Consider the following 72,089-nt stretch of genomic DNA (forward strand, 5'->3'; position numbering starts at 1 on the left):
GTAGTGTATAACGGAATTATCATTTAACAAAGCAGTTTATGAATACAAAATATCTTGACCAATGCCACCCCTTTCAACAGCATTTTTATGGTTCAGTTTTTTGGCAACTATTTCTGTTTTTTTTTCTCTGTCTTTTGTAGACTAAAAGTCATATATTCCATTCCACTAGCTCTATTAAACAAGATCCTCAGGGTCTGTGTTTAGTCTGACGTGATCCTGGTATGTTATGGGCCCATATGGCATATGACTTTTTCCTGATTGGTTTGTTGTTGTTGTTGTTGTTGTTGTTGGTCATGGGCCTGAACTCTGGGCCTGGGCACTGTCCCTCAGCTCCTAAGCTCAAGGCTAGTACCCTACCACTTGAGCCACAGCGCCACTTCTGGCTTTTTTCTGTTGGTGTGGTGCTGAGGAATTGAACCCAGGGCCTCATGCATGGGAGGTGAGCACTCTACCACTGAGCCACCTTCCTAGCCCTCCTGATTGTTTTTGGGCCTAGAGGGATTCTGTTTCTTTGTTTACTTCTGTATATCCTTGTATAGAATATGTATGTAGATATACATACATCACGCATATATCAGTTGGAGGTGGGACAAGGGAAAAGGCTATGTTATATCAGTTTATCATGTTCTGAAAAAAATCTGAATCCTACCATGTATTTTTTAAATATGAAAACATAAAAAACCCATAAAACATTAAGATAAATGACAAATCAGAAAAATGCTTACACTATTACATATGATGTTAATATCTTTAATAAAAAGAGATCTGTAGATTAAAAGAAAGATAATCAACTTATATATTGTATAATTTTGGGGGGAGGGTCCGATCATGGGGCCTGAACTCTGGGCCTGGCGCTGTCCCTCAGCTCTTCAGCTCAAGGCTAGTGCTCTACCACTACAGCCACAGCACCACTTCCGGCTTTTTTCTGCTTATGTGGTGCTGAGGAATTGAACCCAGGGCCTCATGCATGCAAGGCAAGCACTCTACCACTAAGCCACCTTCCCAGCCCCTATATTAGATAATTTTAATAATAAAGAGTTGAAAAATTCAGTCTTTGTGGCAATTAAACAACAGCAAATTCAAATAGTGTAATATTTTATTTTTACCACCAGACTGGAAAAAAATTAAAGGCCATGATCCTATAAGGTCTTATTTAAAGTTTGAAGATCTAAATGGTCTTAAACACTGATGAGAGAAGTTCTGAGATCATTTTTTGTAAGGAAAATTTGGTTTTATTTCAACCTGTGTACTTAATGTATATTATTATAACAATAATTAGCAATACATTAAGTACACAGATAGAGCTATAGAGTATACACAATATAGCTAGAGAATGGAAATTTCTTTGATTACCAAAACCTCTGATTCTAAAGAAAATTTCATAAAATTGGCAAGCCTTAGAAAATAATAGAGTACAAAATACAATTAGCTTTCTATGTAATGTAGTATATAAAACATACATAGGCATATGGAATGTAATATTACCTGTGTTAATAGTAGTTGTCAAATTAAGATTATTATGAATAACGACTAAGGCTTTGCAGATAATATGCTGGTGCTTTGCTTCATTTTTTTTTTCTCTTTCTCTCATGGTACTGGAGTGTGAACTCAGGGCTTGTACTTGCTGAGCAGGAGCCTCCAGTCTTTTTCACGTTGGTTCTTTTAGAGATAATGACTTGCTTTATGCTTAGGCTAGCCAAGAATGAAATTGTCTTATTTATGCTTCCTGCGTAGCAGGGATGACAGGCACACACCACCACACCCAGTCTTTTTTTTTTTTTTTTTAAGGTCCTAACGTTTTTGATAGGGATGGCCTTAAAACTTGATCTTTCCAGTTTTAGCCTCCTGAATAGTTAGGATTATAGGAGAGAGTCACAATACCTGGTTACTTTTTTTTTTTTCCAATTGTATTCCAAGGGAGACAGCAGAGAAGCCTGTGGATGGGGAAGAAGCCTGTGTGAAAGGCTAACATGAAGGAGGCCAATGGAATACGTGTGTCAAGGCAGGTCTTTTTCTGTTTGTCCTCTTAGGTCTGCTTCTTTCTTCTAGGAGTCCTATAAGCTTCAGGGGGTTAAACATTTGTAGGATAACCATTTGAAAGTGAGTGATCTTAGTCTTCACAGGGAAGAAATCAAATGAGACTAGCAATGCTATCCAAAAAGCATAAAAATGCTTTTATTAAATGTCAATTGAAGTCTACTTTGTCCCAAAGGTTTGTGGCACTGTGAAGAAGATGGTCACTTAGATGAAGTGACCCAGGCCATTCCTCAGCATGGATTTGTTTGGACTCTCCCTAAGTGAGTTCAAGGGAACTAGCAGGCCTCTAGATAGAACAGTGGAATTAAATGGGACACACATCTAGATTGTATTTTCCACCTTCAGTTTTTCAGAGCTGGCGCCTTTCCTGAGTGCCAGTTGACAGAGCACAGTGAGGTTGACCAACGTGAGCTTGGATGAGAATTGGATGAGAATGAAGTAGAGAATTTTCTCTACCTCCATGGAGAGTTCACTCACATTTGGTAGCCACATGGAATGAGTAGCTGGGTTCAGAGGGACATGGGAGCATGAGGGTCTACCCAGGGTAATGTTCTATAAAGGTAAATTCCTTCTAACTTGCTATAATGTATAACCAGCCTTCCTGATTTCCTGGGTTGTGCACTCTCTCTCTCTCTCTCTCTCTCTCTCTCTCTCTCTCTCTCTCTCTCTCTCTCTCCTCTCTAGTTCTCTTTCTTTGTCTGCCTATCTGTTTATATATCTACTCTTACCTACTCTTTCAGTAGTTGTACAAAGGGGTCTCAATTCTGCATGTCAATTTATGAGGATCATGCATCTTAATCAATATTACTACTTTCATCATTCTTCCCCATTTCTCTCCTCCCCTCCCATCACTTCAATTTTTCCATCTATACATAGAAAATTATGAATACATTCTCCCACCCCCTCTCCTTGGCCTCAGAGGTTTATTTATTTATTTTTCAGCAGAGTATGTTTCATTTACCTGGCAACCTTGGTGTTTTTTTTTTTAATTGTGAAAATACCATACAGAGGGGTTACAATTACATGGGCAAGGTAATGAGTACATTTCTTATCAAGCATTGTTGCCTCCTCCTTTGTTTCCCCTTCCCATCCCTGCCCTCCCATCCCTCTGCCAAAGGTGTAAAGTTTGTTTTTTTGGCATAATGTCTTGTACATCTCATTGTTGCAGTGGGTCCGAACACTCTTCCTGACTTAGCATAAGTCACAGCACAGGGGAACTTTTAACCTTAGTTAAATTATGAATAGTTTCAGATTAAGGCTACGGGAGGCTGGTAGGCTTAGGCGGAAGTCTGCAGAAAGCTGCCCCCAGCATGGGCCCCTGTGGCTCTGCACGTCTCTGGTGGAATGGTAGGGATGCTGGGGAAGTGGACAAAGCCAGGAGAGTGCAAAAGCTGCCAGGAAAGAGATGTTGAGCAAAAGTACAGGTGGCCACTGAGGCTCTTGGGGATGCTTATCATGGGCTGACCTGTACTGATGGCACTGTCTAGATGTCCTCTCCTGATCTCAAAGCTTCACACATGGAGGGCTGGGGTTTATTCCCTGTGTTACCAAGTTACCTACACACTACAAAAACAGTTGCAATCCTATCATAGGCAAAAAGAAGATTTGTTCAGTATTAAATGGATGCAAATTTATTGAGTGCCTTGCTGTTATCATTTGTATTTCTCCCTCACTGAAATTGTGTCTTGGACAAAGCGTTGGTGGTTATTTAGAACTGAGAAGGGAATACACCCACGTGTTTGGCACATATGAGATTATTTCACAATCTGTTGAATCTTTTTGTTTTTCATATTCCAAGAGAGGTTCACTGTAGGAGGGTATGAGCACCTCTGGTTTGCAGTTGAGTTATTAAAAAAATAACAAAACGAAGTGTAGATTTGGAAGGAGTAGGAACAAAAATAGGAGGAAAATAGGATAACACATGTGTGAGAAAAATGTTTCTTTTGAATTTTCTTGCAAAGTTTGTGGAGTCCGTAAGAAAGAACTCAATGTTCTCCGTGTTCATTGGAAGACGGTAGAGACTGCCAGCATTCCATTTCACATGGACCTTAAGCAGAAATAACTACAGCTATAATATGTATTTATTTCATGACATCTCCCTCATCATAGGCACATAATCTATGATCTACGAAATTGAGGTAAGAATGAAAAAAATTACTCTTAGAAATCATTATCACACACTGGTGTCATTTAAACAGGAGGGAAATCAGAGAATTATTGAATTCTTTGAGAGCAGATTTTGTATCATCTATGTCTCCCATATTCTCTCTCCTCTTTCTCTTTGTACTGATACTCAATGCCTATGCATTGTCTCTTAACTTTTTTGCTCAAGGCTAACACTCTACCACTTCAGCTATAACTTCACTTCTGAATATTTATTTATTTATTTACTTATTGGTCAGTCCTAGGGCCTGAACTCAGGCTGCTGTCCCTGAGCTCTTTCTCTCAAGGCTAGTACACTATCACTTGAGCCACAGTATCACTTCGGGTTTTCTGGTGATTAATTGGAGATAAAAGACTCATGGACTTTCCTGCCCTGGCTGCCTTTGAACTGCAATCCTCAGATCTCAGGCTCCTGAGTAGGTAGGATTACAAGTGTGAGCCACCAGCACTTGTCTATTTCTGAATTTTTGCTGGCTAATTGGAGTTCTAATGGACTTTACCGCCTGGGCTGGGTTTAAAAATATTTTGTTTTTCCTTTTTTATTCCTCTGGTTTGTTCCCTGTGGTAACTGTTTCTGATTTTAGTGCCCTTTGACTTGTATATAAGTTAATCTGATTTGGGGAAAGGAAGGGGAATCACAGAAATGGTGGGACAAAAGGTGGACCAATGCAACATCAATTCTCATTTGACACTATGTTGGAAATGAACTTCACAACTTAGAGTGGGGGGAAGGAAGTTAGGGGTAACACTGTTGAAAAAGAAATGTACTTATTACTGGTCTTGTATACCTGTAACCCCTCTATATGTCACCTTTACAATAAAATAACAAAAAAATTGTGATCCTCAGATATCAACCTAATTAGCTAGGATTTACAGGCATGTGTCACTGATGCCCGACTCTATCTTATTCTCTTTAATTTTAACTTTTTAGATATTGTATTCTTTCTCCTAATCTTGCGTCTGCTACTGTCCCATCTTTCCCTATTGACATTTTTTTGTGACTGGACTTGCAGTTTATGTGATAGAGACTGAGGAATACATCTCAATCTGTCTCTGTTTTTGTTTACTTCCTTTTTAAAAGGACTTTCTATGTTGCGAGCTTCCATTCTCTCCATTGGTACTAATGCCTCATTTTGCTTACCCAGCTCTGTGGCGACCCCTGCCTAAGCTGAATTCACTGCAAAGAATTCTGATCTTACTAATCTTTTACAAAAAATAAAATAAAATCTGTTAACATTTGCCTGTATTTATGGAGTATGATGTGATGATTTGATACATGTAGATAATGTCTAGTGATCAAATCAATCACTGTAATTAGTATTTTCTTTTCCTTAAGCCTTTACTATTTCCATGTGTTGGGAAACATACCTCCTTTTATCTATTTGGAAATATACAATATATCATAAATTGCTGTATAGTTACTCTGTTCAGCCATAGAACACCATAACGAATCCCTCCTATCTGTTTCTTGGTACTCATTATTGAACCTTTCTCTGTGTTCCCAGCTCCTTCTTCCCAACTGTAAAGACCACTATTCTATGCTTGTCTATGATATTAATTTTTAAAATTTCCACCAGAGTCAGAAGGTGAAATGTTTATCTTTCTGTGTTCACCTTATTTCACATTACATGATTTCCTTCAGATAATATGTTAGCAAAAATGACAAGACTTCGTTCTTTTTTACATAATATATATCCTTAATATTTATATAATATATACAAAATAATATTCCACTGTGGGTTTGGGAGTTTTATTTAGAAGGTCTTATCTATCTTAAATGACAATAATAGACAGATATTCTATATGTTTTCTATTAGTTTCATCATTTTTTTTGTCTCACATTTGGATACTTTCCATAGGAACTCATCTTTATGGTGTTAGATAGTCTCAGCTCTATTTTTCAAAATACAATGAATAAGTTTTCCAGTATCATTTCCTGAGGAATCTATTTTTCTCCATGGATTTTTGGTATTACCTTTATATGTTTAATATGTATATATTCTATATATTACATATATATAAATTTACATTATTTAAAAATATATGTTAAAAATATCTTAGTTATATATTTCTATAATTAGCTATATGTATGTATATATATGTTTGTATCTATCTACACACATATCTATCTCTACATCTCCATATCTCTATATCTATATCTTTGATATTCTGTTCCATTTCTTTTAATTTTTAATTTTTGCCAGTTTGAATCATAGCCTGGGCTTGCTGGTTAGGCTGATGTTCTACCACTAGTGTCATGCCTCTGGCTCAGCTTTTTGCTGGTTATTTTAGAGTATAGTCTTTCAGATTTTTCTGTCTGGACTAGCTTTGAACTGTAAACCTTTGGCTCTCAGCCTCTTGAGTAGTTAGGAATACATACATGAGCCATTGATGCTCAGTCTCAATTCCATTTCTGTTTGTTTGCTTTTGCCCTGAAATTAAGCTATGTTTTAAAATTATAACTTTGGTAAATTCCCAATCTATTTTTCTCCTTTTGCAAATGGACTTGCTTTTTTAGGTTGAATTCTGTTCTTTCATAGAGATACTAATAATTAAGTGCTTAAACATCAAGTGAAGGTTTGACTGTGATTGCAGAGATAGTTAGTAAATTATTTGTCAAAGAAATGGCACATTTAACTTATGCTCCTGTATAAGACTATTGGATGCATTCAATCTCTACAGCTCCTTTTCTTTGTCTTTAGTAATATAATAAAACTCTTCCTTATCTTTACTAACCATTACTTCAGCTTTCTAGCTACTTCTTGTGTTTTGTTGCTAATGTGGACATTAGCTCATTTTTTATGATGCTTTCTAGTTGTTCACCAAGTTACGCAGTCATGATTGTTGGGCTTTTCATTTCATGTTTCCTGTCTACCATGAGGGAAGGAGCTCCAGCCAGCATGCAGCTCTGCCTAAGAGCATATTGTATGAAGCTGTAAGTTAAGATAAATAACTTCTCCCTTAACATTGTTGCTCAGTGGCTCACTGCTAAGAGTTTGATTCTTGACTCTCAGAGGAGATTTTAGGCAAACTCTTAGTAGCAAACCCCTGAGAAAACAACTTAAGGGAGAAATGATTTATCCCTTTTAATTCTGTAAGTTCCAGTGTGTATAGAGTAGAATTTAACTGTCTGTTCAATTTCCATATCTTTAATCAGTAAAAATTGCAGCCCTCTTTTCATATATCTATTAGTCACTTGCATATCTTCTTACTCCATTTAGAAATTGTTTTATGTCTTATTGGTTTTTAGGTGTTCTGTACATATGTGGATGCAAACTTTGTAAAAAAATTTTTTCCCTGTCTGTCACTTGCTTATTCATTCACTTAAGGATGGAAACATTTTTAGTTTTAATAAAATCCAATTTACCAATTTTCTTTCATGGTAGAATGGTTGGTGGTGTGTTCATGAATGTGTTGCCTAAGTGGAGGCCATGAAGATTTCCTCTTAGTTTCTCCTCTAGAAGTCTTAAAGCTTTTGTATATGACTTGAGATCAGGGCCTAAGCTTGTTTTTTTTTCTTCACCTTTTATTTTTTTTCTTGCACATATATATATATATATATATATATATATATATATTCAACTGTCTTCATGTCATTTGTTGAAAATCTGCTGTGTCTCCATCGAATTGTTTTGGCATCACTGTGAAGAAAAATCACTCATTCATAAATACAGTGATTTTTTTTTTCTGGAACTTAAGTTCAGTTCCATTAATCATTTGTATATCTTTATACTAATATGACATTTTCTGTATCACTGTAGCTAAATAGAAAAACCTTGAAATTCTGTATTCTAAATCCTTCAACTTTGATCTCATGCAATTACTTTCATTATGCCAGGTGTTTTGAATTTTCCTAAAAGATTTGGAATTGGCCTGAAAATTTCTATTAAAAAGAACTGCTGTAATTTTCATAGAGTTGTGACATACAGATACATGGGAGGAAAATTTTCATCCTAACTAAAGCTTTCCAATCCATGAATGTGAAAGGGTTTTTGTTTATTTTGGTCTATAAATTATGTCAGTGCTATTTTATGGTTTTATCATCTATTTTCCCTCCCTCCCTCCCTCCCTCCCTCCCTCTCTCCTTCCCTCCCTCCCTCCCTCCCTCCCTCCCTCCCTTCCTCCCTCCCTTCCTTCCTTCCTTCCTCCCTTCCTCCCTCCCTTCCTTCCTCCCTCCCTTCCTTCCTTCCTTCCTTCCTTCCTTCCTTCCTTCCTTCCTTCCTTCCTTCCTTCCTTCCTTCCTTCCTTCCTCTCTCTATCTCTCTCTTTTTTATTCCTTTTTTCTTCTTTCCTTCCTTCCTCTTTCTTTTCTTTTCTCTCTCTGGCTGCCTGCCTTCCCTCCCTCCCTCCCTTCCCTTCCCTCCCTTCACTCCCTCCCTCCCTCCCCCCCTCCCTCCCTCCCCCCCTCCCTCCCTCCCTCCCTCCCTCCCTCCCTCCCTCCCTTCCTTCCTCCCTTCCTTCCTCCCTTCCTTCCTTCCTTCCTTCCTTCCTTCCTTCCTTCCTTCCTTCCTTCCTTCCTTCCTTCCTTCCTTCCTTCCTTCCTTCCTTCCTTCCTTTTCTTTTCTTTGTTTCCTTGTGCTGGTCCTAGGGCTTGGACTTGGGGCTTGAGCATTGTTCATGAGCTTTTTTGCTTAAAGTAAGTGATCTTCCACTGGAGCCACAGCTCCCCTTCCAGCTATTTTGGTGCTTAGAGATAAGAAGCTCATAGACTTCCTTGCCTGGATTGGCTTCTAACCCAGATCCTCAGATCTTAGCCTCTTGAGTAGCTAGGATTACAACTATGAGCTACCAGCACTTAGCCTTGAGCTTCTTTTGCTCAAGACTAGCCACTCTCACTTGTGCCACAGCTCCATTTCCAGCTTTTTGGTAGTTCATTGGAGATAAGAGTCTCACAGACTTTCCCACCTGGGCTAGGTTTGAACTTCAATCCTCAGATCTCAGCATTGATGCCTAGCTAGTGTCTATTTCTTTGGTCCATCTCATTCCCATTTAAAAAATAATATTGTAAATGGAGAAAAATTTAATTTTCAGTTTAGTCACTGGTATTATATAGAAATATAATGTAATATATAATTATATAATAATATAATTGATCAGTTGTATAACTGTGATCTTACAACTTCTTTTTTAGTTCTATCAGCGTTTTTTTAAAGTGTGCATTATTTGAAACACACACACACACACACAGAATTAGGCCTATCTTCAATTAAAGCCAGTCTTAATTGTTCTTTTTCAGTTAAGATGACCTTCCTTCCTTCTGTAGGACAGTTCTTCAGCTGGCATTGGACTGACTCAGCCCTCCTCATTTCTTGATTATAGTTCGTTAGAGTCACTGCAGAATATAATATCCTCTTGTAGGAAGGAACTGCTTGGAATAGCTTGGGCCTGTTCCTGTCCCTGTTAGGAAAGTAGCATCTGAATGTAGGGAGAAACTGGCAGGGACAGTATAGACTTTATTCATTCCTTTCCTAGAAACATATTGTCCTTCAAAGTTTTGCCAAGTATGGTGCCTTGTCCCTAAGGTACAGCCTTAGAGTTGAGCTTCTTTCCTAGGTCCCTAGCTGGGATACATGTGGGGCACATACAGTCAAGACTTTGTTTGCCCTGGGCAGCCTTATTGTGACTTGGGAGAGTGGATCATGATATGCTCTAGATATTTTTCTTCTTCTTCTTCTTCTTCTTCTTCTTCTTCTTCTTCTTCTTCTTCTTCTTCTTCTTCTTCTTCTTCTTCTTCTTCTTCTTCTTCTTCTTCTTCTTCTTCTTCTTCTTCTTCTTCTTCTTTTCCTTCTTCTTCCTTCTTCTTCCTTCTTCTTCCTCTTCTTCCTCTTCTTCCTCTTCCTCCTCTTCCTCCTCCTCCTCCTCCTCCTCCTCCTCCTCCTCCTCCTCCTCCTCCTCCTCCTCCTTCTCCTCCTCCTTTCCTTTCTCTCCCTTCTCTTCCTTCTTTTTCTTCTTCTTTGTTGTATTGGGATTTGAACTCAGGGCCTCATGCTTGATAGGCACAGGTTTCTACCATTTATGCCCCAATATCTCTGGATTTCTTTTGTCTCTTGCTACACATCTGTAAGCAACAAAATAAACCCTACTTCATGGACTGTTTGAGTACATGCTCTATCTCATCATACTCAGACATTGTTAACACTAAAGTACAGGCTGCAGAGAATTGAAGTACTGGACTTCTTTTTTTTTTAATTTTAATTTTAATTTTTTGTGAACACACTGTACAGAGGGGTTACAATTACATGGGCAGGTTAATGCGTACATTTCTTATCAAGTATTGCAGCCTCCTCCTTTGTTTACCCTTCATATCCCTTCCCAGTCCCCCCCCCCCACCCAATCCTCCCTGCCTTCCCCCCCTCCACCAACATTGTAAAGCTCGTTTTCAACATGACAACTTGTACTTCTCATTGTTGCAACAGGTCCACCTGTATCCTTAAACGACTTGTTTTTCACCATCTCCTCTACAAGTTATATTGACATCAAATATAGTGAAAGCAGGGGTTTTACTGTGGGGGAGGAACATACAAAGCTACAAAGAGATAATCTTATAAATGCGTTAGAAACAAATGCATGAAAGGAAAAAACATTAAAATACACATCTAAGGGTTCATTTTCCTAACATCACATTATCTGACCTTTTCTGCTTGACTCATACATATACTAGATATTGCAAATAAGGGAAACCATGGGGAAGTACTGGACTTCTATTCATGGGTCTTAGCCTGGGTGATGAGTGCTGCTGTCTTCTGTGAAGTGGAGGTCTGTTCTTGGGTTATTAATGAACTGGTTTCACATTTTGTTGTCTCCCTTCCTCCTTCCCCCCCTCCCTCCCTCCCTTTTTTCTTCTCTTTCTCCTACCAGTCTCTTTCACTCTTTCTCATATTATACTGGGGGCTACCTTTACAAGTGGAATGCTTACCTTGTTCCTCATCTTTGGGCAAACATTCTGATTTTAGTATTGAGCATGTTAACTATGATTTTCATCATGCTTTTTACTACCCTTTCTATCTCTCAGGTTAGTACAGATATTTCTGTCACCTCTTTGGTAACTAGTGCCATCTTTCTTTTCTTCTTCTTTTTAAAAAAAAATATATATATATGTATATATTGTTGGTCGTGGGGATTGAACTCTGGGCCTGGGCGCTGTCCTTGCACTCTTCAATTCAAGGCGAATGCTCTACCACTTGAGCCACAGCCCCACCTCCTCTTTCTTTTCTTCTTTTCCATTTTAGGAAGGATCTTGGTCAAATTTGTTGGCCATTTTAATATTGACATCTACTATTTATTGATTCTTCTTTTCAATTTTGTTAGTTCTTGCTTTATGTATTTCAGTGCTTTGTTGTTAACCATGAAGACACTTAGAAACTTTTATCCCTTCTTAGTGTATTGACCCTTTAGTTATTATAAAATTTCACTTGTCTCTAATAATTGTTTTTGTCTGTCTGATTTTCTTTAATACAGTCACCTGACAGTCTTATGGGGATGGTATGTATGGTACCTACTTCACAACCTTTACTTTCAACCTGCTCTGTCTTTGCATTTAACATATGTCCCTTATACATAGCTTAATTGATCTTGTGATCTTGTTTAGTCACTGAGTTTGATTGTCTCTGTCTTTTGAGTGTGAATTTAGTTGATTCACATTTAATGGCATTGTTGGTAAGGTTAGATTTATTTCTGCCAATTTACTACTGGTGTTGCATATATATCACGTCTCCAGCATCCCTTCTTTACTGCTTTCTTTTGTGTTAATAATTATTTTTAATGTGTTCATTTTTAATTGGTTTGTGTTTCTTTTCTATGGTTTTTGAGTTGTTTTTAGTGGTTTCTCTAAGGATTATAACTATCCTAATTTATTGTAATCTGCCTCAGGTTAATACTCCCATAATTATGATAAATTTTGGAAATTGTTTCAGTATAGCTCCATTTCCTCTTCCCTGCTTTGTGCTATTATTGTCATATCTATTATATCAATAATCTACTTTATTGCTTTATATAATCTATCTTTTAAAGCAGTTAAGAAAAAAGGAAAAAAAGTAATATAATTATAGTCTTTTATACTCACCTACATATTTACCAATTACGGTAGCCTTTATTTCTTCCTGTGGATTTCAGTTTATTGTGTGGTATAATTTCCCCTCAGCCTGAAGCCTCCCTGTAGTGTTTCTTGTAGATCACATCTGGCAGCAATGAATTTTCTTGGTCTTTTCCTTTTTTTTCTTAATTGGTTAGTCTTTATTTATTTATTTGTTTGTTTGAAGAATAATTTTGTTATACATAGAGTTCTTGGCTGACAGCTTAAAGTTTCAGAACTTTAAATTTAAAAGTAGAGTAGTTTTTCTTTTTGGGCTGGTTCTGGGGTTTGAGCTCAGTCAGGGTCTGGGTCCTATCCTTGAGCTTTTTTTTTTTTTTTTTTTTTTTTTTTTTTTTTTGCTGAAGACTAGAGCTCTACCATTCAAGCCACAGCTCCACTTTGGCTTTTTTGTTTTGGTAGTCAATTGGAGATGAGTCTGTGGGATTTCCTGCCACTACTGGTTTCAAACCAAGATCCTCAGATCTTAGCCTCCTCAGTAGCTAGGATTACAGGAACCATTGGTACCAGGCAGGACTGAGTAATTTTGATTGCTTTAATTTCGCTGATTTTCTTCTTCTTTCATGTGAAATCTGTTGTTTACCTCTCTAGTAATTTTTAAACTTTTGTTGTACTTTTGCCTTACGGATTTTTGTTTTGTTTTGTTTTGCTTTTTGGTGTTGGGTTTTGGGCATAAACTCAGAGCCTGACTGCTGTCTCTTGGCCTTTTCACTCAAAGTTGGTGCCATACCTCCACATGTAGCCTTTTTGTAGTTAATTGGAGGTAAGAGTCTCATGGACTTACCTGTCTGGGCTGGCTTCGAACTGTGATTCTCAGATATCAGCCTCCTAAGTAGCTAAAATTACAGCAATAATCCACCAGCATCTGATGCCCTCAAGGTTTTATTTGATTCTTTTTTAATATTTTTGTCTATTTATTGAGATTCTTTATTTCCTGCTCATTGTTGTCTTATTTTCACTAATCATTTAGATATAATTTCCTTTCATTCTTTGAACATACTCATAACTACTTAGCAATTTTTGTTAGCTGAACCACAAATCTATAGACCTTCAGAGCAATGTCTATTGCCTGTCTATGTGAATCATAATTTTCTATTTATAGTCTCAAATGTATTTGGTAACTGGAAATTTTACATAATACATTCTAGCAAACATTGATTATGACTTTTTCTTTCTGGGGATTTTTTTTTTGTTATCTGGGACCTTTCCTATATAATCTGCCTACTTCATGGATGTGTGGTTGCTGAAGTCTGTACCTATTTAAACTTTGTTTCTTGTTTTAATTTTTATTACTTTCACGCTTAGTTTCCTGGTGTTTGTCTTGGTAGTTACATAGTGTAATGGCCAGGTAGTGATTTTTCAGAAGCAGTGTTCATCTACCTTAACCCAATGGCACTTCTATTCAGTGCTGATGGAGCATTCACAGTTTAATCCAGTTCAGCATTTCTCCTGGATTTACTTTTAGTTAGGATCTCTCATGTTTCCTGCACAAGCCTTTCAACTCCAGGTCAGCCAAGCCTGTGGGGAAGGCCATCTTCTCATTGCATTGCTGGCTAGTCATCCAAATGCTTACCTTATCCTAGGATGTTTCTCATAGGAACATCACCTCAGACTATTGAAAAGTCTGAGCTTTCCTGTTTGCTTACCATTGGAATTGTTACTTACCATGCACTGGATATCAGGTTTTGACATTGAGCTGCAAATCAAGTTATCCCTCAGTAATGTGGTTAAGAGGCTGTCTACAACCTGTCCTACCTGGGAAAACTACTGCTCTAATTGGTCTAGAGATGAGGGCAGGTGAATCAGATCCGTCACATGCACATATGGTACAAATTTCTATTATTCTTTCAGTTTGTTGAAAATCTTGGGTCAATTTTCAGGGTCAATTTTCTGGTTGTTTTGATAACGTTGCCTGGGATTTTAATTGCTTTCAGGAAGATTTGATAACTTCCTTTGTCAGTCAAGCCAGAAGCTTTCATATCCATATGATTCTCTTCCTCGTTGTGCAAACAGTTCTCTAGTTTTGCATAGAATCTTTATAAAAATTTATTTTTCTTTCAAGGTCAATTCTAGGCAAATTTAGGTTGAAAGCGGAAAGAAAGAAAGAGAGAGAAAGAGAGTGTGATGATAGAGATAGAGAGTTGAGTTTGAACTTCCGTTAACTTGTCAACTTAGACCAATTCACTGGATTAACTGATGTAATTGTGCAATTTAATTATATGCTACGTAAACCAACAAACACTAAGCCTGAAAAGAGAGCAGAAGCTGGGAAAACAAAATTACATGCTTTGAGAAGATTCAATAAGTGTGAGTTGCCAAAAATTGCTGTTGAATTAAATGTGGGTGAGGCATCAATAAACGATTGTTGAAAAAATAGAATATGGGAGAACTTTACTGTTTTCACATTTTTACTCTTCTGTAAGAAAATTGGAAGCTGGAATTCACAGATGATGAATTATGAAAATGACTTGAAAAAAGATGATGGAGAATTTTTATTATTGTTACCATGTTCAAAGAAAACATACTGGCCTTAATGTAAAAAATCAGCAGAAAAAATATATTTAAGTTTTTAAAAATAATTTTTTTGGGGGTCCGGTTGTGGGGCCTGAACTCTGGGCCTGGGCACTGTCCCTCAGCTCTCCAGCTCAAGGCTGGTGCTCTACCACTTGAGCCACAGCACCACTTCCGGCTTTTTTTCTGCTTATGTGGTGCTGAGGAATCGAACCGAGGGCCTCATGTATGCAAGGCAACACTCTACCACTGAGCCACCTTCCCAGCCCTAAAAATAATTTTTTATTGAGATTAACTGATTACATAAATTTCACAGTATTGTGGGATAGTGATACTTGGTTAAAGTCACAAACACATTTTAATCATCACAGGGAAAATTGTCATTATTTTGGTCTATAAAGTTTGTGAAATCGATAAGCTTTGACAATAGAACTATTTCTTCTGCATTGGGTGATATGTACATTTCTTTCCTTTTGCTTAGCGTTAGCTGTTCCCTCTTTCCCTCTCATTCCCTCCCTCCCATCACTGCCCTGGAGTTGCTTAGTTCATTTTATACTTAAGTTTTAAGTTACAATAAACTCAGGTAACATTTCACTAAATTGTTTGATTTTGGTTGGTTTGATTCTTGGAGACTCCTTGCAAAATATGTTTGTTTCTTAGCACTGTGTATTGTGCTTATTTAAAAATCTTAAATATCCATATACAGCTGTCCTTTGCATATCAAATAATCTCGTTATCAGTTGCAAAATAAAAAAAGAGCCATCTAGCTAACATTATGAAATTGAGAATGTTATATTGAAGTCGAGCTGACTGTTATGATGCAATCACTGCCCAGGCCCAAGGTTTTAAGCAATCTCTGAAAGATAAGGGGAAGAGAAAAAGAGAAGGAATTGTTAAACAGAAGTAAATTGTCCTAAATCTGCCTCCATACTTCAACAATGAAAGTTGGTCCAAAGTGGCCTCCATGTAATGAACTACAATCTTGCTTGAATTACAAGCACTTTCTAACCTAAGCTAAGAATAAACCCTGGTAACAATGCAATTGATCTTATCTAATCTGAGGCTAAAAGTTGTCAAATTATGCTAGAAGAAGGCAAATATCCAGCCAGATACCAATCAGATATTCTTTGTTCATCATTTCTTGTTTTTCTTGTCATGAATATAGCTTGTTACATTATAGGTGGGACATCCTGAACTATTTTTGGCCTAGAGTGCTGTTTGGGTATTAAGCATCATATTTACTTTTTTATGATTTTATTGTATTATCTAAGTATTTGGTTAACAGAGTGGTTATTAGTCCCAATCAGAAAAGTGTTTTATCTACTTTTTTTTATTACTTCAGGTACCTAGAGAGATCTGGCCCTCTGCCTGGAACCCTGTCTCTAACACTGCAGTGGACGTGTTGAGTTAACTCAAGGTTCACTTCTCCATTTCCTACTCCACAGCTGAGGAAGAAATGCAGTTAGGACTGCAGGTGATCTGGAACCATTGACCTCCATTAGGGAATCTTCAGAGGTGAACAGAAAGGGTCAGGTTCTTTGATCTGCCTGGAAATACCTAGAACTAACTGCCATGTGGACAGTACTATGTAGGGAGTCAAAGGCTACTCCTCAATAAGCAGGCCCCGCATTGAGCTTCATACCACAAGGAGAAATGCCATCATTCCCTTGAATTTGCCTTTGTTGAGTCAAGCTAATTTGATGGTTGAAGATTAAAAGGTAGACCAGCTGTGAGTCTGGGTCTAGGGCCTGGAGACAGTTCTTGGAATAATCTAGGGCCATATGACCTATCCCAATTTACCAAAGCCATGTTTATAGACAGGAGTTTCAATGTCACCAATCTGTGGCTATGAGAGTGTGCATTCATATAGAGTGTTTTATTCTTTCTTTAAGTATTTGTGGTGACCCTTCAATGACTGGTCGATGAGCCTCCTGTCTAGATTTTATATAAAATATTTTCCTTATCATGGAAACATGTGTTTCATGTCCTCCACTCTACACTTTAGAATTTATTCATTCCAAGTCCTACTTTTTCATCTAACCTGAAAATACATTCATGTTTAAATGTTAAGGTAGCATGCCCTAACATCTTTGCTTTTGATAAGATAGATCTTTTGAGAAACTGAAAGGCACAGTATGCCTGTGGTGTTTTAAGGATGGATGTTAATTGAAGGAGAAGAGATTTTAGGTTGGTACAACTTGTAGTGCTCTTTTCAAACCACATTGCACAAGAAGTTGGTGGACTCCAGGCTAGTGCTGAGCTCTTTGTAGTGGTCACCATAAAAGAAATGAAGCTCTGAGAAAGCATGCAAGACTGTTACAATTTTACATTTTGAAAATAATCATCTTGATAAGTGGATTGGAGGATCACAAGAGCCTTTCAATATGTGGTTCAAGTGCATTGTCCACATTGAATTCTGTACATATAAACCATTTTTAAAAAGCAGCATGAGAAGGGAAAACTTTCAAATTCCTTTCTCTCTATAAAAAAGGTGCATAGCTTAGTAGCAATAGGCTTGGTTCTCTTTATTTGCTTGTGCAGTGTGAATCTGGGTCTAGCATCTTGGGCTTTTATCTATAGAGTGAGGAAACCAATGAGGCTTTGAATGGGAAAAAAATGAGTGTAGGAAGACAATGTGGCCATTTTTCCTCCAGTGGCATTCAATTTGGAAGCAAAATCTTAATATGGGCTCTGAAATCAGCTCCCGTGATCTTGGAGGTCTTATGACATTTTAGAAGGGTGGGGATTTCATTAGGAAACTTGTTAAACAGATAGGGAACAAAAGGCTCCCAGTTTTCTGTTGTGCATCAGAATAGGGCCTTTCTGCATTTGCAGGCTTGGCCTGCTTTCTACCCACTGTGTCTTTGGGACCACATTGCAAACCCTAGACCTTCCTCATTAGAGTTTTTTGCACTGTTATTCCAGGAGAAAGAAGAAAAAATGTGGACAAGGGTGTGATGTACAAAGTAGGTTTCTCTTCCTCCCTCTCTGACAACCAAACTCCTTCAAAGAAGACAATACCATTTCTCCTCTTGCTTTCCCCATCTGAAATCTGCTCTTTTCCAAACAGCAATCATATCCCTTTGCATTTCTTTCAGAATCACTATGAGAGACGATATTTTTACTCTCTCTTTTCCTTGGTTCTCTGTCTATCTGCCCTACTCTCTCTTTCTCTGTCTTTTTTTTTTTTTTTTGCCATCCCTAGCTTCTAACTCTCCTCTGATCCTGCTGAGGGAACATAATACTTCCTTATTTGTGGCTCTGCAGTCATTTCCATGGTAACAGACCCATGGCCCATGTATGAGCTCGTGCCTTCGTGCCTTCATGCCTTTGCCATACGACTGTGCAAGATAAAAGGTCTTTATTAAAGCTGAGTACCAGCAGGTCCCCTCCTGCAGCCTGTGCCCAGACAGGATCTTCTGCAGCAGAGTCAGAGGAGGGATAGAGACATCAAATAAATAAGGGCTCCAGCTTCCTCATAAATTCCCCAGTGCAAATGAGATGTCCCTAGTCTGCCACACGTACATGCACACGCAGGCACACCCTGTGCACTTTTCTGTTTTTGGCTCTGTGACTGCAGAGCATTTTTTTCCTTTTGAGAGGACTCTGCTTTAATTCTATGGCCAGGAAAAGGAGCTTATGCTTGAAAGGAGCGGGGGAATCAGCTGTTTAAGCCACCTGTGTATAGGGCCAGGGGAGGGGAAAGAGGGAGGACAAGAGAAAGGACACAATGGAGCCAAGCTTGAGAAGGTGGCAGGTGGGATTAAGGAAGAAATTTTAACTCAATAAAGACAAGATGTGGGGAGAAATGACAAACTTGTAAAATAGGAGTGTTCATTATCTGGTGATGTGACTTGTGTTCCAAATACAATGAGAGGACGATCTCTTTCTTCAGCCATCTTATGGATCTGTTAGTTTCGATACCTTCCAGTTTTGTCCAAGGAAAGCCATTTTGGGGAACTGCTAGAAAATTCAAAGTGAGATTTTTTGTTTAAGAAAGATCTCTTTGCCTCAGAGTACTTGGGTCAGATAAAGAGAAAGACCCCCATCCCTCCTGAGAAGTGTGTGTATGTGTATGGGTGGACCTGTCACATCCTAGCATCAAGAAAAGAACGCGGTTTCTCCTTGGCCAGGCCAAATTCATTTTTATATTTAGCAGGTGGCTAGAAGACCAGCTCGTCTCCATCACATCTCCATGGCCATCCGCTCCTCATTTCTTTTATTGATCTGCCTTGTCTAAATTAGTACTTCTAAACTCGGTGGGAGCTTTCCAATTAGATAAGAGGCAATTCATGTTGCCTGCTGCCTTTGCACTGCACTAACCACCCCGAACCAAGGAAACATATTCAAGACTTCTTTGCAGAACAACCTGCTTTAATCAAGACGACCCCCTTCTGAGTGCCCTCATCTGTGGGATATTTCTCTTAATACAAGCTGTCTTTATTGGGGGTTGAGAAAAATGGGCTGCTTCTCCAGGAGTGGGGTTTTCAGTGTATGCTGTGTGGTTAATGGAGAAGATGCACGGGTGGAACTCCAGTCTAGTGGTTTAGAAAAGGCAGTTTAGTAGGCATTTGGGGGCGCAAAGTGACTTCAGGATTTTTGGCCAGGAGGGCTGGACTTTATCTTCCATAGGCTACCAAGGGTGGTTCTGTTTCTGGATGAATCACAGGATATATAGCATTGTCCAAGAGCAAATGTAAGTGAAGTGGCCCCAATTTTGTATGCCAGCAGGGGTCAGATATGGCCCACTGCAACTGGGCCAACCCATCTTCCTGAAGTTCAAGATCCTTTTTGCAAGATGACTTATTTCTTCTCCTTCTATCTCTCCCTTCCTTGGCATGGCTCATCTTCCACCTAGCCAGACTGGCATATTTTCTGATTTTTGGCTCCCCTCTCTTTTTAAATTAAAAAAATTGTCATTATATAGGTGATGTACAGAGGGTTACAGTTCCATAAGTCAGGTAAACAGTACATTTCTTTTTGGACAATGTCACCCTTTTTCTTGTTCTCTCCCATTTTTCTCCTCCTGCCCCCACCCACAAGTTGTATAGTTCATTTTCAACATAGTGTTTACTGAGTACCACTGCTGCATTTGTTTATCCTTTTTCCTTCATTTCTGTGTCCCCTCCCTCCCTAACCCTCCCAACGTCAGAGAAATAAACAGACAAGACAGAAAGAAAAACAAAAACAGTACCAAAGGAAAAATGTCTTATTTCCATTTCCTGGAGTTCATTTTGATAAATATTATTGTGTATGATCAGATGCACATAGGCATTGTGCCTTTTTGTTCCTCTCCTAAGAATATCCTCCTTTGGTCTCACTCTGTGTGGCGTCCCCTCTCTTAATGCAGGGATTTCCTCTCCCTAATCATCCATGACCCTTCCTCATTGAGATTTCTTTGGCGATGTTTGTATTGTCTTGATTATTATGTATTTACATAAAAACGTGCTCACTGTGGGCCAGGCACTGAGCTGGACATTTGTAAATCTCACAATGTTACTTACCATAAGTAGGTCCATTACTACCCTGCTTTTTAGATGAAGAAATGGCCGCATAGCACAAGTCATGTCAGCACACATAATACTATCAGCAATTGTCTTTGAGTCTGAAGTCTTCCCATGTAGGGTGAGTAGAGTCTCCAGGCCCTTAACGGCAACAGCTGGTGAACAGCAACATTTTCCTATAGCTACTAGGCTGCAGATCTCAATAATAAGGCCTGAATACCCTATTTGGTGGAGACATAGAAGGTCTAAGTTGGCCTATGATTGGCAAATGTTTTGTAGCCCTGTAAAGGTTTGGTAGGAGTTTCCAGAAGGAAATACCTAGATCATTAGGTTTTTCTTTTGGCTTCCCTTGTCTTGAGAAACTTGAGTCAAATTGCCCTGGGATGAGCTTAGGAGACAAATACAAATTCAATTATGAATCTAGGTTCCATGGTGTACATCTATATTCCTGCCTTCTCTGGAGACTGAAGTAGGAGAATCACTTGAGCCTAGGAATTTAAGACCTAGACTACACAGCAAGACCCTGTCTTAAAAACAAAACCAATCAACCAACTAAACAAACAAAAAAACCAAATCAATCAACCAACCAAACAAACAAATAAACAAAATCCAAACACTACCCTCAAAAATGGATGCTGCCAACCTCCAAACCACTGCTTTAGTTTAGACCTCCCTTCTCCTTAAAGAACCTCTCTGTAGTATAGATGCATCTCTCATACATAGGCATATGTCATTTCCTAATTTCTCAATAGGCTTTACTCTATAGTTTTGGGGCTGACTCACCAGTACCTCAAACTATAGTTTTCCCTTCTTTCTAGAGAGCAGATAGATACTTTAAAACTAAGTTTTGGCAGATAATGCTGGCAGATCAGATAATAGATGGAGACCATGTATTTTCCTCCATACTATCTCTTTAAGTTTATGACCTCAGCCAGTACAATAAAGCTTCTAGTATGCTCATAATATTATGAGGATCTGGGAGGTAGCCAAATTCTCCAGGACTGCAGTTATGAGTTTTGGCTATGTGTGGAACTGACTAGCAACTCCTGTCAGTCTTGGTGTATTGTGAACCCAGAGCTAGCCTAGCTCCTGTGACTGCATTGCATTGGGCTTCCACACCTGTTATGGATTGATATGAAGCGACCTCCCCAAAGGCTCTTGTGTTGGGTGCTTGGTTTTCATCTACTATGGCTATTTTGGAAGGTTCTAGAAACTCCAAGGAGGTGAAATGTAGCTGGTGAAAGGAAGTTACTAGGGATAGGTACTTGGGGGTACCTTGGCTTGACCCCTTCTGGCCTCTCTCTATACTTCATGCCCATTGTAAGGCAAGGAATCTTCTCTTCTATATGATCCTGCTTCCATGATGTCCCCACCCAATGTCTCTGGCTAAACAACCACGGCTGAACCATCTGAAACCATGAACAAAACCAAAGAAATACTCCTTCCTTTTAAGTTGTTTGCAGTATTTATTAGGTCACAGTGGCAGGAAGAGGAAGTAAAGAAACACTTCCTTTTGTTTCTGATTCTGGCTCATGCTTGAATGATCCAGGTCCAGCAAAGGAGGTGGGTTATTTCTATTCTATGTCTTCCACTCATAGTATAGTTGCACGAGGAGTGACCCAACTTAATCCCCACTTGCCTGTGTGTGCCTGGGTGGACAAAAGTTGCTCTTTCTCGGATCCATGGTAACCATGTTGTTGGTAGGAGGGTGAGGAGGAGTGAGACCCCTTTGAAGACTGGATGTGTAGGTCTTGACTTCTCTGCAGTGCCATCTTCTTTCCTGGCATTGTCACACTGTCATTTTGGCTGCACCTAAGGAGGCAGAGAATGATGGAGGTGTGCTGTTCAGAAGCCTTCAGCACCTGCCACTCAAGAACCTCCATGAAGTTACCGTGAAGGCTCTGGGAAGAGGCACTTGACCTTCTTTTATATCAGAAAAGAGAAGAGCTGGGGACTAGAATTGGAATTAAAGCCCATTCTCGCTGGAGGGAGGGGGGGTCACCTTTGCTCTCAAGAAGAAAAGGAAGCGTTTGAAGATTCAGTAAAGCCCTGTTCATTATCAAACCCCAGCAGGGCTTTATGATAATTTCTATAACATCTTCACTCAAAACTCTGGGTGCTATGAAGGTTAATAACTTGTGTTTATTGAAACTTCCCTTCAAGGAACTCAGAAAGCTTTGCAGCCATTACCTAATTCAGCAGCACCACAGGACAAGGAAACAGGAAGGAGGGAGAGGATGAACAGATGCGATTATTCCAATTTAGGAGAACTGATCATATTAATAGCCCCAACAGGGAGGTAAGTGAGTTTAGAAAATTGTGAAACACGTTTATGTTATCCAGGAACAGGTTTCTTTTCTTCCCTCTCTAGCACCAGCCACCTCAGACCACCATTTGCTCTACCACTGTGATCTGGAGGGAGAAGACCACATTGGTGCAGTTTCTTGTCTGTCAGTCAGATGATGAGTCCTAGTTCTTTTACTGCTTTGGTGTTTAGTGAGGAGTTAAATATGCACTTGGCTTGTCACATTGATAGCATTCCAGAGAGATGACTTCCCTCTAGATCAGGGAACCAAGAAATATTTTTCTAAATGAATTGAGGAGTTCACTGTATGCCTGGTGCTCCTGAATGTGAGGAAGATGAGGAGGGATGCATGGGAGTTAGTTAGGGAGAGGTAGGAAAAGTGGTCATTTCTATTCTCACACCCTATTACTGTGAGAAGACTAACACTCTGTTCCCCAATTCTTAAACAAAAGCTGGGCATATCCCCTGAGGAGAAGCTGAAATGGCCATCTGAATTATTTTTATAGTTAATTGGAAGTAAAAAATAAAGCCAGGAGGCTGTGTCTGAACTGTGTTTGGCTTGAAGCATTGAATCATTTGTGGATATCTACACTCCGTAGCTTGTTACACTAATCTTCTACTTTACTGGAAAAGAGAAGCTTCACTGAGAAAGTGCTCTGAAAGTGGTTTGGAACATTCTAGAAGGTCAGGAAATTTAAAATTCTAAAGCAGGACCTGGCTTGAGAGATTTTTTTTTTCTATAAGGCTCACTAATAAGGAGGAATGGTACCAGCAACCTTCTTTAGTAGCTGTGACCCCATTGGATCTTAAAGTCTTATGGAAAGGGGAAAGAAAGGACTCAGCCAGACAAAATTGATTCTGGTTTTCACACTGACCATGGCAGTGGGCTGCTAGGAAATGGGCTCCTCCTATCAGGCTCTCCCATTGTACTATCTAACCAAGAGTTGGGTAAAAAAAGAGAAAGGCCCTTCTTTTGTTTCTTTGTGAATGACTTTATGGTTACAAATTTTAGTTCCTTCCCACCCATGCAAATCTGCTGGGGGTATCAGAGGGGAGCAGAAGCATTTAACTAGAACTCACAGAGTGCTTTTTGTTTGTGACACCCTCCAGGCTTCGAGAGCTTGCTGAACATCTTGCAGACAGTGGTTATTCTTGGCTTCATCTGCTCTTTTCTTGTGTCTTCAAGCAAATTTTGGGCTTCCATTGTTTGCTTAAGTCAGTGAAAAGACTCTGGTATACCCTGCCAAAAGATGGTAGAGTCTTGCGAAGCAGTTCCAGCGTGAAGGAGACATGAATAGGAAGTGATGTCATGTGTTTTGACCTGGAGATCCATCTTTAACAGGTTGTGCTGGACAGTCCTCTCAGTTAAACTGAGTTCACTTAACAGCCATACCTCCTCTCTGGTACCACGTTCCAAAGGCAGCGAAGCCACAAAAGCTCAGAATTTTAGTCTACTTAAAAGCAGAACCCTCCTCTCCTCTAGCGATGTAGACTTAATTACTCATGGTTTAGGAGAAAAAGCAACTGTATTTTCTGCATTCTCCAGATTTATCCTGAAGCCATGTCAATTGCTCTAGCGTCTCTTGAGACAAATTTGTTTCCTGAGTATTACCTGGAGAGTGATGGAAACTGTGTTTCTTGGCTCTGAGCTGAGGCTTCAGAGCCACGTTAAAGTTTCTTGGGGCATTTAGCCCTAGATGTTTTAGATCCAAAAGTTCTAAAGTTCAGCCACCATTGTTTCAGAAGTGGATTTTTTTTTTTTTTGCATTGAATGTATACATTCAGCGATTTTATGACTCATCCCATGAACTGGTGGTATTCTTACCAGTGAATATACCATTCTTCACTTGGAAAAGGGCTTTAGTTTTTTATCAGTCTCCTAGGCTTTAATTGTTTCCTGAAATATCATAAAAAACAGGTGTTCAGGGCTCATGCTGAAATTAAGAAGGAATTCTAGGTTATCATCCAACAAAGAGATGCTCTCCAGGGCTGAGAGTTAAGACAAGAGATGGAGTGAGTGCAAAACTTGGCTCCTGTTAAGCTAAGTTTAGTAGACTGAATTGTAAATCTGTAAATGGAGAAAGGCAAAACACATGTGGTTCAAGATCAGTTCTGACAGGTTCCTGGTGATGCTTCTGGCAGAAAGTGTGGCCAGAATTGGTGGTCAGATCTCTCAGGTTCACAGCCTCACTGGCCTTGAAGAATAAACCCAAGTCCCAATCCACTGGGTAAATTAGACTCCACAAGGCAAGATGAGGATGAATTTGCCTTCCTAAATTATATTTTCCCTGGATTAATGGCCACTAACTTGCCCTGAAGGAGGGAGATGAGTCAAGTTCAGAAAGATATGGGATTTCTTCTTTCCCTGCTTTTGTTTCATCATACCCTTGATTGTTTTCCAAGGACTTTTCCTTTTTCCCCTCAAGGAACGACTCTGCAATCATTCACTCACTCATTTATCAAACACTTCCTGAAATCCATTTGTTAGGCAGAATGCTGCCTAACAACTGCCTAACAGTCCTGCTCCAAGAATTTGCTTTCTGGTGGTATGGACAGGTGATCACAGTGCTTCCCATCTACACACGCAATGTGTGTGTGTGTGTGTGTGTGTGTGTGTGTGTGTGTGTGTGTGTGTGTGTGTGTATCTTTTCAGAGAACACACTCCTTGGAGAGAGTTTGCCGTGAAGCATGGACTGTGGCATGGATTCGTGCTCCTGAACTTCTTGTGGGATCAGAAAGTTTTAGTTGGAGCTTTGTCTCAAACTCAGAGGAGACACACTTCCTTCATACCCCAGCCTCTGATCTCCGTATTCTCCATGTGTCTTTCTTGAGAACATCCTCTCAATCACTTCTACTCACCTCTGGATCTTTGTCCTGTTTCTAGGGACCCTAATCTAAAGAGTGAATTTCTTCTAGTTAATAGTGGCCTGGAGGATGTCTCTGCTACATGCCTGTATGTGTCATTCTTCTGGAAATCTTCGCCGGCTGTGTATTATCAGATTTCATGATAAGTCAAGATGGATTTGAGATGCCATGGGCTTTCCAATGCCCTGAGGTTAGCAAGGCAAGGCTTGTAGTCGATGCAGGCAGGAAGATGGCTGGTCCTGGCGGGGAGGCAGGTCATTATTTCCACCCCAGTGCTTTCTAATCATATTTCCTTCTGTCAAGCCAAGCAGTACTTTCAGTCCTTCCAGAATCTCTGCTTTCCTTCCTCTCGGATCAGAAACAAATCAACATGCTAGAGCCTGGCAGTGGATCATTTAGAGCTTTTCATCTCTGTTCATACCCAGGAGCTGGCAATGCCGACTGTATTTGTGCATGAACACACGTGTACATTTGGTTTTAAATTGTACATGGCCCTGCCTTCTGTTTTGGAATGTTGTATATCTTGACTTCAATTTTCAAGCATTCTTGAGGATATAGGGAAAGGGGAATGAGCACAGACTAGAGTTCCTAAATGTGAATCTAACCTGCTTAGGGATTAAGGTTTCTGTCTGAAGTTTTATACTTTTAAGTTGAGGTATTACATATGTTTGCTATGGTGCTTGGGTATTGAGAATATACGTGGTCAGGTGCTGGTGGCTCATGCCTGTAATACTAGCTACTCAGAAAGCTGAGATCTGATAACTGAGGTTAGAACCCAACCTAGGAAAGAGAGTTCATGAGACTCTCATCTCCAGTTAAACATCCAAACAGTCAAAAGTGGAGCTGTAGCTCAGGTGGTAGAGCACTAACCCTAAGTACAAAAGTTCAGGAACAGCACTCAGGCCTGAGTTCAAGCCCCAGGAGCAGCAGAAGAGAGAAACAAAGAAAAGAAAAGAAATAAAAAGAAGGAAGGAAGGAGAGAGAGAGGAAAAGGAAGGGAGGAAGGATGGAAGGAAGGAATGAAGGAAGAAAGGAAGGAAGGAAAGAAGGAAGGAAGGAAGGAAGAGAAAGAAATTGATAAAGTTGGGTGCTGGTGGCTCATGCCTGTAATCCTAGTTACTCAGGAGGCTGAGATCTGAGGATTGTGGTCCAACACCAGCCCAGGCAGGAAAGGCCATGAGACTCTTTTATCTTCAATAAACTACTCAAAAAATTGGAAGTGGTGCTGTGGCTCAAATGGTAGAGTACTAGCCTTGAGCTGAAGAGCTGAAGGACAGCGCCTAGGCCCAGAATTCAAGCCCCATGACTGACAAAAAAAAAAAAAAAAGAAAAGAAAAAGTAAATGATAAAGAAATGGACAAACCAGGCACTGGTGGCTCACACTTGAAATCCTAGCTACTTAGGAGGCTGAGATCTGAGGAGGATCATAGTTCAAAGCCAGCCATGGCAGAAAAGTCTGTGAGACTTTTTATCTCCAATTAACTACCAGAAAACCAGATGTGGCTCTGTGGCTCAAAGTGGTAGAGTGCTAGCCACTAGCAAAAGATCTCAGGGGCAGAGCTAAGGCCCTGAGTTCAAGTCCCACAACTGACAAAAAGAAAAAAAATAGAAATACATAATAAAACCCCAAAATGCCCCTGACATAATTTATAGACCTAAATAAATAAGAGCCCGTTCACATTCATGGATTAGAAAGCTTTTCTTAGGATGGAAATTTTCTCCCATGTATCTGTATGTATGTCACAACTCTATGAAAATTGCAGCAGTTCTTTTTAAGAGAAATTTTCAGGCCAATTCCAAATCTTTTAGGAAAATTCAAAACACCTGGAATAATGAAAGTAACTGCATGAGATCAAAGTTGAAGGATTTAGACTATGGGATTTTGAGGTTTTTCTATTTAGCTACAGTGATACAGAAAATGTCATATTAGTATAAAGATTACAAATGATTAATGGAACCAAACTTAAGGTCCAGAAAAAAAATCATTGTATTTATGAATGAGTGATTTTTCTTCACAGCGATGCCAAAACAATTCGATGGAGACACAGTAGATTTTCAATAAATGATATAAAGACAGTTGAATATGTACACATATAAGAAAAGAAATAAAAGGTGAAGAAAAAACAAGCTTAGGCCTTGATCTCAAGTCATATGCAAAAGCGTATAAGACATTTAGAGGAGAAATTAAGAGGAAATCTTCATGGCCTCCACTTAGGCAACACGTCCATGAACAAAAAACTAACCATTCTACCATAAAACAAAATGGAAAAATTGGACTTTATTAAAACCAGAAATGTTTCCATCCTTACATGAATGAATAAGCAAGTGACAGACTGGAAAAAAAATTTTTTTTTACAAAGTTTGTATCCACCTATCTAGAGAACTCTTAAAAATCAATAAGAAGATTAAAAACAATTTCTAAATGGAGAAAATATCTAAAAACATTTTACTCAAGAAGATATGCAATTGACTAATAACTATGTGAAAAGAGGGCTAGCATTTTTACTGATTAAAGAAATGGAAATTGAACACAGTTAAATTCTACTCTATGCACACTGGAACTTACAGAATTAAAAGGGATAAATCATTTCTCCCTTAAGTTGTTTTCTCAGGGGTTTGCTACTAAGAGTTCGCCTAAAATCTCCTCTGAGAGTCAAGAATCAAACTCTTAGCAGTGAGTCACTGAGCAAACGACATAAGGGAGAAATTATTATCTTAACTCACAGCTTCAAACAGTTCAGTCTGTGGTCACTTGGCCGTCTGCCCTTAGGTAGAACAGCATGGCTGTGGAGCATGTGGTAACGAAGCCTCTTCCCTCATGGTAGACAGGAAACAGAAAAAGAAAAGGCCAAAGTCATGACTGTCCAATAGCAACAAAACAGAACAAGTAGCTAGAAAGCTTAAGTAATGGGTAGGAAAGATAAGGAAGATTTTTTATTATATTACTAAAGACAAAGAAAAGGAGCCATAGAGACGGAGTTCATCCAATAGTTTTGAACAGGAGCATAAGATAAATATGCCATTTCTTTACCAAATAATTTACAAATTATCTCTGCAATCACATCCCCACTTGATTGTACTTAATTATTAGCATCTCTATGAAGGAATGGACGTCAACCAAACAACAACAACAATAACAACAACAAAAAGCCTTAAGTAAATGAGAATCACAGCTCAAAGCCTGCCCAGGCAGGAAGGTCCATGAGATTCTTTTTTTTTTTTTTTTTAGTCTTTATTTTTTAAGAGCAATTTTAAGTCCATCCACACCTAGACGAAGGGGAATATATAAAGATTTCCCATAGACCCTCAACCTGAACTCTTGCACAGCCTTTCCAATCATCAACATCTACAACCTAAGTAGTACATTTGGTACAGATGATGAACCAATATTGATATTCCACTGTCAACCTTCATGTGCATCAGCCTTTGCACTTGGCGTAGTACATCATGGTACCTATCCTTGCAATAGTATGCAGAACAGTTCTTTCTTTCTGTCTTAAAAATGCTGCCTTATCTATTACTACCTATTCCCACGTCCTAGAAACCACGAATCTTTCTTCTCTCTCTACCACTTTGCCTTTTTCAGAGTGTCACATAGTTGATAGCAACCAATGTGCAAATTATTCCAACTGTTTCCTTTCACTTAGTAATATGCGCTTAATGTTTATTATATTTTGTCAGGTCCATGAGATTATCTCCAATTAACTACTGTAAAGTTGGAACTAGATCTGTGGTTTAAAGAGGTAGAGTGCTAGCCTTGAGCAAAAAGAGCTCAGAGATAATACCCAGGTCTGGATTTCAAGCCCCACAACTCACAAAAAGATAATGAGAATAAAAATACACTTGTCTATGGCTTTTCACAGGCATGTGTCCGTGTAGTTAGCACTGAGACCAAGGTACAGAATATTCTAGCATCTCAGAAGTTTCTTTCCTACTCTTCTTCAATTACTCCTACTATGGGTTTCTACTAGTTGGATTTCTGTCACTATAAATTAGCTTTTCTGTTCTAATTTAATTACCTTGAAGTTGTTGTAAAAAAGGGGTTTCAAGTCAACGCATCAGTTTATAAAAGGAAAGCTTCTTGGTCGAAGTCATCCCTTCCACCATAGCGTTCTGTTCTTAAGTCTTCTGTAAGTGGAATTAGACAAGGTGTAGTGTTCTGACCTGTTTGGCCCATTGTGTTGTCTGCAAACATCACCTGTGTGTGACATGAAGCAGTGGTTTGTTCTTTTAAAATCTCTGTGCAGTATTTGATTATATGAATATACCATAATTTATCTTTTTTATTCTTATTGGGTTGCCTCCAATGTTTGGCTACTTAATATTTTCAGAACTCCCTTACTGTGTTTAAACTGATTTTTTCTTATAGCCTCTTCCTTTTAAAAAGTCTACTCAGGAGATAGGAAGGGGACTGGCATGCTTATCTTTATTTATAAATGAGACACCATCACAAAGAACTTTAGTGCCTCAAAAAGGTCATGGTAGACATGTAGGGAACAGAGCCAGGACTGGAACTTGGGCCTCTAGATTTCTGGACTGGTTATTTTCCTCATATCCCTGCTACCATATCTCCAGAAGTTCTTGGCATCCACTGGCTAACTTGGGGTACCTTTCTCACCTGGGGTGATTATAAAACTCTTCTGATTCCCGACACCCTGTTGAGACATCTCACCCAGCTGGACTGTTTCAGAGTGACATAGGACAGTTTTTCTCATTGCCCTTCAACGCAGACAGATGCACTTGACACTTAGGTAGCAGAAAGAAAGTAGCTGAAACTTCCACTTGACAGTCCTGAGTGACTGCAGTTACATCAAAAGCTTCTGCCTGTCAGGCCTGGGCAGGGACCAAGGACTTACAATATGGATGTCACCTGAAGGACACCTGGACTTCAATTTTGTCATCGAAGCATTCCCTGCTTAAGGGAGTTTTTTTTTTTTTTTCCCAAAACATATCATGTGCATCTCCTGTCCTGTTGCCAGCTCTCAAAAATAGGCAGTAGGGACAGGGCAGCATGTCAGTATTTAGGGAGTAGGGTAAAAAGAAGGCCACAGAACAGACAGTGCCTTGAGCATTGCTTCTGGTGATTTCTGAGCCAAGTGTCCAGAGAAAGAACTGTTTTCATTGCCACTCTGCCATGTGCCTTACAAATCACCTGAATGCTCAGGCTGGGTTTCTGCAGGATCCTCAAGGCCTCACAATGGGGCCTGGCTGTGGACATTTCCTCCTCACTGTTTCTCCCCCAAGGTTCCTCTTTTCTTGTATTCTCGGAACTGCTGAATTTCCTTTCCCTTATTATTGTTGACTTTTTCTTTAAATCAAAGGAATACTTTCAGGATGGAGTGATAAGAATTTATAGTGTTTCTGGAACCCAGTTCTCTCTGGTTCCATGTCTATTAGCATTGCTTGTTACCTGTGTAGAGAAGGGATGGTAAAGAGCATATCCTGACTCCTAGGACTTTCCTGCCTCTTGAGAGCCCGCTTCGGTCTGGACAAACAATGGTTGGTCATTGTAAGGTTGTCTTGCCTTTGGTTACAAGCTAGAAGGCACCAGGAGTGAGTTTTGAACTCAGTCCTCCTGGTTCTCAGAGTGGTATTTTCTTGCTCTCTGATTTTGGCTGTTCCTAGGGGTTTCTTCGAAATGAAGTAGAGGGCACTTGGAGGGGTGGGCGTGGCCATTTACAGTACATGGCCTGGGATGCTTTGTGAGACAGGCATGGCTGGCACACTACTGGATGGGAAACAGCCTGGAGCTTTGGGGAGCTCACAATCTTCATGCCCACATGGACCATCTGGCGTAGGTTGAGAGGAAGACTAAGGCCCAGCAGTTTAGGTACTGTCGATGGATGGAAAGGGAATAGTAGTGTACATCCAGTCATTGCCCTTTCTGATTACAAATCTTGACTCAATTTAGGAGTTCCTAGGAATTAAAAGGTACTCTGAGTCATGGGCATGGCACAGAGACTCTTTTGGACTGCAAGCGCTTTCTAAATTTTGGATAGTTTTGGAAAGAGATTATCTGGGTTTATTTGGGCCTCAGCATATTTCTCCTCCTTCCTTCCTTCCTTCCTTCTTTCCTTCTTTCCTTCCTTCCTTCCTTCCTTCCTTCCTTCCTTCCTTCCTTCCTTCCTTCCTTCCTTCCTTCCTTTTTTCATCCCTCCCTCCCATCCTCCCTTCCTCCCTTCCTCCCTTCCTCCCTTCCTCCCTTCCTCCCTTTCTCCCTTTCTTTCTTTCTCTCTCTCTTTCTTCCTTTCCTTGGTTTCTCTCTCCCTTCCTCCTTCCTTTCCTTTCCCTTTCCTTTCCCTTTCCTTTCCCTTTCCTTCCCTGCCCTGCCCTGCCCTGCCCTGCCCTGCCCTGCCCTGCCCTGCCCTGCCCTTCCCTGCCCTTCCCTGCCCTTCCCTTCCCTTCCCTTCCCTTCCCTTCCCTTCGGGCTTTATCCCTTTAACTATACCTCCAGCCTGTATTTTTTGATGGTTCTTTTGGAGATAGTGTCCAATGGGCTTTTCTGCTTAGGCTGGTATAATAGGCATGAGCTTCTGGCCCTTGGAAAAAATTGTTACATTTACTTTTATTTACTCTATTTTCCCTTCCTTCCTTCGTTCCTTCCTTCCTTCGTTCATTCCTTCCTTCCTTGTAATGGAGCTTGGCCACTCACTCTTGCTTGTCTTGACGGCTCTGCTGGCATGCTGGCACTCTATCACTTAAGCCACACCTCCAGCCATCCATTCTCAAAGATTTCTTCATGCCTCAGCTTCATTAGCATGAGACCAGCATTCAGTGCATCACATTTTCCCCTAAGGCTAGTGTACCTCTCCTGAGAACTTTGTTTACTTTGAACTTCATTATATAATTCAGCCAAGGAAGATTTAACCAATTCAAAAATTAAAACTTTATTAGATTTTACTGCTTGGTATAGAAATATGTAATTTGTTTTATACTTCAATACAAACATGTTAATTTCTTGAACTTGGTCTGTAGTATGGCCCCTGGGATTCACAACATTGTCTATAAAAGGAGGCTCCTCCAGCTGGGCACCAGTGACTCATGCCTATAATCTTAGATACTCAGGAGGTTAAGACCTGGAGGATCAAGGTTTGAAGCCAGACCAACCAGAAAAGTTTATGAGACTCCATCTGAATTAGCCAGCAAAAAGCTAGATGAGAGTTATGGCTCAAGTGGTAGAATACCAACCATAAGCAAGAAAGCTGAGAGAATTCTTGAGGCTCTGAGATCAGAGTTCAAGTTCTGGTACTGGCACATACACAGACAAAAACTGGGGAAGAAGAAGAATCTGTTCACCATGCTGACACCTGCTTTTCTGTGAGTCAAGCAAGATTAGGAAACAACTATATAACTTAAGGCAACACTTTGTAGATACACGAAAGCACATAGTGCACCTTCTAGACACACACCACAACTCACGCAGGGACAGACAAGTCATGGTCTTTGTTTGAGGTTTGCTCATGAATGTAGTGACATTATCCAAGATTGGTAGAGTTATGAGGGAGTGAGTGGGAAGGACAGGAAGGAATTAATGGATGTTCTTCATCATCTCCATCAGCAACTCTCTTGACCCCCACTGACATCTGTTATCCCACTGGGGGAGTGGCTGCAGGGGTGGTCTGGAGCAGGCTCCCTGGATGCAAATGAGCAGGTAAACATTCAGCCCCACAGCCTGGGTTCATCATGTCTCCTCTTACAAGCCTTTTGGAGGCTCTCTGGGGTTCTGGCCTGCAAGTTCCATATTCAACTCTCAAGAATAAACCTGTGCCCAGGTAGAGTCTAGGGCAGCCTTGGACACAGTCTCAGGAAGAGCAAGGATGACATTGGGAGAGGCTGTGGCATATGGCCCTAGGCCCTCTCTAGGGTTTCCTTGATCTTTATTCTGCACCCCAACCATCTTGACTGTTTCCAGTTCCTTAATAGTCACTCGTTACCCTTCCAGACGTGCCTTTCATCCTTTCTTGTTAACTCTTTTTAAATAAATATTTTTAATATCTATTTTATTGTAAAGATACCGTACAGAGGGGTTACAGTTACATGAGTGAGGTAATGAGTATATTTCCTTCCGAACATTGTTACCCCCTCCTTTTTCCCCCTATCATCCCTTCCATCCCCACCTCCCAACTCCTCCCTTCCCCACCCAAAGTTGTAAAGTTTGCATCTTGTACATATCAACATAGTGTCTTGTACACCTCAAATTCACATTTTTAAATAAATGAGAATTTTATGAACTTTTTTTATTCCCATGAGTAGAAGGTGCATTATGTTAAATTAAGTACACTATTTGAAATTCAAAAATTATACTCATTTAAAACTCATGACAGGCCAGGTACCCATGGCTAATGCCTATACTCCTAGCTACGCAGGAGGCAGAGATTTAAGGATTGTGATTCAAAGCAAACCCAGGCAGGAAAGACTGTAAGAATTCTTATCTCCAAAAAAAAAAAAAACTACCAAAAAGCTGGAAATGAATCTGTAGCTCAAGTGGTAAAGTGCTAACCTTGGGCCACACTCAGGAAGAGTTCCCAGGCTCTGAGTTCAAAGCCACAAGACACACACACACACATACACACACACACACACACACACACACACACACACACACACACACACACACACACACACACACACACACACACACACACACACACACACACACACACACCTTACTATGTTTTCATTTTTTTACTCATTTCATCACAGTTCAGGAAAATCTTTTTCTTTTCAAGGATTAGCTTTTTATATGTTGATTCTCCCCCCTCTTTCTGTCCATCTGTCTGTCTGTCTGTCTGTCTGTCTCTGTCTCTGTCTCTATTTCTCTGTCTCTGTCTGTCTCTGTCTCTGTCTCTCTGTCTCTGTCTCTGTCTCTCTCTCAATTTCAGGGCTTCACTTTCTTCCTTGGCTTTTTTTTTTAACCTTTCTTGTTAACTCTTAATCATCCTTCACAGCTTACCCTGAGCGCTATGATCCAAGATGCCTTCTGGGCCTTCTCCTGGATCCCTATCTAGGTCAGGTAGGTTGTTTGGGTCTCTTTAGTGCCAGACATCATTTTCTGCTTGGTTGTCCCAACACTGTATTATTGGTGTCTTCTGACTCCACAAAAGGAAGGACTGTAGCCTCTTACCATGAAACCTTCCTTCCTTGCTCTCTGACTCATAACTTTGTTCTGATGGTGTCAACCCACAGACATCCTCTCATTTCTAGTCTACAATGTTAGAAAAGACTCTTGAATAATTTTCTGACTTGGGCATCATGTCTGTTTTCTAAACCAACCCAAGGAATGTTCTTTAAGAGCATAAATCTGACTTAGGTGTTTTTCTTTTCTTTAGGTCCAAGACTGGGACTTGAATTTGGTACCTGCCACTTTCATTCATTGGCTATTGCTCTACCAACTGAGCCATGCTTCCATCCCCTTTCCTGTTCTTTTGTTTGGGTTGTAGCAAAGCAGAAAGTGAAGAGGGTTTATTTGGGAGGTGAAGGGACTATCAGTGGGTGGGTAGAGGAGCTGAGGAAGAACAGGAAGCCATGGTTGTGAGCAGATCACCACCATGCACAGTAGAGGTTCAGTCCTGAACAATGCCACTGCAGACAGTGGAGGTATACCTTAGTCATCTTACCCAAGGGACCGTAATTCCAGGGTTCTCAAAACAACAAAACCAAAACATAAAACACCCCTCCTCTTTCTCATTGGCTAAGTGTGTTCCTAGGGGTGTTAATTAGTTGCTGCTGTGGTCTTCCTGTAAATGACATGGTCAGAGACTGCAGTGAATAGCAGAGTCAGAAAGGAACTTTGAGTTCTGATGGGGATAGAATAGGTGCTGTTTATACATCACAGTCCAGCTCCTCAGGTTGTTCATAGCTCATTCATATATGCCTACTCTCTAGCCCCACTTCTATTGCCCCCAATATCTCTTCCCTGCCTATATGTCCCTGTGTATTTCAAACTTCTTTTTGCCTAAACATCCATGTTCACAGTCCACCTCCTGCCCTGGCTGCTCTTTTGTCCCTCCTCCTTCACTTCTTCCTGCTCCATCCCCTCCTCTTCATTAACACCATGCATTATTCAAGATGGAGCATCACCTCCTCCAGGAGGACTTCCTTGGTTGCCTCCTTAAATGATTTAGATGATCTGCCCACTGCATCTCTAGGAGATTGGTGCTGTGGCCTGTGCACACCATATAATTTCTCTTTGAGGCCCCAGTGATAGGTGTGTGGCTTGGCATCCTAATAAAAATGCATGGGATGAACTGTACATCTGTAGCACATTGTTTAGCACCCAGTTGGGACTTAATATTTGTGTCCTTAATTGAACTAAGTTTGTCCTGGCTTCCTCTTTTTCATTATCTGCAGCAAGAGGTTAAATGTTGAGGCTGCTTCTTCTCTGCGGGATACACTCTTAACTCTTCTTTTACTTAGATGAGATCTGGAAGTGGGAATAAGGGGAGGCATAGGAACCCCAGGAAACTGGTCACTGGGGACACACACATACATGCACACACACACAAACACACACACTCATACATCCATATACAGACAGATTCACAAGCAGAAAGAGCAGAGAGAGAGGGAGAGAGAGGGAGAGAGAGAGAGAGAGAGAGAGAGAGAGAGAGAGAGAGAGAGAGAGAGAGAGAGAGAGAGAGAGAATAAAATAGGCAGCTAGAGGGAAACTGATACCAAAAGAAGAAGGAAGATGAACTGACAGAGAAGGAAAAATGAAAAGATGATCAAAGAGAAGATAGAAAGAGAGACAGGGAAAAACAAGACCAAAAGAATGTGCTAATGGGAAGGTCGGTGTGGTCGGTGGCTCATGCCTGTAGTCAGGAGGCTGAGATCTGAGGATCGTGGTTCAAAGCAGGCCTGGGCAGAAAAGTCCATGAGACTCTTATCTCCAATAAACCACTAGAAAACCAGAAGTGGCGCTGTGGCTCAAGCGGTAGAGCTCTAACCTTGAGCTGAAGAATGCAGGGACAGTGCCCAAGCCCAGAGTTCAAGCCCTATGACTGACAAAAAAAAAAAGAAAAAAGAAAAAAGAATGTGTTGAATGTGTTAACGGGGAAACCAGTGACCGGAACCCCCATCCACTAGAAAATGGTTTTCTATCTGTCAGGGCCACAGAGACAGAGACCAGCTATGAGCAGTTCCTCTCATCCTCCATCACCGGCCTAAACTAGAGGTGTCTGTAGTGGCGATGTTGGATGAGGAGGGCAAGGAGGCTGTTCGGGTGTGCTCAGCCCTGAGAATGGATCACAGACGATTGTTGCCTGGTGGCACCTCTATTGGTAGAGAGTGGTATTTACAGAGCCTTTTCCACATCCTATTTTAGAGGGTCAAGCCTGAGAGGAACAGGCAGAGTGATGTGGGAGCTCCCACGTGCATGCCTTTGGCCTTGCTCTGTCGGATTTCAGTGGCTCATGAAAGAATAATGAGCCCATCAATTTTTAAAGCTGCCTAATGCTCCTCTCAGCTCAGCTGTCTAAAAGTTGGCAAAGCAGGCAGCATGGTTCCCTGGGAGAAGGCCAGGAGACATGACCTAGTGTCAGGTCCGCTGTTGCTGTGACTGCTAGTGCCTTAGAGGGCTTCTGATGGACGCTGCGGTGCTGGAGAGAGGACAGGGGTCAGAGGACAGGAGCTGGGAGTGCAGCATTTTGCACAAATTGTTCTCTTCCTGAGTTGCCTCACTAGACCAGATTTGGGAGTTTAAGAAGAATGACTAAAAAGGTAGATCCTATTAAATCTTGTTCCACTGAGATTTTCTTCCCTCCTATGTTTGATATTCAAATGACCATTTAGTAAGTTATGGTCTCTCAGCTCCAAGTACATCTTGTGTTCTGCTTTTAGTGATGCTCATGTTTTGCCAGTAGGGGGCGCCAGGGAAGACTCTTCGACTCTTCACGTCCTGGCTGTTCCTGTATGTAGGCAGCACCACCGCAGGCCTTTTTCTTTCAAGAAGGGCCAGCTCTCCCCACCTCCCCCATTTCCCTCCCCCAACAGCAGCTGAAAGCAGTTAGGAGTTCTGGGTGCTCACAAAGCCTGTGTCAGCCCATTGCAGAAGGACTGGGTCACATCTCTGAAGGGCTCCTCTCCAAACTTTTAGTTTATTAACTCCAGTATCTTCTCAGTTCTTCCAGCCTTCGGCCTTGCCGAGGGTCACCAAACTCATCCTGGCTTTCCTAGGACTTTCCAAGGTTTAGAAGATTATAAATTTGGTGTCCTAGTGAGTCATTCAGTCCCCAGAAGACAAGGAAGGCTGGTCCACTTAAATAGAATGACAGCTAGTACCTCAGCTCCCCCTTGTGAACTACTTTATATCAGGAGAATATGGATGAATTTTGATACCTTATGGTAATTATTATTTTTTTTTCTGTCCAAAATGGTTGGTATGATTTGTTTTCTGACTGACGCGCAATACATCTTTGCTTCTAGTTATTAGGCAGTGTGTTAAATCAGAGCAAATGTGAAGTGTTCCAGCCAGGAGCCCTGCTTTGCTTAATTGCTGTTGTTTTGATCACTGCTGTATAGCCCAGCTGCTGTTCGGAGTGATCACAACACCTGATGTGTATTTAGCCGCTCACTGTGTACCCCATGGCCAACCACTCTTCTTATAACTTTCACAGCATCTCTGTGAAGTAAGTATTATTTCCACTTATATGACTTTGAGAGAGAGAGAGTGGCTTGCTACTTCACATTGCTAGTCACAGATTGCTGAGTTTCACACTCAAAAAATTATAATTCTCTCTCTCTCTTTCTCCCTCTTTCTTTTAATCTCACAGCCTTTCCTGAATGGAATTGAATTACAGGCAAGCAATAGTTCTTTCATTTTCTTTGATGCCTCTCACTCCACCTTCCTCTACCTCAACCCTCAAGCCTTTGAACTTTGTCTAGTTCTACTGGAATAGAATGGGATGCATGGATTAGGAGAATTAAGCTCTCTGGGCCCTGTGCCGTGTTTTGGTGGACCCCTTCTGAGTGCCGGCAAGTTCCACGTTTCCAGTGGATTTGCATTTCAACTAAAAGCTTTCTAGAACCTTGGCCTTAGCCCTGGTTCTCTTAAAAAGCATTTCCCATAACACTGAGTTTTATTAATGCCATAAAACAATCTATGTCAAATGATTGCATCGTTTCCTATTCAGAAAACACTCCCAATTTGGGTTGCTGTATTTGAATTGTGGCTGATGTATTCCTGTAAATGTGGATGCTAGGTGGCATTGGAGAGATTTGCTGGAAGATGGAGACTGGGGTGTACGAAGAAAGAAGTAGGATAAAGGAGACAGGGAAATTATATTATGTAAAAAAAATGACTTAAAGGGCCAGACTCAGAAGTTGAAATCAGGAAGCAACTGGAAAAGTGGATAAGCTTTTCCCTCACGATTCCTACTCCTGTATGTTGTTACCAGAATAGGAAAGACTATCTTCATTTGCCCTCTCCTTTGAAATGGTAAAAAGCTGGGGACTCTTCATGAATGCGGAGTAGGGATTTCCACACATTCTCTATCCTACCCTTTCAAGTTTCAAAATGTTGGATCCTGTTCATGGAGCTTACCTGCTTAAGAGAGAAGACTTCAGGAGTGCCACTTGCCTTCCTCAGTTCCAAGTGAATGGTAGGAGAGAAGCAAATTGGCTTCAGAGGGTAGACCTGATATAGGAAGCAGGAGGCAAGAGCAGAACTTGGAATTTCACCTTTATGACACAGTAATGAACGGGAGGTATGGGGTGGGCTCTGAGCCATTAGATTAGCAACTCCTCCACAATTGCAGGACTGCCCCTGTGGGGGTTAATAGAGGAGGGAGGAGGGGCTGATCCTGGGTGCCAAGGCTAAGTCAGAGTGTTTATACTACAACACCACATATTAAACATCACCTTAGTGCTTAATTTTGGAATGAGGGTTGCACATAAAATCAGTAGTAAGATAGGAAGAGATCAGGAAAGACCTCATGGATAAAATGTGATATAAGATGCTGATCAACAGAGTCCAAGGAAAGGGAAAAAAAGCTATGATATATTCATTTATTCCTTCAACAGACATGAGTTGAAAATGGACTCTATACTGGATACTTGTGGCTCATGCCTGTAATTGTAGCTACTTGGGAGGCTGAGATCAGGAGGACTGTTGTTTGAAGCCAGCCTAGGCACACACGAGAGGTATCCTCTTAATTAAAAGCTGGGTGCAGGTGTGCTTCTGTTCTTGCAGCTATATACAGCAGGAAGCATGGAACAGGTAGATTGTGGTCCAAGCAGAAGCCTGGATAAAATGTCTCAAACTAGCGAGTATAAAGAAAGGTTGGAAGTGTGGCACAGAGGTAGCGTTTGTGCCCAGTCAGTGTAAAGCCCAAGTTCAAACCTCCAACTGTAAAAATAAAAAAAAAAATCCTACCACAGCACTTAAGCTGAAGATGTAGAGCTCAAAGTAGCAATGTGGACAAATGGAAGTGACAGATGGGTGAACAAACAGAGTATACAATAATCAGAGAAATCACTAAGGAAAGTATGGAGTTCAGAAGAAGTGTGAAGGAGTGGAGGGCTAATTCTAAGGGGAGAGAGTTGTGGTTAGGGAAGAAAAGAGGTGTGGAAAAACAGAAAAATAAGGCACAGGTGGGTGGAAGGTGTTTCTCAAAAGTCATCTACAGCAGGATTATGGAAGCACCTGGTCCAGAGAGGAATGTGTAGTGCATGTTTTCCTTAGTAACAATGGTGATCAGGGTTCTAGTGGTATCTTCCTGTCTGTTAGCCTCTCTGATTAGTTAACTATTGCTGTGTCAAAACATCCCTCAAGGGGCTGGGAAGGTGGCTCAGTGGTAGAGCGCTTGCCTTGCATGCCTGAGGCCCTGGGTTCGATTCCTCAGCACCACATAAGCAAAAAGAAAAAAGCCGGAAGTGGCGCTGTGGCTCAAGTGGTAGAGTGCTAGCCTTGAGCTGAAGAGCTGAGGAACAGTACCCAGGCCCAGAGTTCAGGCCCCACGACCAGACCCCCCCCCAAAAAAAAACCATCCCTAAATTAAGTGGTTCAAATTGCTACCCATTTATTTTCTTCTGATTTTCTGGGTGGACTGCACTAAACCAGGAGAAGCTTCTATTTTATAGGATGCTGTCTGGCATTACTCAGCTCTCTACTGGGGCCTAAGAGCTCAGCTGGGGTCAGAACATTGAAGATGCCTTTACTCATATGTCTGACTGACTACTGACTAGTTCTTACCTTTTCTCAATATGGTGGCACATGATACTTTTAGACACCAATGGAATCCTAAACGACTAAAAATGGAAGCTAGTAGGACTCTTTAATCTTAGACTTCAGAATTAGTAAATTACCTTTTAAAAATATGTTGTTAGTGCTGGAACCAGACATGGGGCCAGTCAATGTTCAGGACTGGGGGAAATTCCCTTCCTGTTGGGCGGTGTGGCATGCAGACCCTGGTGGGCAGTTTGTGAGCTGCCACCTTAGCAAACAGCATATCACGGATGCATGTGTAGCCATGTAACATGCACACTTAACTTGCATGTTACCTGTGCCTTAGTTAAGGTTCCTCCAGCAAATTGAAGCATCCCTGGGTGGGTGGGGGGCATGAAATACTATGAACCTGCCAGTCCCAAGCTCAGGGAAGAGGACAAGAAGGCTACTTGCTTGTTTCTTGTGCTTGATAGCACATTTTGTTTATCCCTCAAGAAGCAAGACAGAATGTTGTCAGGATTTGAAAACATTTATTTAAATTTGATGCGCTTAAAGCTGAAGTCAAGTAACGAATTTTGTTCATCAATCAAGTGTCAATCTCCTTGATGAACATATGCAACAAAAGTTGAAAACAAAACCCACAAAATTACCATGGTGATGACTAATTGTGCTGAATTTGCAGATGTTAGCTCTCAGTAAAACAAGTAAAAACACTTTGGTAGCTAAAGTGCTGAGATACAGATAGTATTGTTCTATGTAAAATGTGAAAAATCACAGCCTTTTCTGATTAAAACAACATTAGAAATATTAACAAAACAAATATTGTCTGATGGTGAATAAAACAGAAAGGCATTATTTGGGAATCAGTTCAGGATTATTGTGCTGTGCCCTGGATTATGGTTGGTATGTTCCATATGAGTGACCAATTTTTTTGAAGGGGGGGCCCTGGTTGTGGGGCCTGAACTCTGGGCCTGGGCACTGTCCCTCAGCTCTTCAGCTCAAGGCAAGCGCTCTACCACTGAGCCACCTTCCCAGCCCCATGAGTGAGCATTTTGAAATACACTATGGGTCATAGAATATTTGTCTTTGGGGTTTTCCTATCCCCTTTCATCACAATTTTTTTCTTTGTCATTCTACTTCCCAGATATTCAAATATTTGTTCTGTACTGGACACTGTGTCAGAAAGGACCAGAATGACAGAGACACACATTGCCTATAGGAAGAAATACAAGGCTGAACTGAATTATGTGGTCATTCCCAGTAGATTTTCACAACAACCAACCCTGGGTAACCCCTACCTCTATGAAACCTCATTTTCTCAGAGGTAAAAATGGGGGAGAGTGTGTATCTTGAATAGCACAGGAGGTGTAAAGCACCCAGAACACAGCAGCTGTGCAATGTCAGTGGTGTGAACTAGAGAGAGACAGTAGAGTACAGTACATGAAATATGGCAGACTAGGGAAGCCAGTGCTGTGATTTGCTTAACTGTGGCCTGAACTCTATCTGCTGCAGAAGTTTAGAAAATGAGGTCAGACTTTCTGATTAAGGGCGAGGCTCATGCTGGGCCCAGCAATGGGGTGGTAGAAAGTACTAAGGGGTTGCTTGTGAAAGGTATCTTATGAGGGAAGGTATATAGTCAGAAATGGGCTCTTTAGTGGGCAGAGGGGAGACTTTAATGATTTCCATGGAAGATTTGATGACTAGTGTTGGAATTACATCTTGGAGGGTCACAGAATTTAGGCACACAGGAGGGTAGGATGTGGGGAGACTACTCATCAAGCAGGCTTCATGTCCAGATGTTCTCAGGAAATCACATATATTCCAACTTATTTTCAGTGTTTGTGATGCATCTGTTTTTTTTTCTGATTCCATTTCAATTTCCTTTCCTCTTTCTCTTTCCAAATTACATTCTCATCTTCACCCTATAGCGCGCTGTTTACTTCAAAGTGCAATTAGAAGACTGGGCCAAAAAGCAAATGGAGCACATCTTGCCAACTCTACCTGCAAAATGCATTACGTTTGCTTAACTGTGACTCAGATTTGGAAACGACCTGGAAAGGGAAGGACAATGAAGTTTGGATGGTGACAGCCCCATCCACTACCTGGCTGGAGGCCGGGAAAGAGAGCCAGTGGAACTGTGAAAAGGTGAACCAGGAAGCAAGCAAACACAGTGATTCAAGATTACAAACACTTCCTCTGCCTGGGGTGTAATTTGCAAGTATTCAGAATGCTCTCACAACTAGATATTCATGTAATTCTTAGGATTGCCCCATGCGATGCTTAAAGAAGATATTATTGTTCTTATATGCCGAAGCACAACGAAAAAGAGGGCGTGGAGAAAGTTGGACATTCAGGTTGTTATTTTACCCTAGCCAGCAACAATAAACATATGGCCTTGTGCTAGGAGTGGGCCAGATGATACTGGACTGGGATTTCAACAGGGGGGGAAGCAATCAGGAGGCTATTTGAGGAATGAGATATGAACAGGAAGTTATTGCCCCCAGTTTTTAGTCCCCCCCCCATGACGCCTGTAGCATTGGCTCTCGGTCTTCCTGGGGACCCCTTTCTTTTGTCCACATCTTCAGAAGTGGCTTTCCCCAGTGTGTGGCCATTGTCTCTGTCCTTCTCCCCATGTTGGCCTGTGTGATACCCCTCTCTACTAAAACTTCTATCATCAGTTGTGAAATCATATCTCCCACTTGGCCAATCTTTCAAGAACAAAGTTGGTTTAAGGATGATCTCTTAGCTCACTGAATTCTACTCTTTCCCTTTGTCACAGGAATCCCTATACTGACCTTTATTCCTTCTCTGTCCTGCATCCTAAGTTTCACCTCTTCAGAAACAGTCTCATTAGAATTTAATGTGCTCGAATTTCTTCCATTTAGATATATTGCATTCATAAGGTGCTGTGTTAAATGACAACTCCTTTGTACAGCTACTTAAAGATAATAATTAAAAAAAATTGAAAACAAAAATGCCTTTCCTCCAACTTTTTTTAAAATTGTGTCTTTGTAACTCTAGCCTGATTTCTTTTTTTCCCCCTTCTTATTTTGAGCTGAGACTGGGATTCAAATGCTCGACCTGATTATTTCACTAGTAGGCTAGTGCTCTACCAACTGAGCCATGCTTCCAACCCCTAGCCTAATTGCTTATCTCCCCCTCTTGTACAAGGTTTTCTGGAATACTTTGAGGACTCTCTGTCTCCATTTTCAGTAAACTATCCATTCTTATTAACACTTTCGAATATAGTTTCAATTCCCATCATCCTACCATAATAACCTTTTCTAGCATCTCTAGTGATTTCAGTATTTCTAAACACAGCTTATGAGGATATTAATAGGAATCAACACAGTGAAGCCACTCTTATCCCTGGAATATGTTTAATCTGGCTTATATGATACCATACTCTCCACTCTTCTCCCTCTATGGAGCCTTTTCTGTTTTCTTTCTTTGTCTTCCAATGATAAATCATTGAATGCCTCTCTGCCTTTTCTTATCTCTCCTACACACAATTACTGAATGATTTTCTAGGTCTTTAGGAACCAACAGGAGGCAACTCTTACACTTAGAAATCTTGGCTCCACATTGCTTTGGATAATCAGATTTGCAGTCTCTTAAATTTCTCTCCTCAAACATTCCAAGGTTCCTTGGACATAACACATCCCAAACTTGACTCAATATATTTTTTTTCATTCCATATATGGTGCTCCTTCAGTATTCTCTGTTCCAGTGAACAGCCCTTCAGTAAACTTAGTTCAGAACCTATGATTGTCTTCTCTGATGACTCCTTTTGTCTGGTACATGACATCACATCTTGGCATGCTGGTCTTTTCCACATCTGCTGAGTCCATCCATTTTGCCCTGTTTCCACCATAACAGTCATAGCTGTCTGTCACCTGATTGGTTTATCAGGGCTCCTTTTTGTACTTTTGGTTCATTTGTACACTAAATCCAAGGGACTTTTGTTCATTTAATTCTCTGCTTAAAGCCCTTCCATATCTCACTCTTAGGATACATCAAAATCCTTTGCATGGCCTCCAGGAATCCCCTTGCTTCACCAGCATCTGATTTCTGACCACTGCACTTCTGCAGTCTCATCTAGCCTTGTTCTCCTACCTTCTACAGGCCATAGTTATTCTCCTAGGACACTGAGAGGACCAGAAGTAATCGGAAGGAAGTTTGTAATTTGGTGCTCTGTCAGCTAAACAAAACCATTTGGGCATTGCAGCCATCACTATACTTACAAAGCTCTGTAGTCATACATACAGGGTATATGTTGCCTAAGCAGAGGCTAACCAGATTTTCTTTAAAAAAAACATTGTAAGACTTCTTAAAGTTTTTAATATTCCTGGACATGCATATAATATGTAGTGCTTGCCAAATTAATTTTATGCTACAGCTCTCTCTGCACCCACTCCCAACTTTATTTTTTTTGTCGGTTGTGGGGCTTGAACTCTGGGCTTGGGTGCTATCCATGCGCTCTTGAGCTCAAGGCGAGTGCTCTACCGCTTGAGCCACAGCACCACTTCAGGTTTTCTAGTGGTTTATTGGAGATAAGAGTCTCACAGAGTTTCCCATAGAAGATCTTACAAGGCTGTCATTAATGAGACACAAATATAATCATGCTACAATTAAGTTCATGCTACAACTATTTGTTAATCAAGGTTCCTGTACATGGTCCCAAGAGGTAGCATTTGTAACTTACCTAGGACTCCTTCAATCTCTAAAGGGTTTAGACCCAATTTAGCTAGTTTAACTGCTTCAATTGACTAATTTGGAAGGTCAAGGCACTGGCTGGTTTTGGTGTAGCACAATGAAGGTATTCAACAGTTACATTTTTGGGATCTCTCCATTTTGTGTCTCTTTTTGGTTTCATGGTCAGGCAGCCTCTGTCAGTATGCCGACTGTCTTAGGGTTCGTTACCAGGAACAAATTCTTGAATGAGAAGCTGCAGGAAATGTATTTGGAATTTCATCTGAGAGGAAGTTAGACATAATTGGGCAGAGGAAATTTGATGAAACCTATGTTGGTCTTACAGGGAGCTCTGGAACCCTGGGAAATTGTCCCCAAGTTGAAGCAGAATCTAGGCCTCATTAACTCTGGGCAACTCCCTTGGAGGTTGCCTAAGATGAAATGTGTCCTTGTGGTGAGAGACATAGCTCAGAGCACCAGCTGCCAGCATTTCTAGCATTTGGGGGAATGTGCTCACCTGAATAAGGGGATCTGGATGGACAGCCACAGAGTCTGCTCAGTCGATCAACATGACCCTGTCAGCTCTTGCCCGAATATTTTACTCACTGTTTTCAGAAAAAGTGATTTTTTTTTTGTTTTCAGCTGATATTTGTGAAAAAGTTCCTTCATGACTATTGTCTTCATAATGAGGGAAGTGGAGGTCAGGAGACCATCATCTCCACCATATGTAGGAAGGAGCAGTTCCCACAAGGAATACAAGAGGGGGTCCTTTTAAATCACAATGCACCAGAGTGATGAAGCACATCCACAAATAGCGAAACATAATACAGAAGTGTTTGTGGCAAATTCTCCTAAAATGTATGACCTGAGGCCACTCAGTCTTGTTTAGTAGGTGAAGCTGGGAAAGGGAAACGTGTTCCTGATTTATATTTGGACTTACTGCTGAATCCATCACACTGTCATTCTTAAGATGACTCTACATACAGTCGCATGTTTTAGTAAATATTTTCAGAAAATATAAGGCACAATTATGTAAGTAGAAATCATTTCCAACCTAATGCATATTGAAGTATATTTATGTGAGCATTGTTCTCTGAGTCCATTTATTGTTCATATAAAGATTTATACTATTTCATTGATAATGTACTATTTGCTCATTGAATACTTATTTTCCAGATTCTTTATTAAGTAGTTGATGTGCATCATTCAGTTAATCTTTACAATAACCCTGATGTTAATACTATTCATGTCCCTGTACTCCAGATAAGAGAAATGAGGTTTAATGACATTAGATTTTTCTAATGTCTCACAAGTAATAGGTTGACTCCAAAACTTGGTTTTTAACTTCTTCTGTACATTGCTATATTATTAAAGTTAACCTTTTTGGTTAGGCATTTTCAAGACAATTCTTATGATAGTTGGAAGCCAGATCCCTTGAATCTTACATGGTAAATTTCAGGTAAAATTTGAAGTGGAGAAATTTCATGAAGAAACCATGAAATTGTATCCAATATCTTTTTTTCACATAGAAACCCTATCGTTAACATTTGATGCTGATCAAGGTACATTGTATGCACAAATGGTCATGTCAAAATGGACCTGCTTGCACAACTAACTAATGCTATTTATTTTTTTAATATTTTTTATTGTAAAGATACTATACAGAGGATTACAGTTACATGAGTAAGGTAATGAGTACACTTCCTATTGAGCATTGTTACCCCCTCCATTGTTTTTCCCCTACCATCCCTTCCCTCCCTACCTTCCCCGAGGTTCTTTTTTTTTTTATTGTGATTAAGTGATTACATAATTTCCCGAATTTCACAGTATTGTGGAATAATGATGCTCATTTAAAGTCACAAGTTCATTCTAACTTTCCTGGAGCAAATTGTCTATCACAGTCTATAACATATAATGGTGTACACATGTTATACACCATACATGTGATCAGCAGCATGGGGATATTTAGTAGTGGTTCAACCAGATGAGTGGGAGTTCTTTGTTTCTTGAGTCCTGTTAGTTTTGTCGTATCACCTAACATTTTGGATTTAGCATCCACTTATCAGGGAGACCATGTACCGTTTGTCTCTTTGCTCTTGGCTTACCTCGCTCAACATGATTCCTTCTAGCTCCATCCATTTCCCTATAAATGCCATTATTTTGTCACTTCTAATGGCTGAATTATATTCCATTGTGTATAGATACCACAATTTTTGGATCCATTCATATGTGGTCGGGCATCTGGGTTGTTTCCATATCCTAGCTATTGTGAACAGTGCTGCAATAAACATGGAGGTGCACGTGTCCTTGTATATTGGTTCCTGTTGTTCAGGGTAGATGCCTAGAAGTGGTATGACTGGGTTGTAAGGGAGGTCAATCTTTAGCTTTCTAAGGACCCTCCAGACTGCTTTCCAACGTGGTTGTATAAGTGTACATTCCCACCAGCAGTGTAATAGGGTTCCTCTTTCTCCACATCCCCTCCAGCATTTGTCGTTGGCTGATTTGTGGATGTGGGACATTTTGACTGGGGTAAGGTGGTATCTCAGGGTTGTCTTTATTTGCATTTCCTTCACCACCAGGGATGATGAACATTTCCTCATGTGTTTCTTTGCCATTTTTATTTCTTCATTTGAGAAGTCCCTCTTTAGTTCCCTTGCCCATTTAGTAATTGGTTTGTTAGGTTTGGGAGGGATTAGTTTCTTGAGTTCCCTGTATATAAAGGATGTTAACCCCTTGTCTGATATATTGCTGGTAAATATTTTTTCCCAATTAGTTGGTTGTCTTTCTAGCTTGGTTGCGATAGATTTAGCTGTGCAGAAGCTTTTTATTTTAAGGTAGTCCCATTTGTCGAGTCTCTCTCCAATTTGTTGTGACCCTGGGACTCTGTTCAGGAAGTTCCTTCCTGTGCCTATTAGTTCAAGTGTCTCTCCTACTCTGTCCTGCAGTAGTTTCAGAGATTCAGGTTTAATGTTAAGGTCTTTAATCCATTTTGAGTTGATGTTGGTGCATGGTGATAGGCTGGGGTCCACTTTTAGTTTTCCACTTTTAGTGGCTGCCCAGTTTTCCCAGCACCTAACTAATGCTATTTAAAGAGCAAAATAGGTTCTAACAATATTATCACAGCATGAAAAATGAGATAAAAATAACCAAAAAGTTAACCCTCAACACTACCATCAAATCTATAAAGATTTTTTCTTTGGAAAAAGAAAAAAGATTCTTTTTTTTGTTTCTTCGTGGATCTAGTACAGGAAAACCTTATCTTTACCTACCTGTGTACATTTCAGAGCTATTACATTGAATCATATGAAAATTTCAGTATTTCACCATTTTTATACAAGAATGACAATTTGATATGGTTCTCCCAATCTAATATTTTTAGCTTTAACACGTTATTTTTTTTTTTAAAAGTATGTTCTTTCCCCCATGGCATATCCCCCCCTGTTGTCAATGTACTCAATTTTGATACCCTATATCTTGTATCTTCATATGTCTAATCTGGGGAGGGGAAGGGGAATAACAAAACGCTGAAACAAGGACACAGGATGACCCATTGCAACAAGGATACCCACAGGACAGTATATTAAAAATGAACTTTACAGCTTCAGGTGCCTAGGCCAGGGAAGGGAGGGTAGGAATTTGAGAGGTGGGGGAGGGAAGGCATAGTAGGACAACAACAAGGAAGGGAAGGGGTAACAATGATGGACAAGTAATGTACTCATTGCCTTATTCATGTAACTGTAACTCCTCTGTGCAGCAGCTTAACAATAATATAAAAAAAACACAGTTAAAATACAACAAAAACTTTTATTATAAAGGTGGGTTACAGTTATAGATATAGTCAGGTAATAAATATGTTTCTTTTAAAAATTTTTTTTATTTTATTTTTTGTGAACATACTGTACAGAGGGGTTACAATTACATGGGCAAGATAATGAGTATATTTCTTATCAAGCATTTCAGCCTCCTCCTTTGTTTACCCTTCACATCCCTTCCCAGCCTCCCAGTATGTTTCTTTTTGAATAATGTCACACCCTTCCTCATTTTCTCCCAGTTTTCTTCCTCAATCCATGTTATTTAAATTTTTTCTTTATTATTATTACTATTGTCACTACTATTATTATTATTTTCGAGTATTGAGGCTTGAACTCAGGACCTCTTGCTCTCACTCAAGTTTCTTGCTTATGGCTGGTGCCCTATTCCTTGAGCTATGCCTTCATCTGGTTAATAAAAGATGGAGTCTCATAGACTTTTCTTTTTTTCAATATATATTTCTTAGTGTAAAGATACTGTACAGAGGGGTTCAGTTACATGAGTAAGGTAATGAATAAATTTCCTATCGAGCATTGTTACCTCCTCCTTTGTTTTCCCCCACCATCCCTCCCCAAATCCTCCCTCCATCCCCCCCCCAGTTGTAAAATACATTTTCAACATAGTGTCTTGTACATCTTATTGTTACAATGGGTCAACCTGTATCCTTTTTAAAAAAATACATTTTTTAAATTGTAAAAATACTGTACAGAGGGGTTACAGTTATATGAGCAAGGTAATGAGTACATTGTTGACTCCTCCTTTGTTTTTCCCCTACCATCCCTTCCTTCCCACCTCCACAACTACATTCCTACCCTCCCCCCCTAAATTGTAAAGTTTGTTTTTCATCATAGTGTCTTGTACATCTCATTATTACAATGGGTCAACCTGTATCCCTATTAAGCATTTTGTTTTTTCCCCTTCCCAAATTAGAGAACTGTATATACAAGATGCAGGGCACCGACATCAAATACAGTGAAAACAGGGGTTATACCATTGGGGAGGGACATACGAAGTAACAAAAAAATCACATGGTATCTTATAAATATGTTAGAAACAATAGCAAGAAAAAAAACACTTGTGTCCCTATCTTGGGGTTCATTTCGCTTAACATCATCTTATCTGGTCATATGTACATAGCTTTTGACCTTTTCTGCTTGTCCCAGACATATACCAGTTATTGCAAATAAGGGAAACTATGAGACCTATGTTTCTTTTGGCCTGGCTTACTTCACTTAATATAATTTTTTCCAAGTCTTTCCATTTCCTAACAAATGGGGTGATGTCATTCTTTCTGATGGAGGCATAGAATTCCATTATATATATACATGTACATATATATACATATATATATACACATACACATATATATACATATATATGTATATGTATATATATGTGTATGTGTATATATATATGTATATATATATGCCACATTTTCTTGATCCATTCATCTATTGAGGGGCATCTGGGTTGGTTCCATATCTTAGCTATGGTAAATAATGCTGCAATAAACATAGTTGTGCTGGTAGCTTTAGTATGGTCTTATTTGTGATCATTTGGGTAAATGCCCAAAAGTGAGATTGCTAGATCATAGGGGAGCTCTATGTGGAGTCTTTTGAGGAACCTCCATACTACTTTCCAAAGTGGCTGAACAAGTGTATACTCCCACCAACAATGCAGTAAGGTTCCCTTCTGTCCACATCCCCTCCAGCATCTGTTGTTATTAGAGTTCTTGATTATAGCCATTCTAACTGGGATGAGGTGGTATCTCAGTGTTGTTTTGATTTGCATTTCTTTTATGGCTAGAGAGGTTGAGCATTTCTTCATGTGTCTATTGGCCATTCTTATTTCTTCTTCAGAGAAGTCTCTCTTTAAGTCTTTAGCCCACTTATTTATCAGGTAGTTTTTTCTTTGAGGGTTTGTTGTTGGGGGATTTAATTTTTTGAGTTCTGAGTATATTTTAGATATGAGACCCTTGTCTGTTGTATCCGTGGGCTTTCTGTTGATCTTGCTAGCTATGTCCTTTGCCATGCAGAAGCTCTGCAGTTTCATGCAATCCAATTTGCCCAACCTTTCTTTGATTTGTTGTGTTTCTGGGTCTCTATTAAGAAAATTTTTGCCTGTGCCCAGGAGACCTAGGGTTTCTCCTATTCCTTCCTGTAATGTTTTCAGGGTGTCTGCTTTGGGACTTCTAGGTCTTTGATCCATTTGGAGTTGATCATGGTGCCAGGTGATATATAAAGATCTAGCTTTAATTTTCTACAGGTGATTAGCCAATTTTGCCAGCACCATTTACTGAAGAGGCTGTCTTTCTGCCATTCTATTTTTTTAAGCTCCCTTATTGAAGATTAGGTGGCTATAGATCTGTGAGTTCATTTCTGGGTTTTCAATTCTATTCCATGGGTCCTGAGGTCTGTTCTTGTGCCAGTACCAAGCTGTTTTGAGTTTGAAATTTGGTATTGATATTCCTCCAGCACTATTCTTTCTGTTAAGGATTGTTTTTGCTATTTGGGGTCTTTTATTGTTCCATATGAATTTTTGGATTGCTTCTTCTGTTTCATTGAAGAATGAGGTTGGAATATTGATAGGTATCACATTGAATTTGTAGATAGCCTTGGGAAATATTGCCATTTTCATGATGTTGATCCTTCCAATCCAGGAGCATGGAAGGTTTTTCCCACTTGCTACATTCTGCTTTATATATCCTTTTTTAAAAACAGGTTTTTTATTATAAAAATAGTGTTCAGAGGAGTTACAGTTACATGCGTAAGCTAATGAGTACATTTCCTATCAAGCATTGTTACCTCCTTCTTTGTGTTTCCCCTATGATCCCTTCCCTTCCTACCTCCCAAACTCTTCCCTCCCTTCCCCACCCAAAGATGTAAAGTTCGTTTTCAACATAGTGTCTTGTACGTCTCATTGTATCTCTATTTAAGCATTTTGTTTTTTCCCTTCCCCTCCCCAAATTAGGAAAGTGTCAGAGAGCCAGAATCAAATACAGTGACATCAGGGGTTATCCCATGGGTGAAGAACATACAAAAGTAACAAAAAACTATATAGTACATTATAAGTACATTAAAAACAATAGCAAGCCTCTTGTGTTTCTATCTTGGGGTTCATTTTGCTTAGCATCATATTATTGTCATCTGAACATAGCTTTTTACCTTTTCTACCTGTCCTAGACATATATTAGTATATTTTAGATACTAGACCCTTGTCTGTTGTATGGCTAGTGAAGAACTTCTCCCAATCTGTGGGCTTTCTATTGATCTTGCAGGCTATGTTCTTTGCCATGCAGAAGCTCTGCAATTTCATGCAATCTCATTTGTCCAAACATTCTTTGATTTGTTGTGTTTCTGGGTTTTTATTGAGAAAATTTCGGCCTGTGCCAAGGAGCCCTAGAGTTTCTCCTATTCTCGTAGACTGTTCTGTCTCCCCTGGCTTTGAACTGCAGTCCTCCAGGTCTCAGCCTCTTGAATAGCTTGGATTACAGATGTGAGCCACTCGTGCCTGGCTAGGATGTGTCATGAACATTTTCTTTTTTAAAATTTTATTTTAATTTATTTTTTATTTTTTTGGTTCTGGTCATGGGGCCTGAGCTCTGGGCCTGGGCGCTGTCCCTCAGCTCTTCAGCTCAAGGCTAGCACTCTACCACTTGAGCCACAGCGCCACTTCCGGCTTTTTTCTTTTTGCTTATGTGGTGCTGAGGAATCGAACCCAGGGCCTCAGGCATGCAAGGCAAGCGCTCTACCACTGAGCCACCTTCCCAGCCCATCATTTTCTATGTTGTTATGCAATCTTCCTATTTGCTGTTTTAAAAGATGTCTAATAGTCTATCAATAAAAACCCTGGTTTCTCTTTTTTGTCCTCAGTGCTTTTTAGCTATCAAAAATTAATATCATTACATAGATATGTTTTCCTCTCTTTAGGGATTTCTTATTTAAGATAACTTCCCAGTGATAGAATTACTGGATCTAAGAAAATTAATAGCGCATGACTTTTTGGATGTGTATGTTGGTATTGGGGCTTGAACTCTGGGCCTGGGCACTGTCCTTGAGCTATTTTGCTTAAGGGTAGTGCTCTACCACTTGAGCCACAGGTCTATTTCTGGAATTTTGGTGCTTAATTGTAGATATGAGTCTGACCGACATTCTTGCCTGGGCTGGCTTTGAACCACAGTCCTCAGATCTTGGCCTCCCAAGTAGCTAGGATGATAGGCCTGACTACCAGTGCCTGGTAATATCTGACTTTGGATATGCACAGCTAAGTGATTTTTTAAGCATAAACAAATTGTAGCCAACAGCATACAAATGTACAAACTTATCAGAACCTGCTAACCTTGACATATTCTCATTATTTTTGCTAATAGAAGAGTACAAAATGATACTTAGTGGTTTAATTTGTTTTTCTGTGATCACAGCAAGGTGGACCATTCCGCATATGTTTGTTTATTAAGCTCACTTCCTCCCACGTAGATGAACAGATTAGATTCTTTGCTCATTCATCTATCAAGCATCTAATTTTCATATAATTGTGTATTTACTATAATACAGGCTAATCTTTCTCTTACAAGCATTTTCTTCTAATTTTCTCAAGACTTTAGAATTTAAAATTGGGATTTATAGCATTAAATCTAAAATTTCTTAACAATTAAAGCTTAGAAAGTTTTAATCCTGCATATCTGCAAACATGCTTTATTTAATATTTGCCACATTTTATAAAATTTGAAAATATTTATTTTCTTGTTTATATAAAATTTATTTTGATTAATAGGCTGAGGATATGAGCTAATTAAAAAAATGTGAATCAGATATCCCTAAGCTACTCACTAAGTCTTCCTCCATTGTCTAATGGTATTTTCTATAAGACTAAAATCATTTAACATGATAGAATATATTTCTGGAACATTTATTTCCACATTTTTTTTTGTGCCAGTACTGAGGTTTGAATGTAGGTTCTGGGCAATGTCCCTTAGCTTTATCTCTCAAGGCTGGCACTCTACCGCTTGAGCCAAACCTCCTCCACCAGCTTTTCTGTGATTAACTCATAATAAGATTTCCACAGACTTTTCTTTTCTTTTTTTTTTTTCGGGTCTGGTCGTGGGGCCTGAACTCTGGGCCTGGGCACTGTCCCTCAGCTCTTCAGCTCAAGGCTAGTGCTCTACAACTTGAGCCACAGCACCACTTCCGACTTTTTTCTTCTTGATTATGTGGTGCTGAGGAATCAAACTCAGGGCCTCAGGCATGCAAGGCGAGCACTCTACCACTGAGTCAGCTTCCCAGCCCCTTCACAGACTTTTCTACTTTGAATCTCCTCAGATCTCAGGCTTCTGATAGATAGGATTACAGACGTGAGCCACTAGCACCTAGTAATACTTCCACGTTTTTATGGTTATAAAATTTGATTATAAGGTGATTATATTAACTAGTAAAGGAGTTTGAACTCAGACACTATTGTTAAGCAATGCCTCCAGCTTTTATTTCTCTGGTTATTGTTGAGATACGATCTCCGTTTTGCTCAAGTTGACTTGGGTCATGATTCTCCTCTTCTATGCTTTCCACTATAGCTCAGATGACAACATACATCACTATACTCCATTATTCTTTGATGTGAGGTTTCTCAATATTTTTTTCCCTAGGTGGCCTCGAACCACATTCCTCCTGATATCTGCCTCCTTAGTATCTAGGATAACAGGTGGAGCAACTGGTACTTGGCTTAGATATATTTTCATGTCAGATAGGATGCTCTTTACTGATTTTCAGATGGAACATTTGAAATAATTTCCCTTTCTGTTTTCTTCTTTGGCTAATTTCCTATTTCACAATTTGTTAAGATTGAATAATAATGTCTTAGGTGTCTTTTGCTTTTATAAAATAATATACACTTAATGGCTAAAAAAGCACTACTAAAATGTAGTGCCTTGGAGTTTTGTGTGTCCTAAGTCTGACTCTGCTGCTAACATCCAACTATCAGTAGGGTTTGTGTCCTCTTGGGGAGGCTCAAGGGGAAAATCCATGTTCTGGCCCTTTCCAGCTTCAAGAAAGCATTCCACATGCATTAGTTCATGGGTCCTTCTGCCAACTTTAAGGTAGTAGCGCTGCTTTTACCTTATCATTTTCCCTAGTGAGCACACTCTCACAGTCTCTGCTTTTACAGTCTCGGGTGTATAGATTAGATCCTACCTAAATAGTGCAGGCCAGTGTCATCCATATACGGTCTTCACTCTTCAATCTGCAAAGTACTTTTGCCACTAAAGGCAATGTGTTCACAGACTCTGAGGAGTAGGATGTGGGCATGTTTGGGGGATCATCAATCTGCCAATCACAAATAGCACTGGCACTGTATTTGGGATTCTGTTGGCTATATGTTAGAAGACCTTGGTCATATTGGCATTTGTGCGATATTTCACTTTCCCACCCATCAGTAAAGTATAGCTCTCAGTTCGGAAGTTTCCTTTCATAGTTTGGTTTGTTTATTTATATTTTATGTTAGTGTTTGTGTCAGTCCTGGGGGGGGGGGGCTTGAACTCAGAGCATGGATGCTATCCCTGAGCTTCTTTCCCACAAGGCTGGTACTCTACTACTTGAGCTATAGCTCTACTACTTGAGCTATTGGTTGATTAATTGGAGAGTCCTGCAGACTTTTCTGCATGGACTGGCTTTGAACTGAGATCCTTAGATCTGGGCATCATGAGTAGTGAGGATTATAGGCGTGGGCCATGAGTGCCTGCCTCCCTTCATCGCTGTAAAGGCATGATCTCATCAATTATTCTCTTTAAACTTCAAAATTGTGTGTTGTCATTGTGAGCAGGATTTCTCTTTGCCCATTTTCCTCCCCAGGATATTTTTCTTTTCTAACAAGTTCTTGCTCGGTGTCCTTAATTCTTTATGAAAATGTATTCCCTAATGTAATAACTATTTGGCAACTGTGCTACAAGAAGAAGCATATGCTGCTGGCAGTAGTGGTGCAGTGTGAAGTCAGTTCCTGGGGAATCAGCCCAGCGATACCATATTGAGAAATCTCCATTTTCATTATTTATTTGAAAAGATGCAAAAAACGCTGAGCACTGAGGTGACCTTCAGAACTTGGGCAAGGTGGCTGAGCACTACATTTTGACCTACTTTGTGCAACGTCCTGAGCAGAAGGACACCCAGCAGTCCAGGAGCTGCTCTGGCAAAGGGAAGTGGCATATGGACCTGGGGTTGAGAGGCAAAGCTTTGCTTGGAGACTCTGCACAGACCTTCTCTCCAAATGATTGATTAATTTCTACTTCCCCAGTTTGTAGTTCATAATCCACTTCTTTCTAAGCTTGGTGTTCATATGGAAAGCAGACTGTTGAGAAGCGAAGGAAGGATCTCAGAATTGGGAAGTGAGTGGCCTGTTTCCAGCCTCAAGTGCCAGTGTGATTGAGCCATGTGGTAGTGAGGAGGTAGAGGGGATGCTGTTGGTGAATGACAACTCCTTTGTACAAGGACTTAAAGATAATAAAAATACGTTAAAATGCTTTATAATATTCAGTGTACATATGTAAAAATGGAAGCAGGTAAATAGAGTTGGGAGAGATGGGGGAGAGTGATGAGAGGCCTGGCATTGACCAAGATGTATTCACAAAACTGACATGTTGAATTGAAACCCCTGTACAACTACTTATAGGTAATTCAAAAATACTGAAAAGTATATATTTGAAAATCAATTAAGTATCAGTTGTTTCAATTCTCATAGTTCTTTATCCTTTATTGACCCTTAGAAACAAACCACCTCGTGTGTGTGTGTGTGTGTGTGTGTGTGTGTGTGTGTGTGTGTTTGTGTGTGTGTATCTGTGTCTGTGTATGTGCTGATACTGGGGCTTAGACTGAAGACCTTGTACTCTCACTTGGCTTTTTCATTCAAGGCTGTTGCTCTACTACTTGAGCCATACTTCTACTTCCTGGTTTTGGGTGGTTAATTGGAAAAAAGAGTCCCATGGACTTTGCTGGTGGGGCTGGTTTTGAACTTTAATCCTCAGATCTCAGCCTCTAGAGTAGCTAGGATTATAGCCATCAGTACCCAGCAAACACAATCTTTCTTTCTTTCCATCTTTCTTTCCTTCCTCCCTTCCTTCCTCCCTTCCTTCCACCCTCCCTCCCTCCCTTTCTTTCTTTCTTTCTTTCTTTCTTTCTTTCTTTCTTTCTTTCTTTCTTTCTTTCTTTCTTTCTTTCTTTCTTTCTTTCTTTCTTTCTTTCTTCTCCTCCTCTTCTTTCTGCCCCTCCTTCTTTCTTTCTTTCTTTTTTTTTTTTTTGCTAGAGGCCCTGTTCCTGAGTTTCTTTTGCTCAAGACTAGTACTCTACCACTTGAGCCATAGTGCCACTTCTGGCATTTTCTGTTTATGTGGTACTGAGGAACCCAATACTCAGGGCTTTGAACCTAGGACTTCATGCATGCTAGACAAAGTACTCTACCACATTCCCAGCTCAACAATACAACCTTTTGCGACCTGTTTGCTTTAGGAATATCTCTGATCCTCAGACTCTTCGGATTCAGAGATCCTTGCATTGAGAATTGAAAGCAGGACTTGATATTCTAAATAATAGGCATGTAGGATTTAAGACGACATTGATCTTCTGACATCAGATCATCCATCATGAACCCCATAGGAAGCTTTTGTTACTAGAAACCCCACAGGCTTGTCTTCAAGACCTTGATAAAGATCAGATGGCTCTGATTTGCCAAGGTAGCCTCTCCAGCAAGTCTTGAGGAGTCACCCGCCCACGCTGCTAGCATTGATGTATCTCATCAGGTGTGCGCCTCTCTCCTGCAGATCAGGCCCTCTGATATCTGATGATTCTTTTGAGGCTGATGAGAGGCAGACACTGACTTGGTATTAGATATTCAGTACTTCTCATGGCCCTTTCACTTGCGGTTTAATTACTTAGTATCTTTGTTGCCCACATAAATCTTGTGAGAGCAGTCTAATCTCATCTGAGGTGGGAGTGCTCAATTTGCACAGACTTTTTTCAGATTCTGGGTTTTCCTGCTCTTCTTACCTCTGAGATTCATTTCCTGGCATAGGAAGTATCCAGACTGGTGTGGAAGTTGAGGGTTGACTTCTCTGGTCCAGTGTATATTTCGTTCTTGTCAGAGGCATTCAAATTATCCCTAACCCTCTCCTGGGTCCAGGAGTAAACACCAGACTACAGATCTATGAGCAGGACACTGCATTGCGTTTGCAATTGTGGCAACAACATCTTTTCTACTGAGTGATGTCAGAAGCCCACTGACCTTGAGACTTGCCTTGAAGATGGCAGAACCTTTTTAAGAATTCAAGCATAGAGACAATGACAGGCCACATCCCTTGCTATTTACTTTTTTGACTGAGAAACTAATTTCTGGGAAGCTGGTCAACTCACTGATGGAAAGAGCTCCTGCAGCTTAGAGAAAGAAATATTGTGTGATATTTACCTTTGAGGACTGAATAGAAAGAGGGGGCAGGCACTTATCATGTATGTTTTACATACATACTGTCTGCATTTTTTGGCTGTATTCTTTGTATTTAAATCAGGTATTTAATTGTGTATTAAACTGGAGGCTGATGTGGTTTCAGATTCTTGTTTTCTCATTAGATTTGTCATCTTGGAAAGATTATTTTCTTAAGAAAATTAAGTTTAATTGACACATAAAGTTTGTACATAGTTTGGTGTACAGTATTATTTGATATATATATGCACAATATGTAACAATTATATCAGGAAGCATTAGTGTTTCATCTCTTCAAGAATCTATTTCTGTGTATTAGGCAACATGAGAATCTTTAATTGTTTTGAAATATATGAAAATTTTGCAAGCTAGAGATAACTACTATACTCTAGAACATTAGCCTTTATTCCTTTTTTTTTTTTTTTTGGTCTGTGCTTGGGTTTAATCTCAAGGCCTGAGTGATGTCCCTGAGCTTTTGGCTCAAGAATGGTGCTCTACTTCTTGAGCCACAGCTCCACTACCAACTTGTTGGTGGTTAACAGGAGACAAGAGTCTCATGGACTTACCTGATAGACTGGCTTTGAACTGTGATCCTCAGATCTCAACCTTTTAAGTAGCTAGTACTACAGGCATGAGTTACCAGAGTCTGGTTAGACATTATTCTTTTGGTCTGTTTTGGTTCTTGAAACCTAACTTCCCTCTATCTCCCCTTCCCCCTTCCCTTACTGGTCTCTAGTGTCCAGTATTCTTTTCTTCTCTAGGGATGTAGAAAAATTTTCTGGACCTCAACTGTCTGTGAAGATTTATGAGACCAATGCACATCACACACTTTGCTGCTTGTCTGGCACTTGGCCAATGTCAGCCCTCATTAGAACTATCATTACTATTGCTTGAAAATGAGAGTAGTACTGCCAGAGGAATTTATACTTTGGACCTTAAGCTAACCAAGGTAGCTAGGCTATTGAGTGGGGTTTGAGGGATGGAAGCCCAAACAGAAAGTGGTTCTAGGATTCCAGAGCTGGCCTGGTCGTAGAGGAACTATCAGCTTCAGAAGAAGAACTCAGACCACAAGCTGGCAGGCACCCCCCCCCCCCCCCCCACAGCCTGTGTTCCTAGTACAAGGAAGGCTGGAGAAACTGACGTTATGAGAACTATATTTCAGATGAGAAATTCTCCTGCATTTCAGATGACAAATTCTCCACATAGCCCCACGGAGAAGAAAAGAGGAAATCATTGCAGTTGTGCAAGGCTTTTGAAGATTATTTTGTAACATGCTAGAGTAGGGAGAGGTCTCCATTTGAGGACCGGAGTGTCAGAAAACAGTGGGCTGAGCCAAGCCTCAGTTGCAAGGCCAGATCAGAACTGGGAGACACCAGATGCAGCAGATGGCCAGGCCAGCAGGTGCTTGCCTTCCTCCCAAGCCGTGATCATAGTGGGAGTGAGGCTTCACGCTTCTTTACAGAGCTGCACTAGATGGCGTGTAGGAATGTGAGCATAAGGGAAGGACTCCTTTAGAAACAGTTACGAAAAAGAAGATCATGATGGTCAAGTCAAAGATGGGTGGATCTGCATATGAAAATACCACTTTATAGAGTGGAAGTGTCAGGAAGAGAATTGTCCACCTGGAGGTGGGGTGTGGAGAGGGGGTAGGCAGCAGGAACCAGTTATCATGAATTCGGTGGGCATGTGGTTGGATTTTCTGACATTTTGAAGATGACTTTATCCTTTCTTGGGACTTTCCTTGTGTGTTCTTCTTCTGTCTGAATTAGAAAGAGCAAATCTGCCTGCCGTCTGCTTACAGTTAGTACACAGCCTGCTCCAACAGCTGAGCACTGTCCTCGGAGTGGGTGAGATTTTCCAGATGGCTTCCTACAGCAGGGTCGGATCCCTGGCTTGAGGAGTGAGAGGAAGACAGGCTCAGATCAATGGCAACTGCATTTACAACTTGGAACTGAAGGGTTGGGATCAGTAGTCAACAGAAGGTCTACCCTGTTATTGCTGTCTGAATATTAATTGGGCATATTATTTAGCCTCTCCTCAGTTTCCCCATTGGTCCTTGCTGGCATGAGATTCCCTGTACTCATTAGGATCACTGTAGGCAGTTGCTGGGATAGATTATATAAAACCTTTAATAGCATAGGTAATCCATATATGTGAATCCTTCTTTCCCTCTTCCTTGTCTTCCTCCTTTAGCTTTATCTTCATCTGTGCTGGTACTGGGGCTTGAATTCAGGACCTGGGTGCTGTCCCTTAGTTTTTTGTTTTGTTTTGTTTTTTGCTCAAGGCTGAGGTTCTACCACTTTTTTTAAAAAAATATTTATTTTTTTATTGTGAAAATACTGTACAGAGGGGCTACAATTACATGGGCAAGATAATGAGTACATTTCTTATCAAGCATTGTAGCCTCCTCCTTTGTTTCCCCTTCCCATTCCTTCCCATCCTCCCCTAACCCCTCCACCCAATCCTCCTCCCCCCACCAAGTTGTAAAGTTCGTTTTCAACATAATGACTTGTACATCTCATTGTTGCAATGGGTCCACCTGTCTCCCTATTTAAACGATTTGTTTTTTCCCTTCCCCTCCACAAATTATACCAACATCAATACAGTGAAGCAGGGGTTATACCATGGGGGAGGGACATACAAAGCAACAAAGAAATAATCTTATAAATATGTTAGAAACAATCTCATGAAAGAAAAAAATTTGAATACATACCTTAGGGTTCATTTCCCTAACATCACCTTATCTGACCTTTTCTGCTTGACTCAGACATATACTAGTTATTGAAAATAAGGGAATTCATGAGACCTATGTTTCTTTGGGCCTAGCTTACTTCACTTAATATCATTTTCTCCAAGTCTTTCCATTTCCTAACAAATGGGGCAATGTCATTCTTTCTGATGGAGGCATAGAATTCCATTGTGTATATATAGCACATTTTCTTGATCCATTCATCTACTGAGGGGCATCTGGGTTGGTTCCATATCTTAGCTATGGTAAATAAGGCTGCAATAAACATAGTCATGCTGGTAGCTTTAGTGTGGCCTTGTTTGTGATCATTTGGTTAAATGCCCAAAGGTCGGATTGCTGGGTCATAGGGGAGCTCTATGTGGAGTCTTTTGAGGAACCTCCATACTGCTTTCCAAAGTGGTTGAACAAGCTTACACTCCCACCAACAATGCAGTAAGGTTCCCTTCTGTCCACATCCCCTCCAGCATCTGTTGTTATTAGAGTTCTTGATAATAGCCATTCTAACTGGGGTGAAGTGGTATCTCAATGTTGTTTTGATTTGCATTTCTTTTATGGTTAGAGAGGTTGAGCATTTCTTCATGTGTCTATTGGCCATCCTTCTTTCTTGAGCCTTTTTTTTACTTTTGCTTTTATCTTTACAATATTTATTATCTTTAAGTAGTTGTATAAAGGAGTTGCCATTCAATAAAGCATCTTGATCAATGTCACCCCTTTCTACATTCTCTCTCATCCCTTCCCTCACTTTTCTTAATTTTTGTAGGCTATATATTGACTTTTTTGACTGTAGTCTCCCCCTTTCTTCTCTTCATTTATCTATGCCTCTCCCCTTGACCTCACCCCAATGCTTTCAAGTACCTGTTTCCTGGTGTTAATTTTGTTGAAGTAGAGTTTTGCCTTTCTAAGGAATTGTACTGAGTTCTCCCCCAAATCTACCATATTTCAATTAATATATTTATGTATACTTGCATACCGCCCAAGATATTTACTTATATATTTATAAACCAATTTTTTAAAATTTTATTTTATTTTTTATTTTTATTTTTGGTGCTTAGTTGGAGATAAGAGTCATATAAACTTTCCTGTCTAGGGTGTGGCTAAGATTACAGGCATGAGCCACTGGCTCTTGACTGTCTTTTTAAAATAAAATTATTCTTATTATGTATATCTCAAATAACAATCATTATTTATCCATTCACTGTATTTATTCCTCCATAATTTACTTTCTCCCTGTGAAAACACTTAAATAAACTCTGCTTTGTTGGGTAAACATCGTTGTCATATTTTTATTTATTTGTTTTTTTTCAAGACCATTGTCCAAATTGTGTAACTAACCATACGAGACACATCTTGACATCACAGTGTTTAAGAGCAGGTGGACTTGATGACATCATGTTAAAGTGGGCCTTTATGAAGCATGATTGGCACATATGGTGTTTGATGAGAAGATACTTCCACGAGGGAGCCATCTGTACTTTGTGCTTTGTCTAAGAGGAGTCTCTGAGAACTCATGGCTATATATCCTAATGAGTGAAGAAAGGCCTCCGTGTTTCTGAATTGAAGCATCTCAAGAAGGGGTGTGTATTTGTTTGTTAACACTTGTGTGTGTGTGGCCTGCAACAGTGGGATCTTGACAGGCTTTGAGAGGATAGCAGTGAGAAAGCAGCCATCATTTTCTGTCAAGAAGCTACTTGTTAGGAGCTGGACCACACACTTTGTACTCATTATTGCTATAGTGGCAGCATCCCTGTGAACTGCCTCCACAGTATGGTCTGTCTCTTGACCTGGAGACCTGTGAGGGACCAGACCCACAAAGCCTGGGTGACTTGTTCATGCTCACAAAGGTGGCAAGTGGCACAGTTGGACGTCAAACACATAAAGTGTGAGTCCAAAATCTGTGTTCTGTCCCCCCAAACTTCTCACTTCTTCCCAAACAAAAGTAACCCCCCCAAATGGACAATTGAACCCTACCTCCACCATCCCTGTTACACACGCCTAGTCTGTATCAACTGTAGAGCATGGTGGGCAGCATCAGGATTGACCATTCTACAAAGGGTAGAGTTGTGCAGTGCCTGGAATGGCCTGGGCTGCAGACAAACTGGCAGTGTCCCATGGGGTTGAGAGTATACCGTGGCCAGACAAGTTGCAGCTGCTCTTGCTAACTGCAAGAGGGTACTTGCCACAGCTGGTGATTCTTGCAGCTACCACTCTGCCTAGAGACTCAGAGAAGTGTGTCTTACTGATCAGGTTGACCATCAAGACTAACCATCATATCATCATGATGGCACTTTTGTGATGGCTTCTTTTCTGGCTGTGTGAGTAGTTGAACTTTGATCTCTATCTGTAGTTGGTTTTTCAAAAAGACAAATGGAGATTCATTCCTTGAGTGAGCTCTTACACATTTGAATTGTTTGCATGTTGCTTCTATATTTAAGCTAAAGTAAGACTGAATAATACATTCTTGGGTCACATTTTCTCTTAAAAGTGTATTGGCATTTTTCCCCCAGAGCTGCTTTCCATTGAGTGCTATTGAGCTTTAAGATGGGCCTTTTGCCTACTGGCTCACAGTACTGATTATTTCTGATTGTGACGTGTAAACTTTGTCTTGAGGCTGGCCATTCTATCATGATTTTCTCCATGTATAGTGTGAGCCTTTTCTACCTGTAGTTTCATTCTTCTTTTTCAATGAAAACGGTTCTAAAAATAAATTTTGAATTTGATTTTTTTTTTTGGGTCCGGTAGTGGGGCCTGAACTCTGGGCCTGGGCGCTGTCCCTCAGCTCTTCAGCTCAAGGCTAGCGCTCTACCACTTGAGCCACAGTGCCACTTCTGGCTTTTTTCTTTTTGCTTATGTGGTGCTAAGGAATTGAACCCAGGGCTTCAGGCATGCAAGGCAAGCGCTCTACCACTGAGCCACCTTCCCAGCCCCAGAATTTGATTTTTTTTTTTGTCTCCAGTTACTTGATTTTCTCCTTCTGAGTAAATAAACTGATGCATATTTTGGAATGCTGTTATATTTTTCTTGATTCCCTTACATTTTTGTTTTCTGGTTCTAAATGTTCAGTTCTATGATTTACTCTCTTGTCTTTTTTGTGCCCCTTTTAATATAGACTTCACATTTGTCATGATTTACTGTACCCTATACCTGACAATGCACACCTTTCCTCTTTCTCTTATCATTTGCTACAGTTTTGATAAAACTTTATACTTTTGTTGTAGGGTATTTCATTATTATATAAGGTGTAAAAATGAAGCATTTATTTTTAATTGTATTAAAGTATATACAATTTTCATAACATTTACCATCTCAATGACTTTTAAGTGTATAGGTCAGTAGAGTACAGTCATTTTGCTGTGAACCAATTTGTAGAATTTCTTTTTTTTCTGTTTAGAGTAATATGTTTTAATGTATCTAAACAAAGAATAGTATTGTTGTTTTTTTTAAATTTAATTTAATTTTATTTGTGAACATACTGTACAGAGGAGTTACAATTACATGGTCAGGATAATGCGTACATTTCTTACCAAGCATTGCAGCCTTGTAGAATTTCTTTCATCTGCAAAAGTTGGAGTTTTGCTAAATATATCATGTTTATAATAACAATACCCAAAAGAAAAGTTGGAGTTTTATATCCCTTAAATGACAGTTCCTCATTTATCTTTAACTCTGGTTTCTGAAAAGCACCTGGTACTTTCTGCCATTAAGCATCTGGTTACCTGGTTATGCCTATAATCCTAGCTACTCAGGAGGCTAAGATCTGAGGTGAGACACTTACCTCTAATAAACTACTCAGAAAAATCCAGAAGTGGTGCTGTGGCTCCAGTGGCAGGGTGCTATGCTTGGGCAAAAGAAGCTCAGGAACATCGCCAAGGCTGAGTTCAAGCCCCGGGAATGGGGATGGGGGGAGGGAAAGAATCTGGTTATTCTAGCTATCTAATATGAATGAAATCAGTGTTTATCTTTTTGTTTGTGGCTTTTCCTGGTGAAGCTTATGTCAGAATTTCTTTCCTTTTCAGATATGAGTAATATTTCACTGTATGTCTATTATTTAGTCTACCTAGTCATTTATGATGGACACTTGGGCTATTTGTTTCCATCTTTTGAACAGGGGTGTACAAATATCCTCCTACAAAATTCTGCTTTCAATTCTTTTGGTTTTATTTTCAGAAGTAGAATTTCTGGATCACATAGTAATTCTATTTTTAATTTTTCAGAGCCTACTATATTGCTTGTTGTAGCTACAGCATCATTTTACAGTTTCACTAATAATATTCAAGAATTTTCTGGGTTTCTCCATATCCTTGTTAATAATTATTTTCTGATTTTTTAAAACAGTAGTCATTCTAATATGTGAGAAATGCTGTTGCTTTAGGTTTTGATTTTCATTTCCCTTAGTATTAGTGAAGCTGTGCATTTCTCATGTGCTTATCAGCCACTGGTATGTGTACTTCAATTGATCATTCTAGGCAAGTGTTTCAGAGACATTCTGTCCAAGGTCTTTGATTTTTTTTGGTTGTTGTTAAATTGTAGGAATTAAATATTTTGAGTATTTATCAGATATCAGATTTGAAATATAATCTTCCATTCTTGTGAGTTATTTTTTCATTCTGTCAGTTGTATTCTTTGATGTTGCAGAAGTTCTAACTTTTATTTTCAATTCACCTTTTGTTGCTGCTGTTGTTGCCTTTTATTTCTTCTTTCTCTTTTTTTGTGGTACTAGGGTTTGAACTCAGGGCCTCCCACTTGTAAGCCTTGTTTTTTGCACTGGTTATTGTTGAGGTAGGGTCTTGCTTCCTGCCCAGGTTTGTGCCTGGACCACAATCCTTCTGTTTTAGGCTATTTGAAGCAGCTGACAAGCACTGATATAGTAGGATGACAAGCACCTGCCACCATGCCCAGCTTCTTCCATTGAGATGAAGTCTTAGGACTTTTCTCTCCAGATTGACCTGGTACTTGCATCATCCCAATCTCCACAGAGCTATGATGACAGGTACATGTCACTCTGTCAACCTATTATTATTTTTTCTTTAAAAAACATTTTTATTTGAAAATGCTACAAATAGAGGGGTCACAGTTACACAAGTCAGGCAAAGAATACATTTCCTTTTGGACAATGTCACCCTTTCCCTCACTCTCTCCTAGTTTTCCCCTCCCCTCCCCCCACCTACAAGTTGTATAGTTCATTTTGAACAGTGTCCAGTGAATACAATTGCTGTATTTGTTTAACCTTTGTCCCTCCATTCCTGTGTCTCCCCTCATACTCCCCAAAACATAGAGACAAACAAACAAGACAAAAAGAAAACAAAAACAGCAAAAACCCCTCTTGTTTCCATTTCCTAGAGTTCATTTGATAAATATTATTTTGTATGTTCTGATGCACATAGGCACAGTGCCTTTCTGTTCTTCTCCTAAGAGTGTCCTCCTTTGGTCTCACTGTGTGTGAATACTTATTCTTTTTCTTTAGTTCTCTATGCTTCTAGTGTCCTATAAAAAGCTCTCACCAAATCCAATTCTGTAAAACCTTTCTATTTTAAATTATTTTCTTCTATATTGAAGATTTTTTTTAAAATTTCAGTGCTTGGTGTTGTTAATGTTTTCCTGCTTGTTGTCAATGATAAACTATTTTTCTGATCAGTGTTATTATTTACTATTTCCCTCCTGTTTTTAGTTGCCTTTTGCTTCATACACTCTTTTGCATTAGTTTTTGTTAATTTTTGTAGGTTATCTAGGTTATCTTTGAGTGAAGCAAATTCTTTGAGTCTACTTTTCTTATAAGGTTTGGATAAGGAAGTGCTTTATGAGATGCACCCAAGAGAGAAAGAGTTTACTTTGGCTTTTAGTTATCTGCAGACAAAGGCAATTATCAGTGTGGGGTTATTTGTAATTGTGAATTAGCGTCTTCCGTTTATATGTTTCCTGCAAACTCAGTGTGTCTCTTTATGGAGCCCCCTCCCCTGTAACACTACTACTGGCAGCTTGCCTATCCCTTAATGGTATGCCAAACAAGAGTGCATTATTCCTCATGGAGTGCACCATCTTATCTGGGCAATTGTGTCTTGAGTATTATTTGGTATACGCTCATCATGTCCTCATGATCTCCTTCACTGGATGGTGATGTGGAAACATATTCTGCATGCTGGATGCTAGTGACTGAGAGAGCAGTGTCCATAGTCCACTTTGGGTTTCCAAACTAGCTTCCAAACCTATACACCTGCTGGCCCAGCCTCCCAGGGTTAAGCTCCTTTGCTGCCAGCCCAGTCCATTATTTGCCTTGGCAGTTGGATCCTATGCCCCGCTCTAAACAGAGGCCTTGCCCGGGATGTCCACATTGTCCTGTCTGCCAGTTTTGAATTCTTCCTTAGCAACAGGGGGCACTCTATCAGACTTCAGCCAAAATCAATCTAAGCTTCTGTTCTAGAAGTGGATGAGGGACAATTGCCCTTCCTGCCACTTATATCCGTCCCTTTCCAAATCAACCTGAGCTATTCTTCTAAAGGGAACCAAACACTCTCAGAGGACATTTCATCCCTGAAATATTCTCCAAGGAAAGTTCAAAGATGGGCTGTTGTTTAGAGATCAATGGGAATGAGATGAAATTTAAATATTAAGACCAGAAAGCTCTTGCCTTCAGGTAAAGCTGACATTTGCATAATAATTAGAATGACTAGCCAGATGGAATTGAGAATCTGACTGGAATCTCAAAATTCTGTGAAGGAAGTTCCGTTCACCTGCAGTGAACAGAAGTAAGCAGGGCCTGTGGATGCCCAGCAAGAACCCCAGACCTTGAGACAAAGAAACAGACAGCAGTCACAAATAGGAGGTGCTACCATTTGACATCAAACTTAATTTGGTTTGTTTTCCCATCAACCCCCGGCAACTGTGCCATTGTGCAAGTCTTTGAAGGGGGTGGGGGAGAGTGATTTCTTCCTGTCAGAACTGTCTGACATTGTCATTACCAGGATTGTCATTGTCATTATTGTTATTGTGTAAGAAACAACAGGAAGGAGGGAAAGGAGACACAGCATACGACCTGAATCAGTACTGGAAAATAATGGGAGCATCTTGCAATAAAATGAAAAGAGGAAGAAAATAAGGATTTAATAAACACTTTGTGTCTTGATGGTTATGAGGGGGGAAAGTTAGAATCTGAATGACAGACTTAATAATTTGAAAGATACCTTTACTTGGAAATTGAGTTCCCTGAAGGAGACAGGGTTATGTTAGCCTAACCTAGACTTAAGCCTGAATTACCTTATTTTGAGGCAACAGAAATCATTTGTGGGAAGATGGGGGAAAGCTGAGGTGGGAAATCCTCCAACATGGCCCTTGAGACCTCCTTCTCTGGGTATTGAGCTTCATGTCATTTCCTTCCTTTCAGTGTGGCTTGCTTCTAACAGTCCTTCTCAAGACTATTTACAGTACATGGTAAAAGTGAAGGGATTTTGTACACCTATTTCAGGTCCCTTATCCATTGACTTTAACTTGATGGGTGAGGCTGGCCTAATTGGGTGACACCTTCCAATGAGTGCATGGGCTTTCTTTAGAGTCAGACACTCTGGCAGAAAACATGTCTCTCTATTACCTATTTTGAAGATGTGAGCTGCCAGGAGCCCTACACGACAAGGAAATAACTGTCAATAACCTAAGAACAACCCAACAACACGTAGGAGCAGACTCTTCTCTCAATGAGCTCCTAGGTAACAACACAGCCTAGGAGAACTTCTTAATTTCAGCCTATGAGATCTGGTCAGAGAATACAGCTGAACCATGCCTGGATGCCTAATCACAGATATAAGGAGAGGCAAAACGGATGCCACCTACAGCCACTAGCAATCTGTGGCAAGTTTGTCACTTACAATAGAAAAATGAACGCAGAAGTTTATTCTTTGGAAAGCTAATTGGAGCAATGCGATATGTTTGCTCTCCTGCTAGGAGAAGAAGGGCAATGAGGGCCAGCAACTCTGGTGTCACAACTGTATTACTACAGCTGGTCAGATGCCAGACAATAGTTTCTTTACTGTTTGCAATGTCTGTTGGGCTGGATGGGTAATACAGCCTCCATTTGAATCCCCAAAAGATCACCATGAGCCGGGTGTTTTCACTAGCAGGACTGAAAGTACAAGTGAGCCAAAGCTATACTTGTATTTTTATTTTAAAAAATCATCATCATTATTATTAGTTGCTTACTGGGGTTTGAACTCAGGGCCTCACACTTTTTTTGGCTTACTTGCTTCTGGCTGGTGTTCTACTTGAGCCATGCCTCTAGCCTGTCTTTTTGCTGTTTAATTGAAGATAGACTTTCAGGAAACTTTCTACCCAGGGTTGGCTTTGAACTATGATCCTCAGATGTCAGCCTCCTGAGTAGATAGGCATATGCATGTATGCCACTGGTGCCTGGTATAGTACCATACTTTTAGGGCAAAGGATTGCATCCATCTTTTTCTGCTTTAGTGTTCTACTTTCTGCTGCTAACTCTGAGTTCAGACCAATTAGAAAAATTTTCTGAGCACCTATTGTATTACTGTCTTCCTATTGGGATGGGAACAAGAAGTGGAGGTGTTATTTGATATGATCTAGAAGAGCCCAGAAGCAAAGTCAAGGGCACATGATTCAGCATACATTTTCAAGTTTGTATGATAAACAGCCATCTTCTCCAGTAGCTATTACAGAGGCATACAGTCAAATATTGTAACAGATATTAAAAAGTTATGACTTCACTGTTTTCTGATTGTATAACCTTAGGAAAAATGCCTAGTTGAATTTCATCTGAAAAATAAAATGAGTAAAAATTATTAGCATAACAATAATATTGTTAACATAGTTTTGAGAATCACCTTAGCAAAGATTCCTGCAATGTTTTGCATATCCAACATTCTTATTATCAGAATTTGATACCGTCTTTAACATATTACTATATTATATTATGTTGTATACGTATTATGCCACTATTATATGTATTATGTTACTATGATTGTATTGACAGATATGCTACTACTATAATCTTGTTTATGAGGCAAAGTAATTAAAGAGGGCTTTCTATAGGAAGCCAGCTAACTAAATTCTTGAACTACTGCTCTGTATTTGATGGGAAAAAGACATAGTGCTGTTGGTGTGAATATGAACTGCGCCCCACAGCTTCATGTATTGAATACTGGCTTTCCAATTGATGCTATTTGCAGGGTTCTCAAAAACTTTAGGAGTTTGGCATCTACCTGAAGGAAGTAGATCACTAGAGAAGAACCTTCCTGGCTCTCTACCTCCTGTCTACCACGAGGTAAAGAAATTCCTCCATCGATGCTCTTGCCACCATAATATTCTGCCCAAGTGACCAATGATTGAATTCTCTGATACTGTGAGGTGAAATAAATAATTTCTCCCTTTGATCTCTCAGATATTTTAGTCACAACTATAGAGAAGTAACTAAAAACATGGGAAGACAACAAGCAGGAGTATTCATAAACAAAGACCCAAAGGTAGAAAGGGAGACAAGTGATTTCCTAGCGTATTTCTAGCACTTCTTTCTTTTCTTGCTCTGACGAACTCAGATATCTATTTTCCCTTCCCTGATTAGAGCCTGAAATCCTAGGATTTTAGAATAGCATGAACCTTGGCCTTCAAGTTCTCATAAAGATCTTTCCCTCTGACTCATGGTGAGTTTTTCACTCTGACACTCAGGGGAAGGAGGACAGCTGGTGGTTGACCCACACTTCCAGTGTGACACAGCCTTAGCTTGGGGCTGAGCCTATTTCAACACCAAGAGGGAGAGTATGGGGGCCTCAGCACCCTAGCCTTTAGAGAATGGTAAGGTGCATAGTCTTGAGTGATTATTGTTGTTAAGCAACAGCAACAAACCCCACATAGTTCCCTACATAGTGAGGCAGGGAGTTTCTTTCTCTGTCTTCTGCCTTTCATTACCTTTTCTACTAATTGAGAAAACAAGGCAGAGGGGAAGGGAAATAACAAAATGCTGAAATAAGGATACAGGATGACCCATTGTAACAATGAGCTGTACAAGACACTATGTTGAAAATGAACTTTACAACTTTGGGGGGGGGGAGAGGGAGAGGTGGGGAGGAAAGGGCTGGTAGGGGGAAAAGGAGGAGGTAACAATGCTCAATAGGAAGTGGACTCATTATCTTGCTCATGTGAATTATAACCCCTCTGTACAGAATCTTTAAAAGAAAAATATAAAAAGAAAACAAGGCAGAGATAAAGATGCATAGCGATATATATAGATTATACCCAATAATGAGCTAATAAACATTATGCAATAAAGAGTCTCTTAGTGATCCACTTTGAAGACAGTAGAAACTTGAAGCGTACTCAAACATGTGGACACTTTCCTGTGATCTTTATGGGCGGAACACAAGAGCTATAGTAGAACTGGAAACAAGAAGCCTAAGGAAGCATGAGGAGGAGTGGAATTGTTGGATGCTCACATACGATGGATTGCAGATGGGATGGAGGCAAAGTGATGGCCAAGCTCACCTCATCTGGATCCCAAGTTGTGTCTGACCGTCCCTTTCCTAGTGTGACTCTGCATGCATTCTCCTTAACACTCTGGTGTTAATTTGTTGAGTAGGGGTTGAAATTGGAGTGTTGCCATAGCTCATGGCCTTCACATTCAGGTTGGACATTGGGTTAGGCATAGTGGCTTTTTCACAAGCATAAAAACATTCTAGAGTGAGTGGGGAAAATGGAAGCTCCTTTTTTCCAGAATTGTGTTAGCCCAGAGTCTCAGCTGTGTAGGA

The 72,089-nt window shown here is 40.1% G+C and overlaps 1 long non-coding RNA gene across 1 annotated transcript; it reads right to left on the bottom strand.

Moving 5' to 3' along the window:
- Window positions 1-21,774: 21,774 nt before the first annotated feature.
- Window positions 21,775-39,104, bottom strand: LOC138817177 (uncharacterized). Its single transcript, XR_011368773.1, has 3 exons — window positions 39,015-39,104; window positions 29,494-29,672; window positions 21,775-22,116 (listed from the first exon to the last, which is right to left on the bottom strand). It is a non-coding gene; the product is annotated as an uncharacterized lncRNA (long non-coding RNA).
- Window positions 39,105-72,089: the final 32,985 nt, after the last annotated feature.

This window comes from Dipodomys merriami, unplaced genomic scaffold (genome assembly GCF_024711535.1).
Source record: "Dipodomys merriami isolate MVZ:Mamm:240054 unplaced genomic scaffold, mDipMer1.0.p SCAF_7, whole genome shotgun sequence".
NCBI lineage: Eukaryota > Metazoa > Chordata > Mammalia > Rodentia > Heteromyidae > Dipodomys > Dipodomys merriami.